Genomic DNA, 61,002 nt, shown 5'->3' with positions numbered 1-61,002 from the left:
CTCCGATTATATCGGCAAGCCTCAAAGTATACGTTCATCAGTTAGATGCAAGAAAATTGAGGCATAGTTTTCAATCGAGCAACAAACAAACGACAATCCCGAACATCATGATTGTCCCGCTACGAAGCTTAATCCCGATTCAATAATGAACGGATCGCCGTCCTTTAAGTCGATCATGATAGTCATTATTGTAAAAATCATTAATAGAAAAATATTTTCAACTTATATTTTCTTTCTCTATTTTTATTGTTGAAATACGGTAGTCAATCACGCTAAAAGAACAAGTGCCTAAATTCGTAAATGCAAGTCTATTGTTATAAGACAAAAAGAATCCATTCAATATGGCTAATCCTAACTCTTGTACAAATCGCCTGAAGAGTTTGAGCAGAAACTTGGATCATGTTTCTAGTTTCCAATTTGTTTATCTTAATGAGGGACAGCACCAACAATTCAATCAAACCTTAAGTCAAGTAGACTTTGGCACATCCGTACATCATATGCACACACAAAAACCAAATATAGGCCCTTGTTCACACGTGTCACCTTGTGTTTGAGTAAATTGACCAAACATGTTGAATGAATGCACAAGGAGATGCACGTAGTTTGTGATTTTATAAATTAAGTTAGTTTAAATTTTATTTTTAAGAGGAGAGTATATAATACTCTTAAGATTTTACAAGGCACTTATTGTAAAAACTCATTTCTCGAATGACCAAAATACCCTGGTATTCTGTGGTGGATGGCCAAGTTGCCTCCCGTTCATGAGGAGATCGCAAGTCATTCTGACGGCACTCACGCACATGGGATAGAGAGCGTTATTAGCGATAATAGTGCCAGCATCCCGCATCTGTGAGAGATCTGGGCCGCTAAATCGATGGAGCCTGCATTGAAACTAGCATGGACCAAACATGTTCAGCCAACAACTGGGTTGAAGGATGAACAGTGCTGGCCGTTACAACTAGAGGGTTGAGTCTTGGAACTCTTAATAAAATCAAGTCTATAAGACAAGTGTTTTACGTAGTAATGAAAACACTAAAATGATTTCACCTATATGAACGTAGAAGTGATGCCGCTTCTCATAAGAGTTAGAGCTCTCGGGATCGTTCATGAAACAGGATAAGCACCTGGCCATTAAAAGTGTTAAGTGAGTAATATAAAAAAAAACTCACATAATGCAGATGATATTATGTTTTGATATATTCGATTGTATCATTTAGGAATAACTGGTTCAAAGCTGCGGCTACCAGGGATTTCGTCAAAACTTTAAATTACTTATACTAAGAAAATATTCAATTGTAATATATTTTTCTCCATGCATAAAAGTTGTCTTTTATCTCTGGAAGAATTTTTTACTATTTATTTTAAAATCTAAGTGAGGGATTATTGAAATTTTGGTTTAAAATTTTAAAAATTTTGTTTTCCCTCCAAACGTTTTTGAAATATTAAAGAAAAAAAATTATTTTCTTTAGTCCCCACATCAGATAGAGTGGGAGAAAAATTGTTGTTTATAAGTGATTGAGTGAGTAATATTCTTACTTGGAGAAATGAAGGATGAGATGCTTGGTTTGTGCGCACGTGCGCACGCTCTGGCACGGGCGTGGGTGAGGGCAAGGGTGTGGGTAGTGTGGTTATAGTGGCGCTAGATGACGCACTTTACACTCTGCACATGCACATTATGTCACAACGTGGTCGCTCTCTCGCGAGACGGTGCGATCGTGATGTGAGAAGAGAAGTGTGAGATGACCTCCATTGATGACCACCTAGCAACTGTCCACACCTTAGATGCTATATAAACTGGACCATCCAGGTCCAAAATCATCCAAGTCTAACAAATTCAATCAGAAATTAATCCGATCTCTCCAAATATTTTTCTTTTAAGAAATTGTTGAGTAGCTCGGACATTATTTGAGTCACTAAGTTTGACCACTCATCAAATTTACCAAACGATCAGCTGTGTTAACCGAGTTCCTGAGTAGATCCGTTCGTAATTGCTGCACGCAAGATCTTAGAGAGAAGGCTTGTCTTATTGGAAAAGCAATTCTCTTGTAATTCTTTATCAATCGATAAATGAGCGAATCAAGCTTTAAGGACAATGTATTTATACGTGATTTAACCTGGTGTTAATTTCAATATTTTTATTTTTAAGTTTCTAATATACTTTTTTCAACATTTAAGCAGCTTGCATGGAAGATGGGATGAACTTTTTTAAATGGAAGACCAAAAAGAAGAAGAAGAAAAGTTTGTAATGATTTTGACATCTTCTCGATTGGGCTCTTTATCATCTCATGCATGACAAAAATATATATGGCCATCGAGCTCAAGTAATGGAAAAAGAATTTATGAGATATACAAACCAACCACTGATTTTATTTCAGGACAACTAATGATGTTCATACTGATATATTTTTTGTCTTTTTTTAATTAAAAAAATTCAAAAATAAAAGTTTATTTTAATAAGTAAATAAATATATTGATAATTAAAACTTTTCATAAATAGAGTGTGTAGTCAGATAGTAAGAGAAGGGGTTTTTGGTTCGCGTGGTTTGTAGGGCTACTTGGGCACTTTATTAGGCACACTTAGCACTTTGCACGTGTGCATGAAGCTAAAAGAGCCTTAGTCTCTTTGGCACTGGTTCAGATCCTTTTAGGCCACGGTGCAACTTGAATTGAACTAGGGTCTGCCATGATGTATTTTAACCAAGTATTGATTAAGAGTGATTGTGACATGGTTGTACACGTGACACCTATGCTACTGTCGCTTATGTGGCAACAGTTAAAATGATTAGAACATGTGGCTACAGTTTTACACTGTTGGATAATTGTTTCTGTCTGGAAGGGTACATAAATAACTATCATAGTAAGAAGAGTTATATCCTTTCATAAAAGACAATTATTTATTGTGAATGGGTATGAATTTCTTGAAGAGGCACATTAGCATCTCTTCAGGAAGAACTTAATGGCCCTTCAATTGCTATAAATCATGGATATTATAATTCAGAAGATATACTCTTCATTCTTAAGATAATATCATCTTCTGTGCAAGTACTCTCGATCTAATCTCTTGCCAAGTTTTTTCTGAACGTCTTAAAGGTATATCAGTGTCAAATCTAGAGATCTGTTCAGCAGTTAAATGTGCAAATTTTCGTATTGAAATTCGAATTGAGAGTTCATTGTATCCTGAAGATAATTTGCAGATTTCCTTTGTTTGCACTTGTTGAAACTAACAGAAAAAGGGTAACAAATCTATCTTGAGATATTAACTGTTCAAGTCAAGCCTTGAACTTTATAGGTATGATCGTCTCATTATCTTTTTCCTCTATCCTCCGTTGTGTACAAGATTCTTTATATCTAACACTATTATGTGGCTTTTTATCTAGCATCACCAATCAATTCTTAGCAAATTAGTATCTGCAATTTATTATAAGGGTCATTCTAACTCTATGAGAAATAGTTGATTAATAATAAGAATGGATCAATGACTTATAGAGATTCCATGAATTGCTCGAATCCCAAAATAAAAGAGAGAAATCATTGAGAATGTTGTTGATGCAATTTTCTGGCAGACCCTCCCTGGCTAAACCGTCTAAACCTGCATAGAGAAAAACAAGAGACAAAGCAGACCCTAGCTAGTGCAGGGGACCCTCCGATACCTAAGTCAGGTCTTTGGGGTCTTTGGTAGGTTAGGATCTCTTTAGAAAAAAGTCGCCAGTCGAGTGTTAGGGTATGAATGTGCGTACCTTACATTGGTTAAGGGTGCCTCTATTTATAGGAGAGGGAGGACGTACGTGATAGGGAGTCTTTCCTGATACGCTGGAGATGAATCCTATTTAGAAATCCGTTCAAGATCCTTTTCAGATCCCAACGTTCTCGGGATTTGATCTGATTCTCCGAAGATCTTGGGAGAGATCTTCGGGCCGTTAAAGAGATCTTCGGATTGTCGATTCGAAGATTGTTCATATAGCTTTTCATTAAGCCTGACAGCTTGTTCCATAGAGGTTGTCCCAAGCTATTCCCGAGTTATGACCGAGTTATGATCGAGCTAAGATTAACCGATAGCTGAGCTATGACCTACTTATAGGTTAAGTCGGCAGTTGGCCATTTTAGTGGACTTACGGCTGTATCTTCTTTGAGTATCCTTACAATTGCATTGATGTCCTAAAAGGTCGGCTTATTGGATGTAGATGCCCCTTAAGGCTCGGATCTCAAAAGGGCCTGTGCTGTTTGGTAGAGTTGGTCCATTCCATAAATCGACCTAAGGACTTACTATTTTTACAGCCAACGGATGTTATGTTAATTACTTGAATTCCATTTATATTGTTGGTATTGTAACTTTATGTTATGCAAGAGGAGGATCATAGTATCAAGTTCTCAAATTTGACTACCGGCCGGTTCAATACCCTTTATCTCATTCATCTGTTGGGTCCGATTGAAGCGGATCAGGTGCTGAGTAATTCAGGATGCTAGTCAACTCTGCAGTGCCCACCATGATGTATGTGTCTTATCCATTCTGTCCATCCGTTTTACCAGCTCATTTTAGAGCATGAACCCAAAATTGAAGCATATCCAAAGCTCAAGTGGACCACACCACAGGAAACAGTGGTGATAATGATGTCCTCCATTGAAACCTTCCAAGGGCCCACAGTGATGTTTATTTCTCATCCAACCTGTTCATAAGGTCACACAGCCATGGATGAAGGGAAAACACAAATTGCGCCCTGATCAAAAACCTCTTGGCCCCCAAGAAATTTGCAACATTAGGCGTTCAAGTCACTGTTTACCGTGGTGTGGTCCACTTGAGCATTGGATATGCTTCAAATATTGGTCTAATGCCCTAAAATAAGCTGGTAAAATGGATGGACGGCGTGCATAAGACATATATCACCGTGGGCCTCACAGTTTAATAAGTAGATTTACGTCCCATCGTAGATTACCTTTTCCCAAAAACAGCAGCAGATCTTAACCACCAATCGGGGGATTTTTTATTTTTTATTTTTTCAGTTGAAATTATATTTTCTCTCTTGTTAACCATCCCAGTCATCATCACTTATTACCCCAACTAATTCAAGTTGGCTGCATGAAATCCTGTTCCGCTGTTCTACTATATCAAAGAACATATCCTCGGTTAAACTACAGGTATTTACCATTGATGTGTAGGCCAAAGAAGAAGAAGAAGAAGAAAAAGAAGAAAGGGTTGCTGAACCACAAGCCCCTCTTGGCATAGAACCGGAAACCAGGCACAAAGCCCCGAATGCAGCCCAGACAAGTCTTCCACTTGCAAGAAGGGGTTTCTCCTGTGATGTAAATATCAGGATCTGCACAGTACAGTTGGGTCCTCCATTGTCACGCCCTACCAAACTGCAGACTATGTCCAAAACCTCTTCGATCAGCTATCATATCCTTTCAGTTAGTAGAAGAAAATAGCAGTCCATGATGAGAAACACAGCAACGGACTACATTTAACTAAAGAAGCTAGAATCTTCAAATATGAGAGATTTTTGCGCATCCATGGCAGGTCCTATGCCCGGACAACTGAAAAACCTAAATGGTGTAATGTCCATATCCCCATGAAGGACGGATGACATTCCTCTGAGAACAGAGTTTTTTCTGTTCCACCCCAACATTTCTGGCAGCGAGATCAAGGGAACATGGCAAATGCCAGATATTTACCCCTTCAATTGTATACACTGAAACCTGTGCTTTCCAACAATCAATAATATTTACCCCTTCAATTGTATATAGGTCGAATCCTGTGCTTCCCAACAATACAGAGATTTTCAACTGACCTAAAACTGGGAATGATATTAACAATGGGTTGACTAGAAAGAGAGCTACTTAAACTGCCAATGGTTTTAATAAAGAAAAAAATCAGTTGAAAATTCCACTTGAATGATCTCACACAGTAGAAACTGTCTGTTGAAGTTGTTTGCAAGTGGCTTGAAAACTGGAGATGTAAGAAGGGCAGCACTAGTATCAAAAAAAAAAAAAAAAAAACCGCTAGAAATCTTTTTGAAAGAAAATGCATATTATGAGGAATGGGACCTGCCGCCTGGTATGGACAGTGTTGGACCCACCCAATCAGTCTGCACCACAAGCAGGTTGCGGTCCCACTATCCAATTGTGATGACAAGGGTAGAAAGCACAGCTGTGAACTTGAAGATTTCAAAAGAAAGGACAGCTGTGCATTTGCAGAAACTAACCAAAGCATGCACCAGTTAGTCCACCGAAGCAGGGATGCTACCGGTCCCGACCAAATACCTCAACGACTTCGCATAGGCGGGACCCTTAGGTGGACCGATTGGCACATGCTTGGGTTGCTTCTCCCAAGTGCCCAACTGCACCTAGCATTCTTCATTTCTCAAACTGTCCAAATGCAATATACAAACAAATTCCCCCTCAAACGCGATCCCCAACTCTGCAACAGAAGCTACAAGAGCAGCACCATAAAAAACAAAAAATTAATTAAAAATAAAAAGCCTTTTGCATGTTTATCATATAAATGGACATGAATAGAAACAGCCAAATCTAATATCAATATTGGTTGTGATTGAATCTGTGGAATTGGAAGCTACAACCAGCCTTTTAAGCCTTCTAAAAAAAGAACAAAAACCTCAGGAAAGCTAGAATACCATGTCACACGTGCGATGATTCCCCTCTGCAACCATAAATCAAACACCCCTTTGAGACGGGTCCTGCTCTTGATCATCTAGACTCCTCCACAACTGTCATAGTTTTCCACAGACAATGGCAATGGAATCAGGTCTGATTAAAGCTTTAGTAATGACCATTATAATCAGCAGATTGACTTGGGCTATCTCATGACCCCAAGGAGAAGCGAAGGTCAGCCATGACAAAAACAATCAAGTTTCTCTGGTCAAACACCTGCATGGAAGATGCTGAAATCAATTTTGTCGGGTTTGTAAAAGTGAAGAAATTCTAAAAATGACTGACAAAGCAATCCAATATTTAACATCTTGAAAGCAATAAGGATAACTCTGTGAAATATTTACGAGGATAACCAGTAGAACTAATGTTCAAGTTCAAAAACACCACTTGATTTTAGAGAAATCACACCTGAGAGACTGATTGAATCAGTAAATCTCTGATGTCTATTTTATGCATGTTCATAAAAGATAGATATTTTCACAGCTAAATGCTTTGAAGTCCTCAACATGTAGGCATGCCAAAAGCTCATGAACTAGGGTTAGGTTATAAGAGGGAGGAGTGTGAGTGTGTGCGTGAGTGTGATGTGTGTCAGGTTGGGTAAGGTCGGGCTAAAATGACCCAAGCCCAAGCCTGGCCAAAATGCTGATCAGCCCATACACATCAGGCCCAAATCCAGCCAATGCACCAAGCTAATAGGTCCAAAGCCAGGACTGATGGGCTGCCCAGCGCATCGTCACCCTTAATCATATGGAGCATTTTCAAACACCTGTAGCCCGCCTGATGGTCCACCTCACACCCCCCACCATTTAGAAATTTGTTGAATGCAAACCTTTTCCTCCCACCACTAAGTTTCAAATCTAAGGGAACCGGCCTTGCAGATATACCTGATGACTCCAAGCATATGAGAACATGGTCAGAAGCAGGCCTTGGAAGCACCAATTGCACCACCCCTAGAAGTTTCTTTCCAAGCCCACCGTTATGAAAAATATTGTCCAGCTTACACAGGATAGTATCTAGATTATAAGACCTAAGTATACAAGTCCCCACATAAAGGCAGATTGATCAAATTACTGATGCAACAAACTCCACAAACTTTCACATGGAGTTATCGATGTGGCTGCTCCCAGTTTTTTGTAAGAAAATCTGATTGCGCCAGCTGCCTTTCTTTTCCGCTGTTGCAAGCTCCAACTCACCTTGTTGAATTTCATCTTGTTCATCCAGTTCCAGAAACAAGCTGCCCATCTCCTTTTTATCCCCTTGGAACCACAGCCCAAGCAAGATGCTAATTTCGCTTAACAATCTCTCTCCAATGTCGTTTGTCATCACTGAGGCTTCCTCCACTTTCTTCCTAAGATTCTTCTCCCCCTACATAGCAGCCTTCTTAAATTGAACCGATACTACCTGCCTTTCAACCCACTTCATCTTCACTTTCTTGGACCATGGCACTGGCCAAAAAGGACGAATTCCCTGCTAAAACGATGATAATTCCAACCTGGAAATTGCCGTGATGGGTAGACAAGGCTTGGAAATAGCATTGCTAGATGATGGTAACAGATTCCTTCAAGCAACCATCCATCAATCCAAAACAACCGAGAGCCCCTTCATGTTTACCTTCATCCTTACCATATTTTGCTAAGTTCACCATGAGTGAGTCGTGACCATCCTCCAACCTTCTCGCCTCCAACCTCTAAATGCCTTTTGAGCATTGTCAAGATACATAGATCTAAAAAAAGCAAACCTTCTAAGCTTGCTGGTATCTCTGTTTCTTGGAACGACTGTCTCCATAATCTTCTCATAACCTTCAAATAGCATGACTACATTGGCTCTCCATCACAGACAGAAGCCCACAACGAAAGCAATGAATGGACCTTCCTTCCTCCCAGCCTGAGTCCTTGATTTCACTGGAATCCAATCCCCTTCATTGGAATGCATTCCCCATCACCAGAATCTCTACCCTCAAAAATGAAAAATCCCCCAAAGTTGGAACTTCATGTTAGTTTCAAACATCAACAGTAAAGCATGCACAGACAAAAGGCACCACAGCCGCACAATCAGCAATAACGAGGTCAAGCAGTCATATCACATTAGACAACAAAATTTACTGCTTTAATTGATTATGAAAGGTGCTTATAAGCAGTGCAGCAATGTTTGAACAGATTTTTCCATATAAACCCGCCTTTTGGTCCAATTCCATAAAAAAACCTCCCTTATTGGTATTCCCAAATAAACCCCCATCTTTTAGACCATTAGGTCAAAAAGCCCCTACCATCACAGCCTTCCATATGAACAACATACACTGTATTTTGTGTATGACCGAAACACCCATAGTTACTTACCTAACCTTTCTAGGGCCACTGTTAAGTTTATATGTGATCCAACCCATTCATAAGTAGGGCTGTCAACGGGCCAGGCCTGGGGTTGGTCTCGGCCCAGATTTTGAACTGTTTTGGGCTGGCCCTATTCAAAATTCCCATTTTGGCAGGCCCAAGCCCGGCCCATTGACACCCCTATTCATAAGGCTACTCCCACAAGGACGAAAGGAAAATACAAAGATCAGCCTGATCCAAAACTTTTGTGGGTCCAAAAATGGTTTTAATGGTGGCCATAAAATAAAAGCTCTATGGAGCCGCCACTTCATCTGTGTGAAATCCACTCCGTCCATCTTTTCCAGCTCATGTTAAGATGTGAACCCAAATATGAGGCAGATCTAAGATTAGAGTGGGCTACACAACAGGAAACAGTGCCCAAATGATCATTTCCGTGACTGAAAAACAGTAAATTCCAAAGGTCATTTCGTTACTCCTCCGTTACTCAAAAGTCAAAATGAGGGTGTTTTTTTACCATATCTTGAAAAGATAGGAGTCTTTTTGGGAATACCAACAAGGGATGGGTTTTGGTGGAATTGTACCAAAAGATAGGGGTTTATATGGGAAAATCCCATGTTTGAAAAGAGACATCCGTTTTTTCTTTCAAAATATTCAAAGAAGGATTATGCCAGACTCTTCCATAGAAGGATTTTAATATAAACAATCAATGGAAAAAGGGAAATTTGTGCTTACCTGAACAAAATCGTGTCATAGGAATATCTCGCAATTCACGTCTTATGCACAACCATTCACCAAGCAAAGCCATCACTGCAAGACCTGTACCATTTACAATCCACCATGTGACAGAGGATGGCCAGCCTCCATATATGATGCATATAAAAAGATGGATTATGTAGAGAGTGGCCGAAAAATCTAAGCACTTCTTAGCCCTCTTAACCAAATGAAGCATATAGCCAGCCCTTCTCAAGCAACAAAATCAAACAAGTGCACATGTCCACTTATTTGCCAACCTACCACCAGGATCTGTGATTCTAGAATTTATAGCTACAGACGTAGTAAGAAAATTGAATGTTGGATGAATGCCTTACAGCATTAGAAAGGAATCACTGATCAAGTTTCTATGCCCAAGTGTCTTGTTAATGATTAACAATGGCGAAGGTATGATAGGAAACAGCATGTTATGGAGGCAACTTCTGTTCAGAAATAGTGAACTTGAAATGTATGTTTCCAAGCTATCACTATGCCTTGAAATGTATGTTGCCAAGCTATCACTATGCCTGCTGGTTCCATAAGCACAGACATCGTATTTTCAGTATGCACACTCAGCAATGTCAGCAAAGGGGAAAAATGGGGTGCTGAGTTTCAGAAACGCATAGTTTTATTGATGTTGGACCCATGGTTTTGTGATTGAGAACACTGATTTAGCAAGCATCGCCATTGATAGGAGATGACAGAGAAATTTCCCACATTAGGAGATCCTAACTCTCTTAGCTTTGGGCCTATTTTCCGTTGGAAGAGGACCATTTTCAGGCCCCAAGTTTAAATGTTTGGTTCTTCCAATCAGGGAAACTTTTGCAGCATTCCCCATCCGTGGTGTGGCCCACAAGATTAACAGCCTGTATCACCAAACCATGGGCTCAACATGGACATAATTGTACTTCAGAGAACTGTACATTTCAGAGGCTCAGCACCCAATACTTTCTCATCATCAAATGCCTATAAAAGAATTTAGTTCACTGTTAATATCATGATCTTGCGTACAATTTTGCCAATCAAATGGTATCAAGATGTAAGTATGGTAGCAATAAAATATAAAATGGAGGTAATGCAATCAACATGAAGAAACTCTGGCAAGGAAAAGGATTTCATCCAGTAGGCATTGCATTCACGCATATATGAAAAAAATGTTGCAATATCTGAGGTCCAAACCACCTTGGATTATGAAAAAAGTGCAGTAAGAGGATCACAAGCCATCGCTTGGAATATTGATATCGGTGGGCATATCAACCTGGAAAAAACCGATACAACACAGCATTGCGTATCGGTATCAACCCCATAATCATATTGGGCAGATTTATTTATTTTTTAGCCAAAAAAATACAGAAAAGTGAAATACCCAAGAATCTATCTTTTATTATTATTATTATTATTATTATTATTATTATTATTATTTGTGTGTTGAACATGTATCAAATGGTGTATCGGACCATTCTTTCGTGAAAATGCAGTATGTTGGGATGACCTACTGTAAGCTGTGATGTTGAGTCTTTCGGGTATAAATTGTTGATCTATGTCATAAACTGATATTGATATATTATTAATACAATTATCTATCAACTATTGAACTATTAAAGGATTCAAATCATAAAAGTAAAACATATATTTCCCAATCTGATATATATAGCCAAAAAAAAAAGACAAAAAATGCTTTTAAATAAAATCACAGCATATAAAATGTAAATATATGTTCAAAGAACTTAGATCTATGTTTAAACAAAATAAATCTATCATTCCGTCAAAGAAATTTTATTTTTTATTTTTATTTTTTTTTAAGGACAAAAAATGGCCCGAAAACACAAAACTAAATAAAAAGCCAGCAGTAACGGTAGATATACGCTAGCAAAACATAGATTTACCTACATCTAGCATTCGATTCATTTCCCTAAACTTATTTTATTAAATCAGAAAATGGCTAAAAAATGGCCTGAAAATACCCAAAAAAAAAAAAAAATGTTGTGAAAAATTTTCTTAAGCAATTGCATATGTGAAAATTGTAGATTATAGTATTAAAACACTCTTCATGCATCATTACAACAATTAGTTTAATTTTTTTTTATTTTTTTTTAATCTGAAAATTTCAAAACATACCAACATAAATCAAAAGAAATTAAAAAAAAAAAAGCAAAAATCACTAAAAATTGAATACAAATCAAGCATGATTTGATCGATTTGGAGTTAAGGCCTTGATTTGACATGATTACAACAGGAATTTTTTTTTAAAAAAGGTTTTTTTATCCATTTTTAAATTTCAACCGGTGTTTGATCCTTCAATTGGAGTGCAAAAATCTTGTTTTAATCTTCAAGACAGTAATAGATTTGGCTAAAAGTGGGCATAGAACAATCCCTAAGCTAAAGAATTTAGAACGGATTAGCAAAAAGGGGGGGAAAAGTGGAAAATGGCATTTGTTTATGTTTTATGCCCATATTGGTATGCCGTATCGGTGCTGGTATGGGCCACCGATACAGTATTTTTTTAAAAGATGGGGTGGTACAGACCTGTATCGTGTATCGTACCATGCCGATAAAGATATGATACAGCCATATCAACCGATATGATATCAATATTCAAATCCCTGTCACAAGCCTATTAATTTAAGAAACTGTCTATTCTATCCTGCTTACCTTCCTAGTTTTCCAAGATAGCGGAGTTAGCATCGGAAGAAAATCTGAAGGTCTGTAGTTGTTTTTCTTGGAGGGGTGATGACGTAATTTGGGCTCCACCGTGTATGAGGAATCTCGATGAAGAAGAGTTTCAAGAATTTGCAGGGCTTCTTCTAGTGCTAGAAAAGGTTTTTCTGGTTGATTCTTGTTCAGATTCGTTAAGATAGTTAAAAAATAAATCCGGAAAATTTTCAGTCAAATCTTTGTACTGGGTCCTAATTGAGGAGGGGGATAGCATTGAGATTTCTCCGACGTCTCATGTATGGCATTATGGGTTTCCGTCGAAGGTTGCGGCTTTCGGGTGGCTAGTGGGGAGGAACAAGGTGTTAACTATTGATAATCTTTGCAAGAGGAATATGATTCTTTTGAATGTATGCTTCCTTTGCTATCAAGATGCAGAATCAGTGAACCATTTGTTCCTACATTGCCCTTTCACTAAGGAATTGTGAGATCTCTTCTTCCAACTATTTGGGGTGCTTTGGGTACTCCCAGGTTCAATAGATAATTTTCTTTAGAGCTGGGCACAAATCGACCCGATCCGAACCGAACCGAACCGAAGGCCTGGATCGGTGCGGATCGAGTAGGATCAGTCAAATCCGACCGTTCATCGGATCGTGGTCAATCTGGACCGATCCGAACCGAATGGATCCGATCCGATCCGGATCTATTATTTTTTAAATATTTTAACCCTAAATATATATAGTTTTTAACTTTTTAATATAATAAAATAATCTATAAAAATAGATAGACGACATGGATGAAATAAATATATCATGCTGGGGTCCACAGTGCACTGACTACCAAGCAAGGCTGGTAGCAGCGGGAGCAGCCAATCCGTCTCCTCGGTCATCTCAACAGGCGCATCGAGCACCGTTCTGACTTAGAAATCGGATGACGTTACTCAGTACGCTTTTATCGTACTGACTAAACTATGTTGGGCCCACTATGAATTCATGTTGTTTATCCACACCGTCCATCAGCTTTTTTTTCTCATTTTAGCGACTGAGACCAAAATTGAAACATATCCAAAGCTCAAGTGGGCCATGCCACAGGAACAGTGGGAATAATGATTTCCACCGTTAAAACCTTCCTAGGGCCCACAGTGACGTTTATTTGTCATCCAACCTGTTCATAATATCAAAAGGAAGTGGATGAAGGGAAAGCGCAAATATCATCTTGATCCAAAACTTCTGTTGCCCCAAAGAATGTTTCAATGGTAGATGTTCAATTCACACTATTTCCTGTGGTGTGGCCCATTTGAGCTTTGTATATAATTAATTTTTAGTACATGAAAATAAAATTAAATTATAAAATGTATGGAAGGAGTGGATAAAATAAATACATCATGGTGGGACCCAAATAGTTTACTATGTACACTTATGGTATTGAGTTACTCGGTATGCTGCACCCAAGCTAACTTCTGACTTCTGAGTCTAACTCTAGTCCTGACAGTCGTGAGGAAGACGGATGGGCAGGTGTACCATGTTGTCCATGCACCAGCTGGTGCATTGACGTCAACAGGTTCTGTGGGTCCCATGAGATATGTGTTATATCCAAACCGTCCATCCATTTGGCGGGCTCGTCTTAAGGCTGGAGCCAAAAAATAAGACAAATCTAAAGATCATGTGGACCACACTGTAAAAATCAGTGGGGGGTTGAACGTCTACCATTGAAACTCTTTAAGGGGTCATAGAAGTTTCGAATCAATATGAAATTTGTTTTTCCTCTTCATCCATATAGTTGTGACCTAATTAACGGATTGGATGGGATGTTTACTTCAATTTTGACTAAAACAGAAGACTCGATCTGAACCGTACCCAACTCGATCCGACTCGGTTTCCCTGACCGAGTCAGACTCGGATCAGATCAGGCCAGCACATGACCGGATCGGATTGAGTCAGGCGACTCGGACTCGGTCCCGGATCGGATCGAGTTCGAGTCAAGCCATGGAAATTTCGGACCAAGTCGAGTTGGACCCAATTCGATCCAACTTGACTCGATGCCCAGCTCTAATTTTCTTCTTGCTTGGCATGGTGGGGGAATTGGGAGATCAGAGAAGAGGATATGGAGGTTGAGCGTCTTAGCAGGGTTATGGGCAATTTGGCTTGAAAGGAATGGTCGACGTTTTAAGAACAAGAAGGGAAAAGTGATAGATGTTCTTAGGAAGGCTAAATCATTTGTAATAGAATGGGTGTCAGGATTGGATAGTTTGTTTGAACTCCCTTTGGGTTGGTACCAATGTGGTTGCCTTCTGTTGTTCTTTTTTAAAAATAATAATAATAATAATAATAATTTATTTTTTATTAAATTCTTTTGAATTTTTTCTTTTGAATTTTTTGGCCTTGGCTTTTCAATGAAATTATCATCTTTAAAAAAAAAGAAAAAGAAAAAAAAAAGGAGATTATAAAGTTACAACTTTACAGAACATCAGTACCATGGATGTCTCAAGTATAGATATACTCCACTAGTAAATGTAGGAAGCGGGGGATGACACTAGCACATGGACACGAATTTGCAAGATCTAAACCTGAAATAACTTAACCACAATGAAGTATGACTAATGGGATTTGAAACGCAGTTGTTAGTAAGGCATCATATAAAACACCAAACACAGAATCTTAGTTCCAAATGACTTTACCCGTAAAGTTAAATTCAGTTATAATGTGAAACAAGCAATTGTTAATGAAACCCCAAAAGGGGATATAAATAGATCAAAGAAAATAAGAAAGAGATTGTGAGAAAAAACTCAACAATCCTCTAGTTGAATGCTGGAGACCTCGAAGAATCTCCTCTCTAAATCTTTTACCGAATAAAGGAAATAACAAACCAAAGAAGTTCTATTCAAATGATCATAATAATGCATTACACCTCCATATAGACTTAAACCAAGTAGAGAAACCCTAATAAAAAATCCAAAATGTCACTGAATCTCGTAAATACTATATGCGCCTATTTATAAATGGGCCATAACTCACCCAAATGGAGTCAGAATTGCATGATTTTAGGCTCATTTGAAAGTTAATTCAATGGGCTATCAAACGGGACCAATTTCGTATCATTCAGACATCATTTGGTGCCCCAAAAATGGCCCACCAAAAAGGTAACGAAAATATAAAAAGGGAAAATATTAAATACTTAATCAAACCCTCATAACTAACTAAAATAAATTCTAGAAACATAATGACAATCCATTGATCCTCTCAGCCCCACAATGTAATCTAACCGTTGATCCCATTAGATCGATTATTAGACCACGGATCTGGTTCAGATCAACAATCCTTTTGAAAATTAACAGCAAAATATTGCGAAGAAAAAAAATTGTAAACTTCTAGAATAGGAACTAAGTCCCCCAATGAAGGAAAAGAGTTATTTGTAAGGAATCTTTAGTGAGAGTATCCACCATTTCATTCACTGCCTGGTTAACACAAAAAAAGTCAACCTTTATACCCTCTGTTAAATCATGAATTACTTCCATGAGAGTCCACTCAATAACAAGGAAAGAATCATCCCTTTTCGCCAAATGAGTAATGAATAAACCACCACCAATAGCATCATCATAGCCATTCCTAGTAACTGGGGATCATTGAACCAACCACCACCAACAGGGATCAAAAAGAGAATGGGAAGAATCATTCACCCTCAACAAGAGGATGAACATTTGCCAACATGATCCAAAACACATTGTGCTCAAGTTGCACATAGAACTACTGCTGGAATTTAACTTAAGCCACCCAGCAGTTGTCTCCATCTAACCTAACTTGCCTCTACCCTTTCCCTCTTCAACGTAATTCTCACAATCAAGTTAGAGTTGTATAGGAGTCGAACGAATCGAGCTTGGCACAGCTCGACTTGAAAGCTGACCCCAGCTCGAACTCGACTCTGCTCGGCTCGGTTCGGTCAACAGCTCGGGCCAATTCGAGCCGAGTTCAAGCCTATGCGGCATTTTCTCAAACACATGGAGTGCGCTTTCAATTTCTCACAATATGCAAAACAGCAACAACAGTTTATAGGTATTTCATCAAACACTCAATAGGCAGCATCAAAATCAAAATACAATGGTAGTTTTATCGTGTAATGTTTTTTTTTTTTTTTTTATAGTGATTTGTTTCATATCCATACCTTCCTCGTCACCAGCCGCTCCCACAGAGAATGTAAGCACCCAAAATAACACTTCGTTGATTCATTTCATCAAACACTAGGTGAGCAACATCAATATCAAAATAACCGAGTCACTGAATTGGTTCGATCCAAGTTTGATTCGAGTCGAGGTTCGATCTGAGTCGAATCAAGCACGGACAAGCTCGAACTTGGCTCAAAATTTTTTTGCTCGAACTTGGCTCAAAATTTTTTTGCTCGAACTCGGCTCAAAATTTTTTTGAGCTCCAAAAATTAGCTCGACTCGGCTCTAACTCAGTTTCGAACCAAGTCGAATCAAGCTTTTTCAAGTCGAAACAAGCGAGTTAACCGAGCTAACTCGGTTCGTGTACAGCTCTAAATCAAGTCCACTGCAAAAACATTTACCAATAAGAGAAAGCAATGAGCCAATGACTGACCTTTGATTCCTATAAAAAAACACTATTTGAACTCCCAACTCCCTGGCTTAAAAAATACAGCCACTATGGACCTTGCATAGATTCAAAATGCACAAATGCCGTAGAAGCTGCCTCCATCTGAAAATGGATATAACTTCCAGCAACTAAGAAACTCATCAATCAGAATTGGAAAACCCAACTTACCTCAAAATGGGACAAAAAGAACTCCCAAATGTGCTCTGAAAATAACAAAAGATAAACAAATGGTTCATGGATTCCTCTGACAAGCAACATATAGGCTACAGATTACAAAATGGATTAAAAAAAGATGAAGATGGTTGCCGGCCAAAATCTTGTTAGGTATTGCCATCCGGAGAAATCTTGCACATCTGAGGTGCCAAAACATGCAATACTTGATTACAAGGAGTTGGACCAAGTCTCACACAAAAAAATATATCTCATGGGACAGTTGTAAACACCTCCCCTCTTTACAGATTTGTTGCAGGTTCCCTCACATTGTCTGTTAACACTGTTATCTCTGAACAATTGACTGCTTTAACCCTATCTCATATGCAACATCATAACTAGTTTTAGACATGCATGCCTATTGCATATGTCATCCAACCCATTCAGCACAGTCACTCCACCATGAAAATGGGACATGCCAAAATTCAGACTTGATCCAACCATCAGGTGGCCCACCACATGAATTTGGAGGATTTTGGTTGGTTCTCATTGTTTCTATGGTGTGGCACACCTGATGATTGAATTAGCCTGATTTTTGGGTGTCCAAGATTTATGGTGCAAGGACCCTGTGGATGAGTTGGATGCCATTTATACATAACAGTGTGCTCCATGCACAGGCAAAACAAATTCCTCATATGAGGGTATTTTGTCATTTGGTAGTGATCCCTATAACATCTCTAATAGGACGGAGGTACTTGAAATAATCCAAACCAGAGGGAGGTGTTCACAACTGTCATAAAGCGGATGGGAGGTGTTTAACAATGATCCCAAATCTAATAGAAACATTTAACTTGGAACTTGAGGAAAGTTTCTCTAATCATAATTTCTTTATCCAATTTAGCCCTTTGAATATAGATTTTTCTGTTTCCAAAGCAACAAGTCTTAGTTGCACAATCCTTCCAACCAGGCATTGCTCGCAATACGAATAACACCTCAGACTTGCATTCCCACACCCAGTGTTTGAAATATCGGTATCACGTTAGGTATCACATCCTTGAGATACAAATACATATCAGTTATCGCACGGGATATATCGTTTGTATCAGGTAATTTATAGTACTTTTTGGGAAACATAGAGAAACATTAGGAAAATGGTTAAATTTTTCAATGGAACTTCAGGGATTGCTAAAAAAGACCATAATGTACACTTCTAAATCATAACATCTCCAAAGAGAAGTGCACATAATGGGTTTCCTTCGTATAGGGTCCTTAACTATGCATTGCCTAATAGAATTAATGCAACTATATTCAAATTGAATGCATAACATTTAGAGTGTATGTGATGATCATTTCATCAAAGAATCCTAAATACCTCGAAATTAGACTCAATTGACAGCTGGTTAAAGGGAAATTTTGAAAAAATATAATATTTTAATAACATTTTGTTAATTTTCAATTAAAAATGATTTTTATTTTCCAAAAATTGACGAGGACTTAACAAACTAGTAGATCAGCCCTCACACATGCTTGATTTCATGTTTGCAGTGCAATATTGCAAGCAATTTGAGAGAAATTGGGGAAATTTCGAATTTTTCCCAAAATTTGCATAATTAGACCACCTAGACTCAAATTTTGAAAGTAGACTGTATGTGACGATCATTTTATCAAAAACTTCAAAATTAGTCTCAATTGACAACTGGTTGAAGGAAATTTTTGATAAGAACATGGAGAACATGAAGAACCAATGGATATTGAAATCAAAGCTCCAACTCCATGATTTTTCATTCAAAACATGAAAAACCAATAGATTTTTTTTTTTTTTTTAATTTTTTAGAGAGAGATAACAAACATTTTATTGAGAAACTCGCAAAAAGCAAGAAAAGAACCAATATATTTATAACCATTTGACACTGATTTAACATAATTTCAACAAAAAAAAATTGAATGGAAATTGAAAATGCTCACCGGATCGAACATATGGGATATATCGACACCACCTGTGCATTTCGTATCGCGCAAGTGGGATACAAGATATATCGTGGGATATATTGGCCAATATCGTCAATATTTAAAACATTGCCCACACCCACTTCCAAGTTGTTTAAACTTGCTAACATTTTTAAACAGAAACTTCCCAACACTTGCACTTGACCATCGCCACTTCGCTCCATGCTTCATGCAACCATACAACAACTTGCACAATACTTGCTCAATGCCATTCTCCTCTTAAGTTCATTGTGATACAGCAGGGCAAACTGGATTGCACCAATCAAGGGTGGGGATGAATACTACAACCCCACTAGTCTTGAAACTAGTGATCATTACCCCCTCTCCTACCATTAACAAGGGGAGAAAAACTCCAAAGAACTTCATTTCTTTATTTAATAGCCAAGCAAGATGCCTTCACACATCCAATAATAAACTGTTAGTGGGGGCAATTCACCTATTGTCATTAGTTCAATCGACATTTGAAAAAAAACAAAAAACAAAAAACTGTTGCCAACCCACACATGTGATCCTCCAGGGCCCATAGATGACCTCTTTCATTACACACATGAGGGGAGCTTGGTTGCATCTAGTGCCCAACTTTGGACATCACATGCTTGTTCTTGTCTCTTCTCAGCATAACCAGAAAGCTTAACATCCTAGTCTATGTTTCAATCTTCACAATTCTTGGATAGAATGATGCAAAGGGAACCCTTCAGCCAAGGGAGAATCATCACGCCAAACAACCTTCCAAAAATTGAATAATATGTCCAATCACCGCCTAACCAGTTCCTTTTGCAAAATTCCCCATTAAATAAGATATACGTGTACCTAAACCTTTCCCCCTAACCACTCAATTTAGATCATAAAACTTGCTCCTTGAACCTTCGATATACTTATATGCATCTTTTTTTTCTTTTTTCTTTTTTTTTTTTTTGGCAATAGTGCAATGCAAGGGTGATGCTCAAGGACGCCAGTAGCAAGCTACTGTGGTGGGCACTCCCCCACAAGAAATTAATTTAAGATCATGTGAGCCTATGGCCCACATATCAGATATCAAGTGTTATAACTTTGTATGATTTATGCTTCTTGAGTGTTATGACTCCATATAATTTAAAGCATGATTAGAATGGTGTTAAAAGTATTGTTTGTGCTTTGCATATACCTTTTCCCTTCCGTAGCAATTTTTCCGTCTTTCTTTTCTTTTCTTTTTTAATTTTTTTAGGGATGTTTGAAGGGGGTCTGATGCAGGACATGAAAATTAAATATGATATGCGAGATTTCAAGCTTAAGATCACGTAGTTCAAAAACAATTACACAAATTCCATATCCGACATGAAAGTCCAAACATTCAATTAAGGGGAATCTATGCGGGTCCAGGGCTACACATGATAGGGCTAGATCAATAAAAATTATGAACCAAACGATATTCAAAGATAAGAAATAATCATCCACACATGCATAGTAATCAGTCCATAATCCAAGGGATTCACCAATTTCAAATCAAGGAACCCTAGAGTAAGAAAAAGGGCATAAAATTGAAGATTTGAGTAATTTAGGGTTAGGTTTAGGGATTTTGGGTGAAAGTGGAGTAAAAGAAATGAGAGAGACGAACCAAAGAAGTACCGCACGCATGGACAACAACAATGGCTCAAACGCACATGCATGTGATCTCGGCCACACGTGTGTGGGGCCCACTATTTAGAAAAACGCCACCTTGGCCCTACTCGGACAGGGATGGACTCCAAAACCCCCAAATCTCAGCTCGATTCGATGTACGGTTTGTGCGTGTTGCTCTGCCGAAGTTTCAGCCCTCTTGTAGGGCCAGATTCTGAAATTCTACATTGGGGAGGAGAATTGCTGCAATAGATGATTGATTCGAAGTATAGATGATGGGGTGAGATGAGAAGAAAGGATGGTAGAAGATGGGTAGTAGAGATGGTGATGGATGGGGGCGAATCGGGATAGATGTGGCTTCGCACCACGGTAGTTAACCCTTCAATGAAGGGAGAGCTTCGCACCCAATTAGGCTTTACAACTTAGAGAGTAGGAAAACGCAGAATTTTTATTAATCTTCAATGAATGAAAAAAGCTACAAGGGGTGCCTATTTATAAGAAAACCCTATACCCCAAAACTCGCGCCATGTGCGCAACCTATTATTTGGCGATGAAGTAAACCAAAATAAAAACTAATCAAAGAAATCTAAAGCGTCCATGATGTTCTAAATAACATTAATAAGCAAAACCTAAAATATGAAATCAATCTGACTAGTGGGCCACGATCATGAGATCCCATGATGGGCTTTTCTTGACTAACGGGCCCACTCTTTTGAATCAAAACTTCGTCTTCTAGCTAGGAGGCCCTCCCTGGACATCGTCATCGATCCAGATCAACGGTGGGGCCCTCCTTCTGACGTACGATCGTAGGGAGGGTGGTGTGCGTGCACGTGTGGACGGCGTGCGCGGGATGTCCCCATCAGGGTCATACGACAGTTTTACTAATCATTTAGTGCTAGCTATCTCAAAATTCAATTGTCTAAGTTGCATATATATTTGATGCAGCTTAGGAGTTGGCCCCACCATCCTTCTTATCAGAGATCTGGCCCGAGAGTTATCCGGGCAGTTTTACAGGCCTTGATAACTGTTTGATCAATCTGTGGGCATTACATGAGTGGTCAATCAGTTAGCAAAGTTTATTATTTAGTTGCTAGAGTAAGTCATGCCTTGTTAAAAAAGTTTCCCTTTAATATTTTCATAACTCATTTTCTAGGCCACTTTACCAAATGATGTCTGAATGATATGACATTTATCCTACCAGAAAGCATCTTGAGTTAACTTTTATATGAGCATAAGATCAAGTGATTCTAGCATAAATGAAATGAGTTGTAACCCATTTATGGGAAGAGCTTTCTGGTTCTCACTTCATTTGTAAAGATAGAATACATGTCTTTTTTACGTGTTTGTTACCACTTGCACCACCCCTTGTGGTTTTCCACCTAAGATGCAGCCACATAGCAAAAACATAGTACACAAAAGCACAAAAGAAGAATAACAATGGTAGAAATGGATTAGTATCGAAATGAATTTTATTCACATTGAATCAAATGGGTACAAATGAAAAAAAAAAAAGGTCTTTCAAAATACAGTGAAAAAATGGTCCCGTGCAAAAGCACTCAATCTATGAATATGAAATGCCATCTACTGAATATGTCTAATTCATCCATGTTTTACAAAATGTTTGGTATGAAATTGGGAACTCTCCCTAAACACAATGCCCAAGATGGTCCAAGTCCAGATAAAGGAATAAGGCTGATGTAACGCGAGCAGTCAGTCATAAAACTCTCACCAAGAAATCTTTTTTTATTGACAAACTAGTTTTATTTAATTTTATTCAATTATCATCATCATCATTATTAAGAAAGGGGGGCATGAAGTTCAATACAAACAGGAGGATAATACATAAGAAAGCTGATCAAATGAGGATTGAGGTGGATGATGCTACTTGCAGAAGGAAGAACATAATCCATCGATTCTGACAAAGAACAAACAAGATGTTTAACTCTTAAGGGCTTGTTTGGGAAGCAAGAAACTGTTTTGTAGTAAACAGTTTTCCATAGGAACAACATTTCCACTATTAGCGAGTGTGGAAAACATATTTCCAGAAATGGTGGAAAACTACAGTTTTTTTTTTTAAAAATAGAAATCCCCTTAGTTTTCCTCAACAAAACCATAAGAAATTAGATCTCCAAATCACAGGGTAAACTCACAAACGTAAACTGCCTCCTTTCCCATCTCTTTATTTCTCTCTCATCTTATCTCAATTAGGGGTGTACATTCAGTCGAACCGAGTTGAGCTGGCCTCAGCTCGACTCGGCTCAGCCACTAGCTGACCTCAGCTCGAACTCAGCGCAGCTCGGTCCTCGAGCCTGACCGGTCAGCTCGGCTCAGTTCAGTCAGCAGCTCAGGCCAGTTCGAGCCGAGTTCTCCATTGCAGCATTTTCACAAACACCTGCACTGCACCTTCAAAATCTCACTGTATTTGAGATAGCAGCAATGGTTTTAAAGGTATTTTATCAAACACCTTCTAAGCACCTTCTAAGCAACATAAAAATCAAGAAAAAAAAGGGTGTTGGTTTCATTTACATACCTTCCTTGTCACCAGCCACACTTCTCTGAGTCATTTCATCAAACACTTGGTGAGCAACATCAATATCTAAGTAACCGAGTCACCAAACTGGTTCGATCCGAGCTGGGTTCAATCTGAGTCAAGTTGAGCTAGGGCCAGCTCGAACTCGGCTTGAACTCATTTTCGAGCTCAAAAAATCAGCTCAACTCAGCTCGAACTCAGCTTTGAACCAAGTCAAATCGAGCTTTTTTGAGTCGAGTCGAGCGAGCTAACCGAGCTAGCTCGGTTTGTGCACACCCCTAATCTCAATGTTGGTAAACTCACAAAGGTAAGCAGCCTCCTTTCCCATCTCTTTATTTCTCTCTCATCTTATCTCAATGTTGGCAATCAAAGATTCCTTTCAAAAAATAAAAATGTTAGCAATCAAAGATGGGGCCACATCATGGACAGTCCAAATAAGTGACCAGTCTATTTCCATTATAATCAGTATTACTCCTCCATCCTAGCCACTGATCCGATGTTAGGATTATCTAATCAAAGTGATTTTTTAGCAGGGATTTACAATCAAAGATGGGTTCCACATGATGGATGGTCTAGATCATTGATTAGACATTTTCTATTGTACTAAATATGGACCATCCATTTTCCTACCCATCAATCAGACAGTTACCATCATCTAATCAAAGTAACTTTTAAGATGTACATGCAATCAAAGGTGTATGTGCACCCCACTAAGGTAAAACGTGCGCTAGTGCATTTTACCTTAGTAATAAGCTTTTCAGCTGTGTAATCTAATCGAACTGATTTGCTGGGAGGGATCTATAATCAGAGCTAGCTCCACGTGATGGACGATCCAAATCACTGACCAAATTCCTTATTGTAATAAATATGGACCATTCATTTTCCCAGACATTGATCCTATGGTAAGACTCATCCGATCAAAGTGATTTTTTTAGGATGGATAGTGAGCAAAGGTGGGCTCCATATGACAGAGGGTCCAAATCAAAGGTGTACTCTTAGCGGACGAGAATACAAACAGATTTCCATGGAAAAACTCATTACAAAACAAATACAGAAAAACAATTTTCCATATAAAACACATTTCCATTTCCGTGAGTTTTCCAACATTTTCTTTTCCTGGTTCCCCAAACAGGTCCTAAAGATAACATCAGCCACTTACATTCAAATTCCATTAAACATTGCAGTAGTGATTGTTATGTTCATCCAAAGGACAATGACAGAGCACAACTCCCAAAAAAAATTGCTCTTATTTCAGGAATGTCGAATCCTCCAGGTTTCAAACAATTGTTGGGTGGTTCTAGGCATGGTCCATGCCACATTAAATTGTCCCAGGATCCAACCCCAAACCAAGTTGTTATTACTCAGTGTTTTACTGCATGGCAACTAAAAATTTGTTAAAAATCAGGATGAGCAAAAGGAAAATGCGTGAAAAGAGATTATGAGAATCATCTCTCCCCAAAGGACAAGCAAATAGATACAGAAGGGAACACACCTCCTCCTCCCCCCAAGAAGAAAAGAAAGCAACAACAGACCCTCATACTAGCAGGAAACAAGAGTCGTTACAGAGTTCCTGAAGTAAGAAGGCCCCACTCCCTATTTAACAAAATTCTGTGCAAATAAGAGTTGCACTCACTATTTAAAACCATGTATCCAACAGGCAAATAAGAATTCTCTCATATTGCATTAAAACAAAAAAGCAAACAAAAATTCAAATTCTTCCAATTGACAAACAATATCATACGCAACTGCAGGATGACATGAGAATTACAAAAAAAAACAAAACGCAAACAAAAAATAAACTGTTCATCGGCAAGCTCTTTCTTTGGTTCTTATTCATATAAACGAGTTCAACCACCATACCAATCAAATAAACTTCCTAAATCTAAAAAAAAAAATCAGCTCTGGCTTTGACCCTCGCCGAAATTCTGAAACATCTCTTCATGTTGATGCTGAGGAAACACAAAATCTGGTACCTCCTCAATATCCTCCGAAGGCTAACAGGAAATCCAAGTAGCAATGTAGAATAAGTACAGTTAGTGAAGATTTCAAAAAATGGTATCCATATTCTAACATCGCATTCCTCATATGATCTTCACAACCGAAGAACAAAAATGAAAAAGAAGCCTATTAAGAATAGATCAAACATATTACCTGCCATAGTTGTAAAAGATGCCATAGCAAGAAATCCAAGATCATCACTATGCAAAAAAGCTTGCCTGCCCAAGCACCGCATGTGAGATACCTATAAAATATAAGATTGAAATGAAGTCATCAACAAGTCTCCAGAATGCCTTTGAATTTGCAGCCACTTCTGCCAGACGGATTGAAAGAACAAGGCATCTATTGAAAAGGAGTACACAACAGGGTCCTTTTAAGTTGGTTATGATCCAAACTGATGAACTTTGAAGATAAAAGCACAAGTTTGAGACTGGTAAACAAGCCAAAGCCAGTTAAACTAAACTTGGTAGAAGGAAGCTGCACCAAGATGAAATGAACTTGTTGGAAGACAATGTCAGCTAGCTATTTTGCAAGCCACTTGAATAGAATTACCAATTTATACAGATAGAGAGGAGGGGAAACATAGTGTAGTAAGACTGAGCAGATACATAGTTGCCGAGGAACAGGATTCCATGCCCATGCAACTCATGGCTCGATGATCTAGACCATGGTTCAGAACTCCAAAAGCTCAACTCAATGTCCCATTGGTTGAATCAACTCGAAGACTTAAACAAGTCTTAAGCTGACTCAACTCATTACTATGTAAATTTAAATGATGAGTTTTTAAACTGATAATGAATTTTTAAAATCCACGTGATCGTTACATATATTAAATAGTCAAAGAAAATCCTATTACTTGTAACAGGCTTGTGATTCAACTTAAGAGGTTGGGGAGTTCGAATCTCTCTGCCAAGTTGTATCGGGTAGGCAAAGTTATCAAGCCAACTCAACGAGTCTTTCTGAGTCCGTACTAAGCCACGCTCAGGACTGAATTTCTTAGAGACTCGGCTCGAAACTCACCAATTCGAGTCGACTTGGCTGAGTTTCCAGTTGAGCCAATGAGTTTTAGAAATATGATCCACACGTGTACCAGATGAAATCAATCATCAATTGGGGATCCCTTGAAAATCCCCCCAATGCTTAAGTGAAAAATAATAATAATAATAACAGTCCAAATTCAACAAAAATAGGTCAATATGGAAGGGTTAGGATCTTCCAATCTTTGTGGCATCCCCCATCCATGTTGGAGCCCATTGGGTCAACAATAACGATCGCCAAGCCCCGACTGCACAGGTACAGAATCCTGCACCTCAGCAGACTATATATTTACTGGCCCTTAGCACCCTATTCAATAAAGAATAGTGCAACAACCCCAACTAATATATTTTTGAAGCTAATAGAAAAACTGTGACCCTTCGACATCAAAATATAGGAAGCTCAACTATGAAGGCACCCTGACATTTATTGGAAACAGCAATTTACAGGAATGTTACCGTGAAAGGCGCTCTAGAAGATTCTCATTTGAGCATCTCAATGCACGGTCATACACAATCTCTGTTCTTTTGGCCACATCATGCCAACTATACAGGTTTTTCATCTGGCAGCAAATGGAAGAAGAAACCCAATTTAAGATTATTGGTAGAAAAGCAAACTTGAATGCCAACTAAGAACAGTCATTGGCATCTATCAAATGGCCACATTATTAACATGTCCAAAAGGAGCTATTTGATACATTGGCAGCATGGTGTGCCATAAAGGCTATTATGGGGCCGTAAAGGCTGTTTTGGGGCTGTAAAGGCCGTTACGTAAAGGTAATGATAGCACCCGTTACACGTTATAGGGTCGTAACGGCCCTTATGGAAAACATGACCCATAACCGCCATTAACAGCCTATTATGCCCCCTGTAAAGGTTGTAACAACCCCGTAATGATCTCTTACAGGGCAGATACAAGTTTTTCAGATTTTTATTTTCAACATTACGGGACAAACATAGGTTTTCGAGGGTTTTTTTTTTCAATAAAAGAAGAGACCATTATGATCAGTATTGTAAAGATAACAGTGGTCGGCCACCAATACTGTTACCGAATACCTTGACTGACAGAGACCTGTCTCATACGCATGCAAGCAGATCCAACAAACATGGCATATGTGTACACACAATCAAAATCATCTAAATTGGGGGCCCCATTTTAGACAATACATAGCATTAAATCATACGGAATTTTGTTGAATTGGGATCATTTACCATTTCTAATTGTAACCATCCATTTGATGGCCACAAATTGGATATTTAGGCCATCGCTTCAATGTAACTTTTTGGTTATGACCCATCTAGATTGGGGCCCACAATTTGGAAGATTTGAATGATGTGTGCATGTAAGCAAATGGACAGTGGCACTTGCATGCATGCAAATGTCATACTCTTCCAAAGCATCAAGTAGTTCCTTTTCGCCACAAGGTATGTGAGTAGCAACTAGCAAGAGACCTCGGCGAAGAATGATATCAAATGGTGCAAATTATATAAAACTTCCATTGAAATCTAGAAACATTAACCACCATGCTCATTTTGGTGCACTCACACGAAGGTGCATAACATGGGGGTCAACTGTCGGAAGTATGTGTATCGCTTTCTTGATTGCTTGTACCATATCACTTGGCACAGGCTCAGCAAGTACAATCATGTCATCTGGTAGAACCTGATAAAGGGGAGAGAGAGAGAGAGAGAGAGAGAGAGAGAGAGAGAGAGAGAGAGAGAGAGAGAGAGCACCAAACTGATAAGAAAGATGGAGACTATCACATCACTAAAACAACAGCACAGATCATTCTTTACAAACATTTCTCACCCAAGATTCCTTGTAAATAAGGTAGATAAAAGAGAATAAAAGAAAAAAAGAAAAAAAGAAAAAAAGGTAGATAAAAAACCAGTAAAAATAATCAAATGAACAAAGCAGAGAAAATATCTCAAAACACATGCCTCCGGGACACCTCCAACTCGTGTACTGACAGTAAGCAATCCACAACTGGCAGCCTCCAATATGGCTATACAAAATGCTTCTGTAAGAGAACTGCAAGGACAGGTAACTCAATTAAGACCTGCCAAACATAAATTTGGCTTTTCTCAAAGCAGTAAAACATTTTGTATCCTATCAATGTACATATGGATGCAAGCCTGCGTCCAGTGTTCTAAATATTGACGATATCGGCCAATATATCCTACGATATATCTTGTTTCCCACCAGTGCGATACGAAACGCACAAGTAGTGTACAAGGGCGATATATCCCACCTGTTCGATCTGGTGAGCATTTTCGAATTTCAATCCTTCTATTTTCTATAAATCATGTTAAATTAGTGTCAAATTGTTACAAATCCATGATTTTTCATGTTTTGCATGAAAAATCATGGATTGGAAGCTTCAATTTCAAGCTTTGGAGGAGATAGCCAAGTTGCGAAAATTTGAAAAAAATCAAAATTTCCCAATTTCTCACAAATCGTTTGCAATCTGTGTCCAAACATGTATGTAACCTAATCTAGGGATTCTTCTTTTGCTTTTGAATGTATTGCTTGTGTTTCCACATGTCTTCTTACATTTATCAATTATATGAATCGACATTGAATATACTTGCATCAATTCAATTAGACAATGCATAAATTAGGACCCCATACAAAGAAAACCTATTATCTGTACTTGTTTTTTGTAATGTTTTGATTTATAAGTGAATATACTTGTATTGATGTCTTTTTTAACAATCACAGTTTCATTGAAAATTTCAACAAATTTCCCAATGTTTCCTCATGTTTCCAACAACAGCACTACATTACAGGATACAACCGTTATATCCCATGCAATAACCGATACATATCCATATCCCAAGAATGCGATACGTAACGCAATACCGATATTTTGAACACTGCCTGCATCCATACATGTATCCATGCAAACCATATGTATATTGGGGGTCATGACATGTACAACACGTGGAGAGAGTCGGGGAGAGAAAATAAAGAAACTGAAAGAAGGGGAGCAGCTACACGGACATGGGATACACGCAGAGAGAGAAAGAGAGAGAGGTTTCAATGGTGGGGACCCCTGCCCACTTCTGCCAGTGTTGCGGCCCACTCCAACTTTAGATCTATCCTCTTTTACGGGCTGACAATTTACATGAGCCAGTGCCACAAATGTACAGTGTGGATGTAATGGATGTACATAATCATCACAGTAGGAGCCAGGGAGCCTTTGTTGCACAGTCCCCTCATACTATGCTCACGTGCAGACCACGTGCAGACAGCAAGAGAAGTGGAGCGGGCTACTCTCATCGATGAATTGAAAAGACAGAAATACCCCCATGGTCGAAGAGCCAAACACACCCAAAAACTATTGTTAACGCCCCTCACCATGACTAATTGCAGGGCTACAACTGGCCAAACGCTACTTGTGTTACATATAGTATAGATGTATATGCACAGAACAATATATTGTTATGAACAAGACAAATTCCATATGGTTACATGCATAGAGACATGAAAATCTGCAGATTATAGTGTCAAACGAGTCATGTATATTCCACTCTTTCATATGTGATGCAATTCAAGAGCCTTGAATCAAATCAAACACCTCAAATCACAAAAAGCAATGAGCTGCATCACAATGTATCTGGTCCTTCATATCAGCAAGTGTATAATTTGTTGAGCTGCCTACTTCTGTACATGTGGGTTATGGTCCAGCAACCTGGACTCTGGAGTAGTGATATACTGATTGAAAGCTATCAACACTTTAAGCTGCCGGCAGCAAATACATCGTTGAAAAAAATAAATACAGCAGCAGTGCATGTTCAACAGCGAAACTGCCAAAGATTTGCGTCATGATCTTCCCAATTTTGGGAAGTTTTTGGGCATCCCCTGTCCACCACAAGGCCCATCAGATCAACAGTCTGGATCACTGAACATAGACAGCATATGTACACAAATGACGCCTCAGAAAATTATATACTTGCTGAGGCATGGAAATCGATATTTCCTTCTCAATGCAAGGATGGATTATGACATATGAGTGAGAAAAGCACTTTGTAACTAAGTTGTGGTCATCTGTGTTGGGGAAAGTCTCTGAAGCTAATAGCAAGAATAATATGTGATGGAAGTTATACTATAGCAACAAATCTCATCGTCTAAATAAAAAAAGAATCTTATACAAGGGTAATACTTCGACTGCAAATTTCACATACTGGCTACCAACCTATCCAACTCTTTTTTCCTGCATGAACAAGGAGTCAACACCATGCACTCTCGTGTGTGTGTGCGTGTGTGTGTGTGTGACTTGTGCTCGGTGGTAAGCCTGGCAACTGCACTCCATGACCTTTCTTTGCTTGCTACCCTTTGGCATGTGCAGGTATTGGTTACACTGGGGGTTAGTATTGGGTGGAAACAAGTTCATAAGCTAAGGTTGTCAAGGTACGCCGAATCTACCATGCTAGTAGTGATGTCCAGTCGCAGCTAGTCTGAAAACTTTGCCTGATACACAATTTGAAAAGTAATACCAAATTGCTAGAAGAAGGGCTAAGATGATGATGATAAATAATATAAATTTGTACCGGTCAGTGTATACATATTTATTAGCTTAAAAGAGAACAAAGCACAAAATGTAAGCACGATTTATATGAATGTAAACATAATTTACAAATTTCACAAAGCAATGAAAGCATTATACCTGAAACTATGTTTACAAACAAGTCACTTAGAAACTATGAGCAATTCATGAAGATTAGCTAGGGAGACTTAACCCTCCAGACAGCCATCCAGGCTGTTCATAGCAGGTCCAGCCTTGGATGGCCTACAAGGCAAAAAAATAAAAGCAATAATCCAGCTGAATAGTGATCCTTGTTACCTAGTGCGCTGAAACTTGGAGTGTTGTTTCTAACTCACTTCTGAATGGATGCTGAGGATCTCTGGTCAGTGAGATTATTGCCACATGGAGCATCTACATGGGACCTTCTAGAAGAACAGCCCAGATCACCATGCAATGGGGCAGAATGTAGCGAGCCTCCCTGCTATCTCTTGTAAATAGTGATAAAAGCATCCCAAAAAAACATTAAACTGGAATAATGAACTAAAAGCAAGATTACCGTGAAAATACCTGTTCAAAAATATATGGCCAGAAATTAAGACAGATCGCACTTGAGCATGTGGAACAGCCCCCAACATTTCAACCCTGTCTTGAAGGGAGTGTTTTTCCCTCATCTCTTCCAATCGCACTCGTTTTGGACCATCTCCTCCAACAATGAAACGTACCTTAAAGAAGAAGTTCCCCAAAACTATTAGATGACTGAACTCGAAATAGTCAGTCAGCAGCTTGCTAAAACTATGCAATCTTTCCATGCTCCTCATCACTAAGTAATTAAAGCACGCCCCCCACTCATCCCTTCCAAGATGAATATCAATTTCATGAGAGAAAAAGTGACAAAAGGACATAATGCGCAAACACAACCACATATAACAGGCAGAGAGAGAGCAGGTATAAACCGTATAACAGGCCGATAACCTTTTAGGTGGTACAAATCAATCATAACCTGCAATTTTTATATGTTATAGGGATCCATGTGCTATCCTTCTCTCTGCTGTAGAGAACCTGCTCGCTACAACTCATCCACCATACACGTTGCACGCACGACACACCAATCTGGACTGTCCAAATTATGGGCCCACGCCAGATAAAACTCATCCCGAAATCACAATGCTGTAATGATCTTAACAGTTCATTTTACCATAGAATTTGGAACACTGACCATTTTCTCTCTAACAGTCCACTTGACGGGTCGCAAACTGAGTGGTTAGGATAATTAAGTTAGTGCAATCTTCGAGCTACATACCATCCATGCTGTGACGCAAGATTTGGACAGTCCTAGGATAGAATACATGAATGCCACATGTAAAGCAGATGAGATGCATCACCCTAATGATATTTCCAACTTTTCCCTTTCTCATATCAAGCATCCTCTTTAAATAATTCCAACAAAATTAATAAAACTGCAACCATTGGGTCAGCATATAAACATCACACTGGGGCACCAGGAAAGTTTCAATGGTGGGCGTTCCTATCCCCACTGTTCCCAGTGGTATGGTCCACTTGAGTTTTGGATCGGCCTGATTTTTGTCATATCACGAACCTCCACACATGATGGATTGAGTGAATGTCATACACACGACATAAGGGGCCCCATAGAGTTTTCTCTTGCACGGACTCCATACAACCACAGTTGCAGAAAATTTGTACCCACTGGGAACAGCCTCTTCAGCCCCTCTCCTCTCACTGGTGCATTGCATCTATAACAAGAAAACCTTTGATATTCTGGTATACGGTAACGGATAATATGCAGGCACTAGATAACTGTGCAGTTGAAATGGAAGTAATTCAAATGGAACCATCCAGATCATGGGCCCTAAGATGGATTTTTAAAAAAACCAGAATTTACACTGATTTAATTTTCTAGCTCCAAAGCACTCACATTGGAGAACAAGCGGCACACTTCAGGAATGACTTCAACCAGTAGATCTGCACCCTTACGGTAAACCAATCTACTTATCACAACTATAACAATTTCATCATAGCTAACTCGCTTCGGAGCAGGCTTAAACATAGCAGTGTCCACAGCGTTTGGTATTACGAAGACCTTTTCTGGAGGTAACCCTGACCGGAGGACCGTGTTCTCCTTGCTTGTATGAGAAACACATATTGCTTGATTCACATCCGCTAGAGTAAATTGCAGCACCTTATTCATGTGGATGCTTCCAATGTCAGCAAAACCATAGAGTGAATGATCGGTGAATACAACTTTATATCCCATAGTCCGTGCATGCATTAAAGCTTCATGACAAAGAGTGGAGAAAGCTTGGTGTCCGTGCACCAATGATATTCTCTCCCGAATTAGAATTGTTCGTATAATCGGAAGTGTTCCATAGAAGGTTGGCAATGTATTCTGCATGATGAATGGCCTCCACGGTACATAATAGACTTTCAAACCACCAGTCATGTATCGTACTCCAGAACGTTTCCCATAGGCGTGCGTCATAACTATCACCTGAGCTACCATATAATCAAAAGCTAAGAGAAATTTAAAAAATAAATATATTTTAATGCATGCATTTCCATGAATAATTGAGCAATATTTTAAAGCTCTGCTGGGACCACATACACCTTTACATGTGACACCACGTGCCAACCTGACATGAATAGGGAACGTCCAAATCATGCATCCAGTTGACCCCACTAACAGATGACCCAGCATGAATTCAGGGCCATGCATTCAGCATGGACTGTTTGCAACTTTTTTGTAACCATCAATCATTTTTGTACATGTGTCCCTCACCTGATAAGTTGATCAGCCAGATTTTATGGCCAGGTCATCCAAAAGGTAGTGCACACCTGATGCCCACATATAAAAGTGGATGTAGGCTTACTAAAACTTATGTTTATATTACAGCACCCTTTCTTATATTTGGCTGCATTTGGATGCACAATTGATTTAAGTTGCAATAATTATGTTGCAAGAAAGTAATATTATGGAAGTTAGTCCCATATTCTGATTACAATCTTTTTAAGTTGGACTTGAAAGTTCAAAGTTGCAACAACATTGAGACAAGTCACATTTCTATTTTATTTTTTTAAAATATATTGTATTCATTCATTTTCACTTTGTTGCAACTTATAGAGTGTTTGGATGTCTTCAAAAGGCAGGTTGGAGAGGACCATTTTCTGCCACTAACCACACAAAACAGACAATCCATTTTGCTGCTACTGCAGATTCATTATTCTGAGTCTCTTTAATGGAAAACAGATACCCTATCAATACATAGTCGTTTTCCATCCTTATTCACCTTTTCTACTGCAGATAACCTCAAAAGGTTTCTACTGAAAACATGGTTTGAGGCCCCACTTCCAAACACGTCCTTTGTTATTGAAATGCAAGTCAATTCTGCATCCAAACACACCTAAACCATCCCCAAAATCTCCGAAAAAGAAGTAGCAATAGAATCTGCATGTAATGAAATGCAACAAATAGAGTTTTATCAGCAACCAAAAAAAAAAAAAAAAAGGTAGTATCTCCTCTAACCTTGTGACCAAGCTTAAGCAAGCATTGTGATAGATAGTAGATGTGATTCTCCACACCACCAAAGTTGGGGTAGAAAAAATCCGACACCATCAAAATGCTTTGCCTTTCCTGTTCTACCATTGTGTTCAAAGACACAAAACTCCTGCAACAAGCATGAATCTACTTTAACATGAGTGCCATTATGATGCTCATACCATGGATATCAAATGCAGTTCATGCCTCACCGTACATGTGACACTCATGTAAGGTGACTGGGACTTATGAATCTGGTGGGCCACCATGTGGTTGGATACATTCATACAGGCCAAGATGGCACGGGCCATCAAGTTGTAGGTTTATTGTGGACCATTGCAAGGAGTGCACAAAATGACAATTTTTCAGACCACCGATCAGATGCCTAGCACAGTCCAATCCCTTTGATTTTGGATATGACCTATCCACAAGCTATGCTACAAAATCAATAGGCCTGATTACCATACATAACTGCTACATATCTAACAGAAATGTTTTGGTCTTGCATTAAGGAACTCCACAATGAAGTGGCAGCATAGTAGCATTCCTCAGTACTTAAATGCAGTTATCTTTTGATCAGAGAAAATAAAAGGGTAGGTGATGCATACATGAGATGAGAATCAACAGAGGAAACAACAAACTATTGGGAAAGATAATCCTCCCGAATTCCAGATGAATGTGTCTTCAAAATCCTCCTATAAGTATTTACCAAAAACTATTTACAAATATTCTGTAGAATCCAATCTTTTTTCTTCATTAATCCTTAATGATGGATTAGTTCTACAATGAAACTAGCTAGTAGAGGAAGGAGAAACACATGTTGATGGGAGATACATAACCAATGACCCAAAGATCTGCATAGAATCCTCAAGCCTTGAGCCCTCCAAGTGGGACCCATGGCACCGAAATCCCGACACATTGATGAGATGGGCCACAATGAATGTAGACCATAACCAAAAAAATTTGCACCCATATTGGAAAATCCTTCCAACCCATACAATTTATAGTTTTTTCTGTTGAACGTGGGCATCACTGTATTCTTTTCCTTTCTGTTTATTGCAGCCCACCGATTGAAGGGATCCGGCAATTCCATAAGGGAGATTTTCAGGGCATCCCCCATTTGTGGTGGGCCCATTTTCTCAATGGACAGGATCACAGACTATGTCAGGACCATGTAATTCCTCTTAGAAGATTTTGAGTTTGCAAGCAAAAAAGAAAGCACTATGAATTTCCAATTTACATAACTGAATATGAATTATACCTCTTAAACCATGTCTCCAAAAGTGAAAGTAGACCGTGCCCTGAAAATCTCAATGAAAAGACAATCCTAACGTTTCAATTCATGACCTGCAAATAGATGGTCAAGGAGAGAGATAAAACAGCAGTCAGCATTCAACTGAAAAAGGGGTTCAAAATGGGTGCCAAGGATCTTGGAACCTAGCAGTGTTGGGCATGGGCCCTCCACCATCAGCCCCAACAGACTAAAGATTTGGATTGTTACACCATTTGCCTTGTTCCATGTATACATATCAATCCAACTGTTCCATGGCCCCCTCCAACTGTTCACAACATAGTTCAAAATTTGGTGACTCGACTCGAAACTTGGCCAAATCAACTCAACTCTGCCAAAAAATGAGCCAAGTTACTATGAAACTCGCTTGCGAGTCACTAGCCAAGTTGATGCGTCATTAAATAAAAATATATTTGGTGATAGGTGGGATTAGAACTCAAAACCCCAACCACTAAGGCAGTAGTGTTTACCAGCAGGCCAAGCAGTACCTTTGATTATGCTTCCCTTTTTTTTTCAAGGATAATAGATTTACTCTGTTAAGAAAGCTGCTAAGAAATTCAAAGCAATGAAGAATACAAAAACTACAACCCAATCATGAACGCAACTGCAGACACATCTACATTTTTAATTCCAACTGCCCATTCTAGAACATCTCTCTTGGACTTCCAAAGGACTTCTTCCCAAGGCCCTTCTCTGTTCATATAAGAGCACCTATAATGCTCCCCCCAAATATTCCATAAAACAGCTAGCAAAAGCAGGCACCAAAAGACTAATTTTTCTTTAGGAAGAAACATGCCATGCCAAACCCAAAAAAAGCTCTTCAAATGACTTTGGCATCACCCAATCCACTTCAAAGAAGCAAAAATCACATACCATACCTGTCGCGCTAAGGGACAGTGAATGAAAAGATGATCAATTGATTCTGCATTGTTCATACAGATAAGACATACATTGGAGAAAATCATTGCCCTTTTCTGAAGATTATCTATGGTAAGAATCCTCTTTCTTCCCACCAACCAAGCAAATGACACCACCTTAGGAGGTCCACCGGAGAACCAGAAAGCATGAAAGACCATATTTCTTCTCAAGGTGTACTATTATACCTATTGATTATGTCTCAGTTAATGTCACATTCTATGAAAGTACCCCTTAGTTTTCTGAAGATGGCAAGTCATAGCGATTTGAAGAATGTCTGTTACTCTTCCCATTGTGCCTGACACAGAACTTACATCGAAAGAAATGTTTGTAAAATGTTTAGTTTCGCCATTGCGAGTATACTCCAAATGTCCCAAGTGCAGTAATGGAATTCATCCAATTGAGGCTTCTACCAATAATCTGAATGTCTCTGACATCTTTAGCATCTAATGAAGACAGCTTACCCATCGCTCTTTGCAAGGGTAGACGTTCTTGCACTCAACATCTTCTTTCTCATTTCGTTTCTTTCCGCTGGGTTATCTCCCTCTTTCCGCAAATTTGGTTTGGCCTTGCCATTTGTGTTTTTCCTCATTCTTTCCAAAATGCTTCCAATCGTGATGGATACAAAGGAGCTATGGAAGATGAGATGGTTACTCTCCATCACAATCAAACTTGGATTCAAATTGATCTTAACTGATGGAAAACACACGGTTGTGTGTCAATGGATGTATACAGTTAAGTACAATCCTAATGATAAAGTGGAACACTTAAAAGCTCGGTTAGTTGCTAAAGGGTACTTTCAAACCCAAGGAATCGACCATCTTGAAGCATTTTCTCTGACAGTAAAGCTTAATTCTATGCAAGTAATCATTTCGGTTGCCATAAATTTGGATTGGTAGTTATACCCCAGCTTGATGTGAAAAATGTGTTTCTTGATGGTAATCTTGCTGAACAAGTCTATGTGAAGCAACTCTCTGGCTTCATTGCTCAAAGGGAGAAAGTTCGTCATCTTAAGTCCATTTGTGGTCCAAAACAATCCCCAATAGTTTGGTTCGACAAATTCAATACAGTGGTGTTTGAATATGGAATGGAATGGAATCAAGCTGACCATTCCGTCTTTATGAGGCGAAGTGAGGCAGGTGTCATTGTCTTAGTAGTGTATGTAGATGATGCCAGTGACAATGCGAGTATTGACAAGTTGAAGACATTTTTTTGCAGCAACACTTCTATACAAAGACTTGGGCCATCCTCGATACTTACGTATTGAAGTAACAAGATCTAAGGTGAGAAATAATTTATTGCAACGAAAATATGTGATGGATTTAATGGACGAAACTGGCCTTCTGGGAGCCAAACCAGCTAAAACGCCTGTGAACCCAAATCAGAAGTTTAGCCTGGACCAAGGAGAATTTATTGATGATCTGGGAAAATATCATCGACTTGTTGGATAAAATTGATTTATTTAATGATCACCCAACCTAATATCACTTTTGTTGTAAGCGTGGTCGGCTATTTTATGCAAGCTCATTGTGTTCCTCATATGCAAGTCATGTTCCATGTACTCAAATACATAGAGGGAGCTCATGGTCATGGTACCATACTCTATACAAGCCCAATGATCAAATTCAAGTAGACGGGTATTCAGATGCAGACTGGGCTTATTCTCCATTTGACAAATGATCTATTGTGGGCTATTATACTTTTGCATGAGGTAACCTGGTTACGTGGAGATATAAGAAATAAAGTGTGTGGCCCATTCAAGTGTAGAGGCAAAGTATAAGGCAATGGCTCATGCAACGTGTAAGCTTATTTGGCAGAGTTGTTGTCCACACGCGGGATCATCTTTTAGCTCAGGTTTTTATCCTCTTTTATCCTCTCATAGTCATTTTTTCATGAATCCTAACCCTATATTACATGATCCCTAATTGATTTGCCCCTTTTTATCACCTTAGGGTTCCTTGAATTGAAATTAGGGAATCCCTTGGATTAGGGACTGATTTTTATGCATGAGTAGTTGATTTTATTTCCCTTTGATATTGTTTGGTTTATAATTTTATTGGTCCAGTCCTAGCCTGTGTTGGCTTGGACCCGCATAGATTCCCCTTTAATTGAATGTTTGGATTTTCATGTGGGATGTGGAATTTGTGTGATTGTTTCTGAATTGGTGTGATCTAAGCCTGCAATCTTGCATATCATATTTAATTTTCCATGTCCTGCATCAAATTTGGTATCAAAGCCTAGGGTTCTTATAGGGGAATTCACCACATATTTAGGGTTTAGTTTGTTTGAGTCCTTCATGCATTCAGTCCATCATATATAGCTGAATTTTAGTAACAGTGTGTAGTCTCCTTCATATAGAGTCTCGTAGGGTCATTTAGTTTTTAGACGCATATAGTTGTCATAACAGGTCTTTAGGTTGAGTAAGTCAGTGTATGCCCACACGTACGGGTCGTGGTTTCGGTTTGCACCCTACACTAAACATGGAACAATTGCAAGAGTCACTAAACAAGATATCTCAGACGTTGGAGTCTATGATTAAGCGCTTGGAAATGGACCAATGCTGTGAACAGCTTGATGTACGCATTACCCGACTAAAGACCATCGCTAGGACAAACCCCACCATTGGGGTAGATGTCCAATCTCAAGCAGGTGGCCTGGAGGATACACCAATGAATGGAGTTAGTCAAGGAATCAATTATGGGTGTGCACCCAGGCACCCACCCCATGAGAGACATAAAGACCACTATTTTGAGGGGTACAACATGTGTGGCCTTGTGGCTGGAGAGAGTGCACCAGCGGCTAGTGTAGAGTTACCTACTGAGGCCATTCCGGTAATGGATGAGTTACGTGATATCTTTCCTGATGATCTACCGGATGAGTCCCCTAGGAAGGATATAGAGCACACCAGAATATGGGACATCGTAATACCTACAACCGAGTTCACGTTGAATAAGTTTGTCGATAGGTCCACAGGTCTAAGTCCTTGTGAAGTCGTTACTGATTATAAACCTAGGAAACTTATTAATCTTGTCCCTATGTCACTGTCCCATAAGCCGTCAGAGTCTGCAGAGTCTTTTGCGCATCACATTCATTCATGGCATCAAGAAATCAGGCAGAAGATCATGACTAATAATGAACATTGCACATTTTATACAGACCAATATAAATATTTCAAAGGATTCAATATTGGGGACTCTGTGATGGTCTGCATCAGGCCCGAGCGGTATCCTTCGAGGGTCGTTCGTAAGTTACACGCGTGTAGCGCTGGACCCGTCAAAATTATAAAACGAAACGGTCTCAATGTGTATGAGATAGATCTTCCACCTTCCATGAAAATTAGTTTCACATCTGATGTGGAGGATTTAGTTACTTTTCAGAGGACCACTGATACTTTGTCCGCCCCTTCGCCCACCCATCCTGATTCCTCATATTTATCCCTTGAACCATGGCCCCTTTCCAACCCATTTTTCCAACCTCTACCTCCCATATCTACTTTTCCTAACCTTTCTTCCCAGCCTCTACCTCCCATACCTACCCTTCTCGACCCATTTTTCCAGCCTCTACGTCCCATACCTACCCATCCCAACCCATTTTTTCAGCCTCTACCTCTCATATCTATCCTTCCCAACCCATTTTTTCAGCCTCTACGTCCCATACCTACCCGTCCCAACCCATGTTCCCAGCCTCTACCTCCCATACTTACCCATCCTGACCCATCTTCCCAGCCTCTACCTCCCATACCTATCATTCCCGACTCATTTTCCCAGCCTCTATCTCCCATACCTAACCTTCATACACCCAAAAAGAAAATAGAGGATATCCAGGACCATCAGATAGTTTCAACGTCGGACGGCGGGTTTTAGAAGTACGTGGTTAAATGGAAGTTACGCCCAGCTTCAGGCAGCACGTGGCTCACTGAGGAGGAGCTTCAGAGACTTGATCCTGACATCCTGAAGCGGTTCAGGAGTTTTATTTCTCCAGTGGCGAAATCTTTACAGCCGGGGAGAATTGATGGGGACATCACGCGCACTCACACCGCCCCCCTACGCACGTACGTACGTAAATGGAGGACCCAACCATCGATCTGCCTCGATGACGACGTCCAGGGAGGGCCTCCTAGCTAGAAGTCAAGTTTTGGTTCAGAAAAGTGGCCCGATAGTCAAGAAAAGCCCACCATGAGATCTCATGATCGTGGCCCACTCGTCAGATTGGTTTTATATTTTAGGTTTTGCTTATTGTTATTATTTAGAACATCGTGAATGCTTTAGATTTCCTCGTTTGGTTTTTATTTTAGTTTACTTCATCGCCAGGTAATAGGTGTCGCACATGGTGCGAGTTTTTGGGTATAGGGTTCTCCCTATAAATAGGCACTCCTTGTAGTTTTTTTTCATTCATTGAAGTTAATAAAAAAATTCCTGCTTTATTTTTCTGCTCTCTTCGAGAGTTGTGGAAGAATTCAAAAGTGGGTGTGAAGCCCTCCCTTTTCGAAGGGCTAACTACCGTGGTGCGAAGCCACATCGATCCCAATTCACCCCCATCTTCCATCATCTTTTTTTTCCATCTTCCCCCACCATCCGTACTTCGAATTTGTCCTTTTGTTGCATCAGATTTCTTCATTTCAGATTTCAGCCCGCAGGCGAGCTGAAACTTCGGCGGAGCACTACGCACAAACCGTACATCGGATCGAGCTGAAATTTGGAGGTTTTGGAGTCCATCCCTGGCCGACCAGGGCCAAGGTGGCCTTTTTCTGAATAGTGGGCCCCACACACGTGCGGCCGGGATCACACACGTCCATCTGGACCATTGTTGCTGTCCACACGCGGGATCATCTTTTGGTTCAGGTTTTTATCTTCTTTTATCCTCTCATAGTCGTTTTTTTTCATGAATCCTAACCCTATATTACATGATCCCTAATTGATTTGCCCCTTTTTATCACCTTAGGGTTCCTTGAATTGAAATTAGGGAATCCCTTGGATTAGGGACTGATTTTTATGCATGAGTAGTTGATTTTATTTCCCTTTGATATTGTTTGGTTTATAATTTTATTGGTCCAGTCCTAGCCTGTGTTGGCTTGGACCCGCATAGATTCCCCTTTAATTGAATGTTTGGATTTTCATGTGGGATGTGGAATTTGTGTGATTGTTTCTGAATTGGTGTGATCTAAGCCTGCAATCTTGCATATCATATTTAATTTTCCATGTCCTGCATCAAAAGCACTATGAATTTCCAATTTACATAACTGAATATGAATTATACCTCTTAAACCATGTCTCCAAAAGTGAAAGTAGACCGTGCCCTGAAAATCTCAATGAAAAGACAATCCCAACGTTTCAATTCATGACCTGAAAATAGATGGTCAAGGAGAGAGATAAAACAGCAGTCAGCATTCAACTGAAAAAGGGGTTCAAAATGGATGCCAAGGATCTTGGAACCTAGCAGTGTTGGGCATGGGCCCTCCACCATCAGCCCCAACAGACTAAAGGTTTGGATTGTTACACCATTTGCCTTGTTCCATGTATACATATCAATCCAACTGTTCCATGGCCCCTCCAACTGTTCACAACATAGTTCAAAACTTGGTGACTCAACTCGAAACTTAGCCAAATCAACTCAACTCTGCCAAAAAATGAGCCAAGTTACTATGAAACTCACTTGCGAGTCACTAGCCAAGTTGATGCGTCATTAAATAAAAATATGTTTGGTGATAGGTGGGATTAGAACTCAAAACCCCAACCACTAAGGCAGTAGTGTTTACCAGCAGGCCAAGCAGTACCTTTGATTATGCTTCCCTTTTTTTTTCAAGGATAATAGATTTACTCTGTTAAGAAAGCTGCTAAGAAAATCAAAGCAATGAAGAATACAAAAACTACAACCCAATCATGAACGCAGCTGCAGACACATCCACATTTTTAATTCCAACTGCCCATTCTAGAACATCTCTCTTGGACTTCCAAAGGACTTCTTCCCAAGGCCCTTCTCTGTTCATATAACAGCACCTATAACGCTCCCCCCAAATATTCCATAAAACAGCTAGCAAAAGCAGGCACCAAAAGACTAATTTTTCTTTAGGAAGAAACATGCCATGCCAAACCCAAACAAAGCTCTTCAACTGACTTTGGCATCACCCAATCCACTTCAAAGAAGCAAAAATCACATACCATACCTGTCGCGCTAAGGGACAGTGAATGAAAAGATGATCAATTGATTCTGCATTGTTCATACAGATAAGACATACATTGGGGAAAATCATTGCCCTTTTCTGAAGATTATCTATGGTAAGAATCATCTTTCTTCCCACCAACCAAGCAAATGACACCACCTTAGGAGGTGCACCGGAGAACCAGAAAGCATGAAAGACCATATTTCTTCTCAAGGTGTACTATTATACCTATTGATTATGTCTCAGTTAATGTCACATTCTATGAAAGTACCCCTTAGTTTTCTGAAGATGGCAAGTCATAGCGATTTGAAGAATGTCTGTTACTCTTCCCATTGTGCCTGACACAGAACTTACATCGAAAGAAATGTTTGTAAAATGTTTAGTTTCGCCATTGCGAGTATACTCCAAATGTCCCAAGTGCAGTAATGGAATTCATCCAATTGAGGCTTCCACCAATAATCTGAATGTCTCTGACATCTTTAGCATCTAATGAAGACAGCTTACCCATCGCTCTTTGCAAGGGTAGACGTTCTTGCACTCAACATCTTCTTTCTCATTTCGTTTCTTTCCGCTGGGTTATCTCCCTCTTTCCGCAAATTTGGTTTGGCCTTGCCATTTGTGTTTTTCCTCATTCTTTCCAAAATGCTTCCAATCGTGATGGATACAAAGGAGCTATGGAAGATGAGATGGTTACTCTCCATCACAATCAAACTTGGATTCAAATTGATCTTAACTGATGGAAAACACACGGTTGTGTGTCAATGGATGTATACAGTTAAGTACAATCCTAATGATAAAGTGGAACACTTAAAAGCTCGGTTAGTTGCTAAAGGGTACTTTCAAACCCAAGGAATCGACCACCTTGAAGCATTTTCTCTGACAGTAAAGCTTAATTCTATGCAAGTAATCATTTCGGTTGCCATAAATTTGGATTGGTAGTTATACCCCAGCTTGATGTGAAAAATGTGTTTCTTGATGGTAATCTTGCTGAACAAGTCTATGTGAAGCAACTCTCTGGCTTCATTGCTCAAAGGGAGAAAGTTCGTCATCTTAAGTCCATTTGTGGTCTAAAACAATCCCCAATAGTTTGGTTCGACAAATTCAATACAGTGGTGTTTGAATATGGAATGGAATGGAATCAAGCTGACCATTCCGTCTTTAAGAGGCGAAGTGAGGCAGGTGTTATTGTCTTAGTAGTGTGTGTAGATGATGCCAGTGACAATGCGAGTATTGACAAGTTGAAGACATTTTTTTGCAGCAACACTTCTATACAAAAACTTGGGCCATCCTGATACTTACGTATTGAAGTAACAAGATCTAAGGTGAGAAATAATTTATTGCAACGAAAATATGTGATGGATTTAATGGCCGAAACTGGCCTTCTGGGAGCCAAACCAGCTAAAACGCCTGTGAACCCAAATCAGAAGTTTAGCCTGGACCAAGGAGAATTTATTGATGATCTGGGAAAATATCATCGACTTGTTGGATAAAATTGATTTATTTAACGATCACCCAACCTAATATCACTTTTGTTGTAAGCGTGGTTGGCTATTTTATGCAAGCTCATCGTGTTCCTCATATGGAAGTCATGTTCCATGTACTCAAATACATAAAGGGAGCTCATGGTCATGGTACCATACTCTATACAAGCCCAATGATCAAATTCAAGTAGACGGGTATTCAGATGCAGACTGGGCTTATTCTCCATTTGACAAATGATCTATTGTGGGCTATTATACCTTTGCATGAGGTAACCTGGTTACGTGGAGATATAAAAAATAAAGTGTGTGGCCCATTCAAGTGTAGAGGCAAAGTATAAGGCAATGGCTCATGCAACGTGTAAGCTTGTTTGGCAGAACACGTCAACGAGTAAATTGGGATTTATCATTGATTAATCTAATTTATCACAAGAGAACTAAGCACATCGAAGTTTTTTTTTTTTTTAAGGTGATGATTTTAATGCAAGGCCAAAGCTGATCAAACCAAAAAAAGGGGATAAGAACCCTTGCCTAAAACCTTTAAGGCTAAGGCCCACCGCATTACATTCAATTTAGCCATTGCTAAAAATCCTCAATACCTACCTAATATGGTTCCTAAAACAACAATTTTTCCTTTCCCCCCAAATGAACAAATGCCAAGCAACAATGAAAGTCTCCTTCTTCTTCTTTTGTTTTGAGAGAGAGAGAGAGAGAGAGAGAGAGAGAGAGAGATGACAAAAACTTTGTTGAAAAGAATACAACAGCGCTACTACAAAAGCAAGGCATCAAGATCAGCAGGACTGACTAATTTTACAAAGGAAGCCCACTCCGAAACAAACACTTTCTACTAAACATATGGCCTCATTAATTGAAGACAGCTTGTACTGAAAGCACCGGTCATTTTGAATCTTCCAAATAACCCAAAAGATTCCCATTGGACTCAGCATCCAAACTACTTTGCGAGATTTACCGGCAATACCCACATGCCAAGACCACAAAAGATGATCAATAGACATCGGCATCACCCAGGATACAGGAAAAAGGAGATGAAAGTACTCCCAAACTTGATGAGTAAAAGGGCAATGGATAAAAAGATGGTCAATTGTTTTAACATCATGCACATCAAACATATGTTTGGAACCCTTCATATATATATATACATGAATAAGAGATCACCTTTGAAGATTATCGATGGTCAACACTCTCTTCCTACCCAAAAGCCAAACAAAAGTTGCAACTCTTGGGGGAGCTCCATAAGACTACTGATGAATGGAAAGGAAGAAGGGGAGGATGGCTTAGAGATCAGCCGGTAAGACGAACGAACCAAGACAATACCCGAACTGGGGGCTCTCCAAACCATCGCATCGACTTCGGAGGGCAAAGGAACGTAAAGCTTTAAATGATTGAGCAAGCTAAAAAAAAAATCCTCCAATTCTTCATCCATAGATTTTTATGACATGGAGGAGACCAAACCGCCACACCGCCGCTTAGGGAAAAGCATTGACTCACAAGAATAGACATCTCCATGACGGGATGAGCAATCCTCAAGAAAAGACCTTGACAGGGCTGATACCCACACCAAATATCAACCCAAAACCGAATATGGTTCGCTCTACCAAGAGAAAAAGAAATACCTTCTTGAAACCTATGCTCGGTGGAAACAATCGCCTTCCAAATGTATGAGGCACGATAAAGAAAAGAAGATCTTATGCTCCAATCACCCATCTAAGTATCGTATTTGGAAACAAAGAGATGCCTCCAAAATTTGCCTGCCTTGGAGCCAAACCTCCAATGCCATTTGCCAAGAAGAGCAATATTCATAAGACCCAAATCTTTCAAACTGGCTCCTCCTTCATTGAGAAGTTTACAAACTTCTTCCCATCTAAGCAAAATAAATTTCTTGCTATCCGCAGCCCCTTTCCACAATAAATCTCTTCTTAATTTATCAAGCCTATCTAACACCAATTTTGAACATTTGAATAGGGACATGAAGTATACCGGCGCGTTGGAAAAAGCCACCTTGATGACAGTTAAACAACCTCCCAAGGAGAGGTAACGGGGCTTCCAACTTGATATCTTACTTTCGAAGCTTTCAATAACTTAATCCCAAAGGTGTTTTGTTGGTTTTCCTATGCATAAAGGCAAACCAAGATAAGATGAAAGAAAAGATCATTGCTTACAACTGAAAACATCCACCAATTGCAATAAATCCTCACTTGCAACGTGAATACCTAGCAATTCGGTTTTAGAGATATTAACATTAAGGCCCGAACTACTTCAAAGTCCCCATATTGTCCCCCTATCTTTCCCACTCCTCACCCATGCCAAGCTAATAGGAAATTCTCAATTGAATCCAACATCACCCACGGCACGCCAAACAAGACAAATGAGCTATCCCACACTTCCTTGGAGAAAGAGTAATGGATAAAGAAACTCCTTGGCGAAAAAGCAATGGATGCAAAGATGATCAACCGATTTCTCATTTACCATACACATCACACAAACATTCAGTAGCACCATCATCCTCTTTCGAAGATTATCAATAGTGAGCACATTGCTCCGTCCCACAAGCCAAACATGAGTGGCAACCTTGGGAGAGGCACCATATTGCCACACAACATCAGTGTGACGAAACTGCACTTCTATCAAAGACACGATGATTACTTTTTATAAGGAATTAACAAAGAAATGGTCAGACTTCTCTTTGTTCCACACCATTGCGTCCATGTCTCCCGCCAAAGGAATAATGTTCCATCGGCCGCTCTAAGAGTTTAACGAAATCTGACAACTATTTTGTATGTTAGACTCCTACGACAAGGGGAAGCTCAAAGCACCTCCATCTCCTGAAAATGTGAAACATCGCACAACCGAGATATTCGCCTCTAAGACAATTTTAGCTAGCCTTGGAAAGTCTTCCCGCAATGCTTTCTCACCCAACCAAACATTCTCCCAGAAATGTATCCTCTTACCATCATTCAAAGAAAAACCCACCCCCTCCAAAAACTTTAGCCCCAACCCAGCCATAGACATGCATAAAGACAATGCCATATATAGAGATGAGTCCCTAGTCCACCCCATGTTCGAAATATCGGTATCGCGTTATGTATCGCATCCTTGGGATACAGATACGTATTGGATATCGCATGGGATGTATCATTTGTATCGGGTAATTTATCGCACTTTTTGGGAAACATGGGGAAACATTGGGAGAATGATTGAATTTTTCAATGAAACTTCAAGAATTGTTTTAAAAAAACCTGAATATATACTTTTAAATCATGACATCTCAAGAAAGGAGTGCACATAATAGGTTTCCTTTGCATAAGGTCCTAAGCTATGCATTGTCTGTCTGAACTAATGCAACTATATTCAAATTGAATGCATGACATTTAGAGTCTATGTGATGATCATTTCATCAAACACTCCTAAATACGTAGAAATTAGTCTCCATTGGCAGCTACTTGAAAGAAATTTTTTAAAAAAGATTAATATTTTAATAAAAAATTTATTAATTTTAATTAAAGATGTTTTTTATTTTTCGAAAATTGACAAGGAATTAACAAATCAGTAGATCAGCCCTCATACATACTCGATTTCATGTTTGGAGTGCAAAATTGCAAGCAATTTGGTAGAAATTGGGAAATTTTCGAATTTCTCCATTTTTTTCCCAAATCAAACCACCTACACTCAAATTTCAAAATTAGAGTGTAGGTGATGATCATTTCATCAAATACTCCTACATACTTCGAAATTAGTCTCAATAGATACCTAGTTAAAGGAAATTTTTGAAAAAAAAAACATGGAGAACATGTATAACCAATGGATATCAAAATCAAAGCTCCAACTGACGCAGGACAGCCCTAATTATGATGCATGCTCATGGAGATAATTAAACAACGGAAATAAAAGGAATAAATGATCTAAAATTCTAACAATAATCATCATAACTGAGAAAATCATAAAGGAAACATGCAATGGAGCGGACCATCACTACAACCATGGAGTATGGAATTCAATTACTACTTAGGTTGGATCCGGCGAGGGATGAGACCTCCCGATCTTGCATGGTCACACCCAATCGATCAATGAAGATCACTAGTCCGAATAACCAAGAAGTTTCTCGGATTAGGGATTTGAGAATTTGGGGATTTAGGGTTTAGATCGGTTCTCAAGATTTTGATCAAAGAGGAATTAGCCAAAACAAAAAAAATAGAAGAAAGAAAGTTATTACCTTGAGAAAGTTGGAGGGGCACAAGAAGAAATTAGAAGAAAAAGATCAAGGGGAGAGAAGAAGCACCATTAGAGAGAAGAGAGGAAGGAGGCAACCAAAGGGTTTGCTTTTCATTCATCAATAGTTGAAATTCGTGTTTAGGGCTTTACCCCACTTAAATAAGCACATAAAGACATAAAATTACTAAAATACCCCTAGGATAAGCAAATAAAGATATAAGATTACTAAAAGACCGCTAACTAAGTCAAAAAAACGTGCAAATAACATAAGTATGGGAAAGTTTGGGCGCTCGGTCCTCTTTCTCCAATCTTCCTTCACATGTGTCTTCCCTAAGTGGGGTCTTTTATATGTCCAATCACATGTGAAAGGTCTTCAGCTCCTCAATATTCGCCTATCCACAAGGATGGCACTTGTGGTTGGCGCTTTCTTCGTTGGTACACCTTGAATGCACCTGTGTCCGCATCACCAACTCCATGATTTTTCATGCAAAACATGAAGAACCAATGGATTTATAACCATTTTACACTGATTTAACATAATTTCAACAAAAAAAAGGGATCGGAAATTGAAAATGCTCATTGAATCGAACATGTGGGATATATCGGCACTACCTGTGCATTTCCTATCGCACAGGTGGGATACAAGATATATCGTGGGATATATCAGTTGATATCGTCGATATTTAAAACATCGAGTCCACCAGCCCTCTACCTGAAACCCATACTTCCTTGCTATAACCTCTTTCCAAAGATTGTCATCCTTCAACCCAAACATAGCCATTTTCCTAAAAGAGCATATTGGCGGAGTTCATAACCTCCAATTTCCCTAAACCAGCTTCCCCTTCATCAAAAAGTTCACACACGTCATCTCATTTCATCAAATAAAACTTATGCTTCTCTTCAGCTCCATGCCATAAGAAATCCTTCCTAAGCCGCTCCAATCTATCCAAAATGAATTTCCGACATCTGAAAAGAGACTTAATTAAATTGAAAGATTCGACATTGCTGCCTTTATTAGATTAGTCCTAACGAGACAGTTTGTGATGAATTACAGAAACATATTTGGTCGATATTAAAAAGAAGTGCCCAATTAATATGTAAATGACACTATTAATATAAATGTTTCATTGAAAGAATACACATGGATATCTTTCTATGTACCATTAACATTCCCAGAATAAATGCACAACTTTTCCTTGGATCAACAAAAAAATTATCGAAAAAGACATTTACAATGATGAAAGAAATAAAGAAGGAATTGATGAACATGTCAACCTTCCTCCTAAGGAAAGATGTATGCTCTTCCATCTTGAGATATTTCCTTCAAATCGCTCAATGACTTTATCCCACAAATGCTTGGTCGGTTCCCTATGCATAGCAGAGGCTGAGATAAGAAGAAGGAAATGAACCCGCACAACAGTCGAATACTTCTGCAAACTTGACCACTTCCTCCTTAGAGAGACGAATGCCCAAGAACTCACTCTTGAGGATTTTACGTTTAATCCCGAAACAACTTCAAAGCATCTAAATATTCCTCAAACTATCCACTTTTGCCCCTTCCACATCACAAAATAGAATAACATTGTCTACATATTGAAAACAAGAAACTTGGAAATATGACTTATCCACCCTAAAACCTTCAATAAGCTCCACGGCTAACCCTTTATCCAACATCTTGCTTAAAGCTTCAGCCACCACCACGAATGAGTAGGGAGAAAGCAGGTACCCCTTGAGCGTCCTCTTAATGCCGAAAAAATATATATATACATTTCGGAGATCCTTTCACCAAGACCAAGAACGACATAACACAATTTCAATTGTTACTTCATTAGAGAAAAAGTTGTAAGTAAGAAAATTTGCATGCCACTTTGTCAAGTCTAAAGATCAATTGGCAGATGTGTTCACTAAGTATCTTGTTCGTACTCATTTGGATCGTCTCATTGTCAAGCTGGGTATTCATGATTTATATGCTCCAATCTCTATGTGGCCCACTTCACATAGAGATTATGGTTTCCATTATTTCATTTCATTATTCCTTTTGTTTAGTCCTTAAGGTGACGTGTTAGCATAAAGTTTAAGCATGTGGGCTTAGGTTATGGACTAACTTAAGCATGGGAGTATTTTTGTACTTTAACATATATTATGGAAGCCCTAATGATAATAAGAGGAGAGGCTAGGGGTTTCACAACTTCTAAGCCTTCTCTCTTCTCTTGCTTCTTCTCATATTCTCTCTCTTTCTACTTCTCAATCTACTCAAGTAACAACAAATGTTTCTTAGAGTAGAAATACATTTCCTAACAAAGAAATATTAAAAGAAGGAAACTAAAACCGATCTAAAAAAGATATTTGGGCCTTTTGTTGTGCACGCACGTGCATTGTTGTCATGTGCGATCACATATGCTATTTTTTGGCATATGCGATCCAAGATAGCATGCGATGGCATACTTTTTTGTGCGATATGTAAGTGATTGCATATGCAAGTATCCGATGGCATACTCCATATGTGATGGCATACTTTGCATGTTGTGCTTTTTTTGTGAATTGTAAATTGTATTTGTAAATTAAGTTGTAACTTGTAACTTAGAAGTTGTTCAAGTTATCATTTATCAATAAAATTTCTACATTTGAAATTTTTAATAGTTAATTCCCTCTTAATGTATTTATTGAATTTTATGTAAATATAATATAAGTAATTAAATATATATAACTTATTTTATAGATGGTCTAATAGTCTTAAACACTAAACTACAATGAAATAGGTTAAAAAAAAAAAATAAATAAATAAATAAAAATCCAATCACTTGTAGTAATTAGGCATAGTTTTTTTCTAATTTTTTAGATTTTTTTTCCTTTTTTATATGTTTTTAAATTTTAATAAAAATAAAAATAAAATAAAATAAAAAAGCCTGATCAATATGTGAACAACATATGCCAATCACATACAATGGCATATGTGATTTGACAACATCGCAAATGTGTTTGCATCACCCATACTCATCAATTATCTTATCAAGATAGCTATTACTCATGTCCATTGCCTGTCCCTTAGTATTTTTTTTTTACAAAGAAGTTGCATTTGATATCCTTGAAAATTGAAATCACCACCAACAAATTCAAATATCATAAAGCACCCCGTGCTAAACACTTGGGCATTAAACTAGCCATTGTATACCAAATTCCCCCATCCTAGCCAGTATATAGTTGCACAAAGCATGAAGCAAAGTGGCAATAATTTCGCGGGTAGAACTGGAGAAGCATCTTGTTAGCCCATAAAAGTCAATAAAATCCTGATCCCGACCGTTCACCATGTCTAGATCACCTCTTTTCATATGCAGATAGTGCCATAGACATCTGTTTCAAAACATTAGCAACTATAAGCCAGCCACTGAAAGCCAAATTCTCCAATACTGGCCAGCATATAGTTTGCAAAAAGCATACAATTGCAATAAATTTGGGTGCAGGAGCAGGAAAGCGTCTTGTTGGCACATAAAAAGTCAACAAAATCCCAATCTAGACCATTCACCATGTCCAGATCACCTCTTCTCATAGGCACATAGTGCCACAGACATCTGTCTCAAAATGTTAGCAAGTATAAACAGCCAGCAAGCAGATATCAGGTGTGACCTCCCATATCTCTATTGATTATTTATTATTGTTTGGATATTTCCCATAACATCTGCATTAACAAAAGAAAGTCCAAACCGCACACCTGGTTAGAAGGATCGTGCCTTCCGCTAGAATTTTCTAATAAAAGTGATTTTCTAGAACCATAAGTAATCCCTGATGGGCCCACTAAATGGCATCAAATTGGCAATTGAACCTATCCGCCTATGCACAACCTTCCCTCCCACCCACCCATCATCATTCATGCAACAGGTCTGATCTTGGACTCGGCAGACGTTGAGTTTGTCGGTGCACAGAAATCTCTGTACAGTGCCAGTCCATAATTCAGTAATCTGGACCGTTGAGCTAATGGGCCCCACCCGATTAGAAGGCTAACGAATTGGTACTGTGGACTGTAACCAAAGAAACACAGGAAGATACCATATTCATCAGAAGAAGAAAAGGGAACCAACACGATTTTAGATCTTCCAATCTGAAGAGATTTTTGGGGTATCCTTCGTACCAGATGGGGGCTGATTGTATCAACGTCGATAATTCCACTTGTCATGGAATGGAACAATACGTGCTTGTGACCTGAACCCTCTAACAGCTTTCCCAACCATCGAAACCTAGAGAGAGAGAGAGAGAGAGAGAGAGAGAGAGATACCGGCCTTCGGCGGCGAGGATCTGATCGACAGTTACCGTGGAGCTCTGGCTGGGGTGTGTGCCAGTGATTGGAATGAATCGGGGTTAGATCGCGTTGTGTCGGGAACCTCGGGTTGAAATTTGGGTCGGGTCGGATAGCGGGTTCGGTCCTCTTAAGGTCACGTCGGGTTCGGGTTGCCCCGTCCGAACGAACACCCGAGTCACTAAGCTCTAGCTATGGTATACAGTAATCGGGTTTTTTTCTTTTTCATTTTTAGAAGGGGGAGTGCAGGGAAATGGATTGGCTACTCCCCGTGCGGCCCTGCCACCAGCCCGGTGGCTGCTGGACGCGGATTTCCTGCGAAAGCCTTTCGCAGGAAGTTCCTGCGCAAGGGTCTGGGTGGGGCCCACTATAATGTATGTGAGAAATCCATTCCGTCCATCCGTTTTGAGATCTCATTTTAGGTGTGAGACAAAAATGAGGGGGATAAAAAACTCAAATGGGTCACACAAGAGGAAAAAATAGGGAAAGAAATTTCTACCGTTGAAATGTTCCCAGTCTCCACCTTGATGTTTATATGTTATCTAAACCGTTTATAAGGTCATTTTCAATGGGATGAAGTGAAAAAACCAAAAATATAGACTGATGCAATAATTTTTTGGCATAAGAATGTTTCAACGGTGCTCACTGAATGATCACTGTTTCCTCTCGTGTGTCCCACATTAGTTCTATATACACCTAATTTTTGACATCAAGTACTTAAATGATCTCTAAAAACGGATGGACGGATTGGATTTATCAAAAAATTGTCGGTGGGCCCCAGTCAGCATTCTTGCGCAGGAACTTCCTGCAAAAGGCTTTCGCAGGAAATCCGCGTCCGTGGCTGCTGGTCGGGGCTCTGTGGGCCCCACCATGGTGTATGTGTTTCATCCATGCCATTAATCCATTTTTATAATCATTTTAGAGTTATCCCAAAAATTAAATGGATATAAATCTCAGATGGACCACACCACAGGAAAACAATAGCGATTGGATATCCACCATTAAAATCCTCCTAAGGCCCACTGTACTGTTTATTTGACATCCAATCTGTTGATTAGGTTATACAGACCTAGATGAAGGGGCAAAAAACAAAGGTCAGCTCAATCCAAAACTTTTATGGCCCCAAAAAAGTTTTTAATGGTCGACGTTCAATCAATACTGTTTCTTGTAATATGGTCCACTTGAGATTGGAATATACCTCGTTTTTGGTCTCACATTACAAAATGATCTATAAAAATAGATAGACAGCATGGATGAAAAACATCCATCATCGTGGGGCCCACAAAGCACCGACCATTAGCCATTGGCTGGTGGCAGGGGACCAGCCAACCCGTTTACGAAGTATACAAAGAGAACGTGAGAGAGAGAAAGGGACGCTGATTGCATATGACACTGCCGTTACTGACCTCGCTACTGGACGGTGCTCCGTGGGCGCCACCATTATGTATGTGTTTTATCCACTCCATTTATCCAATTTGGATAATTATTTTAAAGTATGATCCCAAAAAATTGAATTAGATCTAAATATCAAATGGACCACACCACAGGAAAAAGTGATGATAGAACAGCTGCCATTAAAAACTGCCTAAGGCCCACTGTATTGTTTATTTTCCATCTAACCTATTAATTAAGTCACACGTACCTGGATGAAAGTAAAATACAAATATCAGCTGGATCCAAAACTTCTGTGGCCCAGAGAACTTTTTTATGGTGGGTCTTCAATCACCACTTTTGCCTGTGGTGTGGTCCATATCAGGCTTATACATTTCTCATTTTTTTTGGTTTATGCCCTAAAATGATCTAGGAAAATGGATGAACGGTATAGATAAACCACATACATCATGTAGGAGCCCACACAGCACCGTCCAATGGCCGCTGGCTTAGTGGCAATGTCATACGCAATCCGCGGTACGCAAATCCCGCCAAACGAGCACCACACGGGGTGCTTGGGGCATGGTACTGGGGAGGATGGGATGGAATTAAATAAACATAATTATTACGTATGGCAAGGATGGTCCCTGTTACTATCAAATAAGCTTAATTTCATGTTATGTTTATAATACTGTGCTACATTTAATGAATATACCTACCATCATTTGAAACCATTAAAAATAACATACATGTATTATATCTAAACTGTTCATTTATTTTATTACCTCATTTTATGGCATGTGCCTAAAAATGAGGCAGATCCAAAGCTTATGTGGCTCCAAAAAAGTTTTCAATGGTAGATATTCAATCCTCGCTGCTTTCTATGGTGGGGTCCATTTGAGCTTTATATCTACCTGGTTTTTTTGGCCCATGCTCTAAAATGATCTCAAAAAATGGGTGGATAATAAGGAGATAGCCAACACATCATGGTGGGACCTACACAACTTGCTAACATTAAGTGAAATTCACACAAGACCCAGTGCAATTGGATCTCATCAAATTCCAAGCTTTTCCATTCTTTCCAAACATTGAGTGGAATTGGCACAGGACCAAATGCAATTCCGTCACACCTAATCCTATCAAATACCAATCTATTAGCATGCACCAAACGCCCCCTAAAAAGTAACCGTGGTTACGAATCCCCTCTTTAATCTACCATGAAAGCTCATAGCACTAATAAAATCCTTTCAAGAGTTACATGTGTAACATGTGTGTCACTATACTATTATTCTATTGGGCACATGTCTTATTAATGGCATTCTAAAACAATTAGATTATTAATTGCATCACTATAATTACTTTAATATGATAAGTGTTGTACAAACATTTTTCATGTAAATCAACGGCTAAGAATCATTGGATATTGTGCCTGTGGCCCATTTGAGATTTGAAATTTCATCATTTTATGGTAGAGTATACATTTTAGTGGGCTTATTACAACCATTGCTTCAAACATTACATGTGTTAAATATTAAAGTTGATTTAGTAATTAAATTCAAACCCCATAAATACACCATGTATAATTATTTTTGGATTAAAGTTATTCACAATACCAGATGCCAAACATGATAGGAGGATTTCAAGTTGAGGGGGTTCCTAATCCATGCTCCCAAACAAGCCCAAGGTTTTTGTGTTTCCAATTTTCCAAGCAAAATGACATTTTAAACAATTTGAGTGGCATATAAACATCAAGATAGAGCCGCGAAGACTTCAACTGTGGGCATTTATTTCTTCACCTTTCGCTTTCACATGGCATCATGAGTTTTCTATCCACCTAATTTTTCTGCCGCATATCTAAAAATGAGCTCGCACGTAAGTTCTTTACAAACATCATGGTGGGCCCCACCCAATTTTCAGCACACAAACTTCTGCCTACTGGCGGTTCTCTATATGCCCTACTATAATGTATGTGTTTAATTCAAGCCGTTCAAACTTTTTTCCAAGTGCGTATCAGAGCATGAGTCCAAAATCGAGGCAGATAAAAATCTCAGGTGGACCACACTACAAGAACCAATGGTGATTCAATGTCCACCATTAAAAAAATTTAAAATTTGGGAGCCACAAAAGTTTTGCATCAAGTTAATATTTGTGTTTTCCCTTCATCAGCTGGTTAGATGGCAAATAAAGATTGCAATAGGCCTTACTAAGTTTTCAATGGTAGGTGCTAATCATTGTTGTTTTTATGTGGTGTGGTCCACCTGAGACTTTGATCTGCCTCGTTTTTGGGCTAATGCCCTAAAATGATATTGAAAAATGAATATACAGCAGGGATAAAAACATATATTACGGTGAAGCCCACCGTCCAGTGGTGAATATGCCTGCTGTCAGCATCAATGCCCAATCCGCTTATGGAAAACACAGTAGTTTAATCAACGGCTACATGCAGAGGGACAGACAGAAAAGGGTGCTTATGGTTTATAATGTAACCGGTCTTTTTCTCCATTTGTGCCTCACTCGAGTTATGGATCTACCTATTTTCTAACATGACACCATATCAAGTCAGCACCAAAGGCATAAAGATTGGATTTTCCATGATGGTGTCTTCATCCCAGTCGACCCAAAACCTTTGTTGCATGGCGCTTAGTTGTCGCTGCAATTCAACCCAAAATGGCGTAAACATTAGTAGTAAGAGCCAAGGCTAGTTATACATAACAAAGAGGAAAGTGAGCTATTCATAGTTAACAGTTAATGATGTGTTTCTTGCTATAAAATCTAAACAATCTTTTGCCAATGACATCTTAACCCTTTGATTGACAATAAAAACCGTTGGCGTGAGTTGTATATTAGAGAGATTGTATGAGTAAATGGTAGTTGTAATCCCCTGATTAGAGGTGTAATATACGCATAGCCTAATATAGGCCATACCCAACTACTATATGTAGCCTTCCATCTTTGTACAATAATATACGAAAAATTACAAAAAAATATTCTCTACAAGCTGTCATGGTATCAAAGCAGTCGATCCCTATTCTTTGATATATGTAGCCTCCTAAACCGAAACACCCTACTTCTCCCATAGCCGACACTAATTCCAATCTTGGTGAGTCTCCATCATCTTCTACCTTGATGGAACTGACCATGAAGGTGACTGAAGCTTTGAATAAAGTCTCAATCTCGACACCGACAACAAGCGTAGGCGCTGCACTGATTGAAATCAAATTGGATGGATCCAATTATACTCTCTGGTCCCAAGTGGTTGAGATGTATATCGCAGCCAAAGATAAATTGGGATATATCAATGGTGACCTTCCTCATCCGTCTCCAACGGATTCTACGTTCAGGCGATGGCGAACTGATAATGCAATAGTCAAAGGATGGTTAATCAACTCTATAGAAGCCTCTCTTATCAGTACCTTCATTCGCTATCCAACCGCCAAACAAGTGTGGGATGCTATTGCCACCACATTTTTTTGACGGAAGTGATAACTCCCAAGTCTACGAACTCTAGCGGCGTGTAAGCCAACTGAAGTAAGCTAGTGGTTCGCTGGAAAAGTTCTACAACGAACTGCAGGGACTTTGGCGAGAAATCGATTTTCGTCAAGTGCCAGATTAATGTGCAACACTATAACTCTATCCTTCAAGAAGATAGGGTGTATGTTTTCTTGAATGGCCTTGATGACCGCTTGGACCATATTCACAGTGAAGTATTACAGATGCAACATTTTCCTACGGTAGAGCAAGCATATGCCCATGTCCGTCGAGAAGTTGTCCGACAGGTTGTGATAACAGTAACTGGCGGCGCGAATGACACACCTGAAGCAGTCTTGGCCTCCAAAAGCGTCAAGAATGGCTCGAGTTCTGCCTCAAATGGCGGATCTTTATCTCTAAATAGCAGCAAGTCCAATGCTACTCCACATCAGAAGCAAAAGATCAATACCGAGGGGACAAAATGCTCTCATTGTGGGAACACTAAGCACACCCGTGACACTCGCTTCAAATTGCATGGATATCCAGATTGGTGGCATGATCTTCAAGCCAAGAAGAAGCGTGATGGAGCCACTAATTATGCCAATACTGGTATGGTTGCAATGGCGGTAGTAGAACCGCACTTGTCCCTATTTCCGACTAAACCTCCCACCTCCAATTCAAGTATGGCTCTACTCGGGTTTAAAAGCAGTGATGATTGCAACACATGGATTCTTGATTCCGGAGCAACTGACCATAAGACATTTGATGCACGAGATTTTTGTCAACATACTCCTCCTCGGTGAGATAGTATTGCCAATGCCAATGGGGTTACTTCTTCGGTAAAAAGGGGCTGGCACTGTAATGTTATCATTAGCTTTATCATTATCTAATACCTTACTTGTGTCTTCCCTTTCTCCCAAGATAATATCTGTGAGTCAGATTACTAAAGAGCTCAATTGCACTGTACTAATTTACCCGAAATTTTGTCTTATTCAGGATATTCTCTCGAAGGAGATCATTGGGCATGGTACTAAGAGGGGGGTCTATTATATAAATGATTTCAGCATGGACCGCGTACATCATGTTGGTCAGCCGAGTGATACCAAGGCGAAGCAGATTTGGCTTTGGCACCGTCGATTAAGCCATCCTTCGTTTGGTTATTTGCAACATTTATTTCTTAATTTATTTTCAGAGTTGTCAGTTTCAGATTTTAAGTGTGAGACTTGCCTTTTAGCCAAGAGTCATCGAATATCTTATCCTTTACGTATGAATAAAAGTGAAGTTCCATTTGCTTTAGTTTACTCTGATGTGTGGGGGCCTTCCCCGAAGCCTACTTTGTCTGGTTTCCGCTGATTTGTGATTTTTGTTGATGACTGCACTCGAATGACTTGACCATACTTATTACAACATAAGGATGAAGTCTTTACTGTGTTTCGATCTTTTCATGATATGATTCAAACTAAGTTCTCCGATAAGCTTCAGATTCTTAGGTCTGATAATGGTGGCGAGTATGTAAATCATAAATTCCATGCGTATTTCAATCATCATGGATTGATTCATAAGACATCGTGTCCTCAGACACCTCAGCAGAATGGTATTGTCGAGCGAAAAAATCGCCACATTCTTGAAACGGCTCGAGCATTGCTACTTGGACGCATGTTCTGAGCTCCTATTGGCCTGATGCAGTGGCTACTATGGTGCACCTAATCAATTGGCTACCCTCCAAAGTACTCGAGTTTAAGACCCCACTGCAAACTCCGTCAACCTATGTCACCTAACCCACGGCATTGATGCTTCCACCTTATGTCTTTAGGTGTGTTGCCTTTGTTTACTTCTACAAAACTCACTGCACGAAGCTGGACCCGTGTGCTCTTCGATGCCCCTTCTTGGGATATGCCGTCCATTAGAAAGGTTATAGTTGTTATGACCTGACTGCTCGGCGCACCTATGTGATTATGGATGTGTCTTTTCTTGAGACCGACATTTTCTTTCCTGCATCTCATTCTTCTCTTTAAGGGGAGACACGAGATGAAGAGCTGAATTGGCTAAGATTTAACTGATTTGGTGGCATTCAGCATACCACAGAGCCGACTGAGCATACCACAAAGCCGACTACTCAGCCAATCGTTGAGGAACTTATCATAGAGCTGACTCCTGATAAATCTCCTAAAGCTGAAATAGTAGCCCCCCCCCCCCCCCCAAACTCCTCAGTGCCTAACAACCCATCTCCTAAGAATATCACCAAGGTAAGTCCTCCTACCAGACCTCTTGTCTTTAATAACCAGGTTAATCATTGTTATGAGCTACCTTTCAGGCATAATCGTAGCAAACCATCGAATAGATACTCACCTGAGATCGAGGCACAGAGATCAAAATATCCCATTGCCAATTATGTCTCTATAGAGAGACTCTCTGAACCACTCAAAAACTTTGCGAATGATCTATCTTCACACCATATTCCTACAAGTGTCGATGAGGCATTGAAGGATCCAAGATGGGTTCAATCAATGAAGAAAGAAATGGGGGCACTAATGAAGAACGAGACATGGATCCTTGTTCCTTTACCTGAAGGACAGAAGATAGTAAAGTGCAAATGAGTATTCTCTATCAAGTACAAAGTTGATGGAAAAATCGAGCGCTACAAAGTACGATTAGTAGCAAAAGGCTATACTTAAATATATGAGGTAGATTATCAGGAGACGTTCTCACCAGTGGCCAAGTTAAATACCGTTAGAGTTCTACTATCTCTTGCAGCGAACCTGGACTGGCCGTTGCATTAATTTGACGTGAAGAATGCCTTCCTCCATGGAGATCTTGAGGAGGAGATCTACATGAATGTTCCCCCAGGGTATGAGGCGACCTCTGGTAAAGTTGTATGTAAACTACAACGAACACTTTACGGCTTGAAACAATCTCCTCGAGCCTAGTTTGGACAGCTTAACTTGGTTATAAGGAAGTATGCTACAGAGTAATTCAAATCATACTCTCTTCCTGAAACATCAAGGAAGCAAGATAACAACTTTGATAGTGTAAGTAGACGACATGATTATTACGGGAGATGATCAGGAGGAAATCTCGAAACTTCAAGAACAATTGGCAGCCAAGTTTGAAATAAAAATTTTGGGAGGGCTTAAGTATTTTTTGGGGATTGATGTCACTAGATCCAAGCAAGGTATATTTCTTTCTCAACGAAAATATACCCAGACTTATTATCAGAAGTTGGATTACTGGAATGTAAACCTGCAAATACACCAATAGTCCAGAATTACAAACTTGGAGAATACCCCGACCAAGTGCCAATAGACAAAGGAAGGTACCAGAGATTGGTTGGGAAGCTAATTTATCTCTCACATACATGACCTGATATTGCTTATGCAGTGAAAGTAGTGAGCCAGTTTTGCA

The 61,002-nt window shown here is 39.3% G+C and overlaps 1 protein-coding gene across 10 annotated transcripts; it reads right to left on the bottom strand.

The window, feature by feature from the left end:
* Window positions 1-6,441: 6,441 nt before the first annotated feature.
* On the bottom strand, window positions 6,442-52,935 carry LOC131254592 (phosphatidylinositol N-acetylglucosaminyltransferase subunit A). 10 transcript variants are annotated; one of them, XR_009175727.1, is made up of 12 exons: window positions 35,658-36,405; window positions 34,385-34,526; window positions 32,780-33,352; window positions 31,411-31,565; window positions 28,256-28,346; window positions 27,861-27,977; window positions 26,774-26,877; window positions 25,434-25,524; window positions 25,201-25,276; window positions 9,723-9,806; window positions 7,548-8,564; window positions 6,442-6,879 (listed from the first exon to the last, which is right to left on the bottom strand). XR_009175727.1 is itself a non-coding variant. In XM_058255387.1 (12 exons), exons 3-12 carry the CDS (start codon window positions 34,502-34,504, stop codon window positions 6,814-6,816), a joined length of 1,491 nt encoding a protein of 496 aa, XP_058111370.1. In that variant the 5' UTR covers window positions 34,505-34,526; window positions 35,658-35,743; window positions 52,741-52,935; the 3' UTR covers window positions 6,442-6,813. The 10 variants fall into 10 exon arrangements, 4 of the variants coding, with proteins under 4 accessions (XP_058111370.1, XP_058111371.1, XP_058111372.1 ...); XR_009175733.1 differs by having other exon boundaries at window positions 9,723-9,797; XR_009175739.1 differs by having other exon boundaries at window positions 7,548-8,613; window positions 35,658-36,404.
* Between the last annotated feature and the right edge of the window lie 8,067 nt (window positions 52,936-61,002).

Source organism: Magnolia sinica, chromosome 1 (genome assembly GCF_029962835.1).
Source record: "Magnolia sinica isolate HGM2019 chromosome 1, MsV1, whole genome shotgun sequence".
Classification (NCBI taxonomy): Eukaryota; Viridiplantae; Streptophyta; class Magnoliopsida; order Magnoliales; family Magnoliaceae; genus Magnolia; species Magnolia sinica.
Note: the sequence above shows the minus strand (reverse complement) of the source record. Positions and strands in the feature narration are given on the sequence as shown.

What these genes read in the sequence shown, in the direction of transcription:
- LOC131254592 (XM_058255387.1), bottom strand. Translation starts at nt 34,504, where the DNA reads ATGGTAGAACAGGAAAGGCAAAGCATTTTGATGGTGTCGGATTTTTTC. An exon ending in GAGTTGGAGGTGTCCCGGAG is followed by an intron (nt 27,978 to 28,255) that starts GCATGTGTTTTG and finishes CCCCTTTATCAG; the next exon opens with GTTCTACCAGATGACATGAT. An exon ending in CTTCTAGAGCGCCTTTCACG is followed by an intron (nt 25,525 to 26,773) that starts GTAACATTCCTG and finishes TATATTTTATAG; the next exon opens with GTATCTCACATGCGGTGCTT.